Below are 72089 nucleotides of genomic sequence, written 5' to 3'. Positions count from 1 at the left end.
CATTCAGTGGGTCTGATCTGGAGTTTATATTTGTTTAGAGGGTCTCACTTGGGTCTCTATTTGTTTAAAGGGTCTTAGTTTATTTAGCATCTAGCTCTACTGTCACGCCTGTCCGAAGGGTTTGCATGCACGCTTAACCCACCTCTTAAAGGGCCAGCTTGCACTCAGATTACCACTCCCTGGCCGATCTGTATAGGCCCCAGTCTGTTTAAGGGACTCTCTCCTACTAGAGACTACCTAAACAATTAACCCATAAGTGTGCAGAGGGGATAGAGTGTTTTCTGTCTGCTTTCCAGGTTTTGATCCACGCTGTTCCACTCAGCTTTCCTGCCTTGTCCTCTTCTGACCTTGGCTTGTAAATTGACCACGATTATTTTGTCTGCTGCCGGCCTTCACCCTTGGCCTGACCTCGGAGGACTAAAATAAGGATGTTTTGCACTCAAGATGCGGCTGTTTTTCTTCTGGATTAAGGCCCATTTAGACACAACGATTATTGCTCAAAATTCGCTCAAAAGCCATCTTTTGAGTGATAATCGTTGTGTGTAGCTGCGCTGACATCCTGCAGTTGTCGTTAAGCCGTCACTCATCATTGTCTTTCAGCGTGCTGACGATGAGTCTTATCAGGAATGCACAGCAGGATACAGCTGATACTATTGTTCTAGCTGTATCCCGCTCCCTGAAGACAGGCGGGGTATGAAGAACAGAGCGGTCCAGCTGCCTTCTTCATACCCTGCTCAAAGCGCTTGGCTGTATAACAGCCGGGCGCTCAGAGCAGGGAATAGCTGAATGCAGAAGACAAGCGGTGCTTGTCTTCTGCATCCCCCACTCAGAGTGCTCGGCTGTAAGCCAGGCGTTCCGAGCAGAGAACAGTTGGATGCAGAAGACAAGCGGCCCCACTTGTCCTCTGCATCCCCCGCTCGGAGCATAAGGTGATCACTCAAAGTTTGAGCGATCACATTGTGCTGTAAATGGACACAACGATTATCGCTCAAAAGTTGGTCAAAAGACATCTTTTGAGCGCTAATCGTTGTGTCTAAATGGGCCTTTCCACAATAGCTGAGGATTCCAGGTTTTAGTTGAGTGGCATCTCTACCATATAGAATAGAGCATAGTGTTGCTTATAATGTTCCTATTCTGTCTTGGCTCTGTTTTATGACCATTTCCCATTCTGGCACCATGTTACAGTAAACCTGACCAAGTCATGTCAGCTAGAGACTACTCACCAAGAGTCACGGTCTGGGATCCTCCACAACATAAACCAGATGTTAGGTTGTGCTCCTGGGACCTGTAGTTCTATGGGTTTCCAGTAGCACACTTCCACAGGTGGGGAATAATTGAGCTTGCTGGGTGTGGCGTTGTCTAGCCAGCCAATCCCCACAGGTCTGTTGCACATACATATCAGCCCCTCTGGCTGGAGGGAGCTGGTTTCCTTATTCCCCTTTGTGTAGTTCTATAGGTGTGAACAGTGACGTGCTCTGTGTGTCTGTACAGGTGGCTGGGCATGTGGTGTGAACTGTGTGTCCTGTTCTTGATGGTATGCATTCCATTGTGTGATGGTGTGAACTGTGTCCTGTTCTGCTTGGATCGTTTATCATCTAGGTCAGAGATGGCGAAACTTTTAGAGACCGAGTGCCCAAACTGCAACCCAAAACCTACTTATTTACTGCAAAGTGCCAGCACGTCAGGGGGCGGGGCTTATCACCACGTATGATTTTACCCTCGTCCTTCAAAAAGGACAGGGCGGCTTCAAAATAGACAATGTGCAGATTTTGACTGCTTTTTGGATGCGGAAATACTGCAGAATGTCCTCAGCGGAGATTACTGGGGAGCATTTTTCACATCCAAAAAGCAGTCAAAATCTACACCCTGTCTATTCCTACCACAAGGAAACATACGTCAGCGATAATAGTGCCCCCCCCCCCCCCCCCACGGCCCGAGTGATATTAGTGACCCCCCCAGCGGCCCCAGCGATAATAGTGACCATCCCACACTGGCCCACAGTATCACAGTGACCCCCCCACAGTGGCCCCCAGTATCACATTGACACCCCACCCCCCCCCAGTAGTCCCCAGTATCACTGATCCCTCGCAGCAGCCCCCCAGTATCACAGTGACCGACCCCCAGCAGTGGCCCCCCAGTATGACAGTGACCCCCAGCAGCGGCCCCCCAGAAGCACAGTAAGTCCCCTGCAGCGGCCCCCCCAGTAGCACAGTGACACCCCACTGCGACCCCCCAGTATCATAGTGACCCCCAGCAGCGGCCCCCCAGTATCACAGTGACCACCAACAGTGGCCCCCCAGTATCATAGTGACCCCCAGCAGCGGCCCCCCAGTATCACAGTGACCACCAACAGTGGCCCCCCAGTATCACAGTGACCCCCAGCAGCGGCCCCCCAGTATCACAGTGACCACCAACAGTGGCCCCCCAGTATCACAGTGACCCCCAGCAGCGGCCCCCCAGTAGCACAGTGACACCCCACAGCGACCCCCCAGAAGCACAGTAAGTCCCCTGCAGCGGCCCCCCCAGTAGCACAGTGACACCCCACTGCGACCCCCCAGTATCACAGTGACCACCAACAGTGGCCCCCCAGTATCACAGTGACCCCCAGCAGCGGCCCCCCAGTATCACAGTGACCACCAACAGTGGCCCCCCAGTATCACAGTGACCCCCAGCAGCGGCCCCCCAGTAGCACAGTGACACCCCACAGCGACCCCCCAGAAGCACAGTAAGTCCCCTGCAGCGGCCCCCCCAGTAGCACAGTGACACCCCACTGCGACCCCCCAGTATCACAGTGACCCCCAGCAGCGGCCCCCCAGTATCACAGTGACCACCAACAGTGGCCCCCCAGTATCACAGTGACCCCCAGCAGCGGCCCCCCAGTATCACAGTGACCCCAGCAGCGGCCCCCCAGTAGCACAGTGTGGGGGGTCAATCAAGTCTTGACCGTAGAGCGGATGCTGTCTGCCTCCAGATTAGCCTCTTAGATATGGGTACCCATAGACGACACAAATGGACAACCACATGCTGGATGAGTTGTCAGAGTGAAGTGCGTTTATTCAGGGTATTACAGGAGTTATAGGAAAAAGTTTGCTGACGTATGATTTGATTACTGCGCATGCCCCAGGCATGCTCAAGGCTACATAACATCTGCAGATTTTTAATTGAACAATATATCTTTCAAAGACATTTCTTACATCAATGTCCGGAGACAACTGTATCAAAACATAATGTCCTTGGACACACTTCTCGGAACATGAACAAGAAAACAGGATAACATATATGGGAGGATGGTTAGTAAAAGTTCAGGGTCGTATAGCAGGAACAGAACAGATAAGGAGTGAGCTTGTAAGAAGAAGAAATTAAATGTACTTTCTTATTTTTATTAAAAGGGGAAGAAAGTCTAGAATTAACCCCTTACACATGTATTTAGCAAAGGCAAAGAATACAAAATGGAGTCGCTGTAGTCAATAAGGCATAAACGTGAATTAACCCCTCACATTCCCCCGTTTTGGACATGGGGTCAAGACAAGTATGACTCCTAGTCCATAAACACGTGATTCATATCGGCGAAGAGAAAGCTTTTTTCAGTACATTTAGAAATACATGAAATTATAACCTTAATTGCTCTATAAATGCATAATAAAATCATCACAACTTGTAATATACTTTGTAGGATCCCCATAAACCAACCTCCTAAACCAGGAAACCAATTGGCAGGGTTCAAAGCACTAAATGTGTTACCCCACCAGCTATCTCTGGTTTCTGAGTTTTCATTTGTCCATGCAAACAGTTCTTTTGACGGAACAGGAACAGCCAAGAAAGAAAAACCAGTGGCACCAGGTGTGTGTACAAGTCCAACAGTACTTGGTGGTGCCTAACAAGGTGGTTTTGGGCATTGTCCCTTTGCACCCTCTCACAAGGGCGAAGCATGGAGTGAAGAGTCCAAAGTCCATCAATAAACAAAATGTCCTTCATTTTCCTTCTCATGGGGGGAACAAAGGTAGGGCGTGAAAAGTCCATTAGTCCTAAAACAAACAACAGTTCTTTCAACTTTACTAAAGTAGGTGTGGTCAGCAGGACTTGACAGGGCCCTTTGACTCTGGGCCCTAGGGATTTCCGGACACGTCTCTTTACGACCACCCAATCTCCAGGTAGTAGGGAATGAGATCCTTCTAGGTTGTCTGGGCCTGGAATGGGAGAAAAAGACTAGATTCTGGGTTACCATTAGTTGGTCACACAGGTGCTTTACATATCCGGCTACTATGTCATAGCCCTGCTGCAGGGCTTGTGGATGATACAACCCCAATCTTGGCATAAAGCCAAACAACACTTTCTTTAACTTAAGCGTTTAGTCTGTTAACTTTGTCTAAACTCTGCAGGAGTGAAGTGTGTACCATTGTTTGAGTCAATCACTTCCGGTACCTCGTATCTGCGGATTACCTCATTCATCAGCTCCTGTACGATTACCTGCTTATTTACCTTGATAACAGGGTAGGTCTCCAACCTGGAAAGACATCAACAACAACAAGCACGTGGTCATACTTCCCAATAAGTGGGAGCTGAGTGTAGTCAAATTGCAATCCCTGAAATGGGTAGAGTGGTCTAGGCAAGTGTTATGTGGCAAATTTACTTCTGCCCTGTTGCTTACGGCAAAGGTCATGCAAAATTGGACAAGTAATGATGCAGCAACTACAGGAAACCCAGGAGCCACCCGTCCGTGTTCAAGCGTCGACCTCATTGCTGCTTTGAACGGGGTGCTGGATGAGGCAAGCATCGCCACCATGCTGAAGGAGGTGCTAGAAGGCCTGGAGTACCTGCATAAGAACGGCCAGATCCTCAGGGATGTTAAGGCTGGAAACATCCTTCTGGGTGAAGACGGCTCCGTGCAGATCGCAGGTTTCGGCGTCAGTGCGTTTCTAGCCACAGGAGGCAACATTGTCAGGAATAAAGTCAGAAAGACCCTTGTGGGCACGTCATGCCGGACGGCACCGGAGGCGACGAAGCAGGCCAGAGGACACGACCTCAAGGCGGACATCTGGACCCCCGGTAGGTGTGTCTTTCCGTGCATTTGCTGGGCCATCAGGGGGCACAGGGACCTTGGTGGGCAAGTTCTGTTGACTGTTCGCCATCCACCGTCCCATTTCTGCTGCTTGTAACTGTAAAGTCTTTTAGCATATCAAAGTCCAATGTTTGTATCAAAGTAATTCAAAGTCCAAGTTCATATTGAAAGTCCAAAATTATTGTTAAATTCTTCTTTTCTTCTTTTCTTCCACGGCTTAAGGGCCGCTGCCTTTGCTGTGTGGCCTGTGATGGCGTTGCCTCTTGTTTCTCTGCTGTAGGAATTGGTGTGAGCTTTCCACTTTGTCACCGCTGCACCATTCTTAACAAGCTGTCTGGCCTTCCATGTTAGGCCGTAGTCATGAGCTATGCCAAATGCATACTGGGAGTCAGTGTAAATGTTTGCCGTCTTACCTTTTACCACTCCACACGCCTCAGCGAGGGCCTGTAACTCCGCTTCCTGTCCTGGGACATGCGGAGGCATTCTGCTTTTAGGACATCTTGTTGCGTGATCACTGCATATCCAGCGTGGAGTCATCAATTACCCTGGTACCATCTACAAAAACAACTCAGAATATACATTATTAACAAGGGCTTTCAGTTAACATAAAGAAGAGACAGTGTCTACAATTGCATCTTCCTGGACATGTGCCAGGGGGTACTGACGGACCAAGGGGGCTAAGAGCTTGTTCCTCTGCGTACGTAAAAGTGAGGACGGGTAGAGGTGTCGCTTGGTCTGCTGCCATCCGACAGAAGGTCGGGTGACTTTCAGACCCGGGGTGTATACAAGCCTCACCGGACAGGTGAAGTTTGATACAACCTCCCAAGGGTCCCATCACGCAATTCTCAATATGCTTTCAGGACTTTCCAGCATAAGGAAGCGAGTGAGGTATCGTGACCCTTTAAACATTACCTCAAGCGGTTCAGTTTCTGCCAGCTGAATTGGCACTTCTGAACCCCTTGCACCGATTATCGCTAGACAATCAGGCTGGTATTCTATTTCAAATAGATCATAACCTTGTTGTAAAAAGGAAAAAGAAAAAAATTAAAAATTAAAAAATAGCTTTAAAAATAGCTGACCTGCAATACCTAGATCACCTATATCTTCTCTCCCCCCCTTTTGAACTAGGGTACTTAATTGGAAGGGTAACCGAGTTCAAAGTAGTAGCAACAGTGAGAAGAATGACAGGAGCACATTGTAGCTGGATTTGACGGGCCAGAAATAAGTGCTTGGGTTGCACTTGCGTGTATATGCTCCGGGTGTCATGGGGGGGTGAGGACCACTAGGGGGAGTTGGTTCAAGACCAACTCCGAAGATTTGTTAACCATTGCCTGTACTGCTGCCACCGCACAAACACATGAGGGAGCTCCTCGAGCCACTGGATTCTGAGTAGCATCCAGGTGGCCGTGGTCGTCCCCTGTGCTTTTGTGTCGATACTGTCACCTGGTCAGAAAATTCAGTACAGAAAAGAACGGATGAAGTATAAAAGGGTGAGAGAAAAGAATAAGTAGTTGTATAAGAGCGAAAACAAAGTGGACCAATGGGGGCAGTATGAAAACAAGGCCCAGAAAGGTGCGGAATTTGGCAGCAGGTGTAAGTACAGGTTTGGCCGTCCGTACGTTTCTTCTATAGAGCATTCTCAGAAACAGTATAATTATGACTTGTTGGCAGGCTGCCAAATTATCAGCACACAGCGCCTACATCACACACATTATGCATACATTACAGTCTGAACACGGGTCATTAATTCTCATCCGTTCATGCGGTCAAGTCTCATTCAAATATTAGTAAGAGTTCACACAGGACGTAACGGTATGATTCAACTGTAACACACATTTAGCAATTATGCACACGTCCGACCAGTGACAGGACTGACATTTACACAAAGAACAGCAAAAAAAAAACAGCAAAATTCACTGGATTCATTACGGGTTTCATTCTATTCAAGCAAGCAGGGTTACTCGGTCAGTGTTCTCCACTCTAATCTTTTTGGCCTTTAGAGGCACGCATTCCTCTATCTCTCTGGAACAGAACTAAGATTTTTGGAAAACAGCCAGAATATCCAGGCTCCAAACCACACCAATCAAACCTGGACGGCAGAGGAATAGTTAAACGCTCACACAAAAAAAGGACAAAAGACTAAACGTATGACAAAAAATTAGATTACATAACATGAAGACACACAATATTGGTTATTTGACACATAATTATTCACAGATTCTGCATGAACTTGCTTTATGTCCCTAGGGACACAAACTATAAAAGAATTCTCTTTCTCTGATAACTACCGTATCTACACGTATCTTACTCCTTCTATTAACATACGTTTATCCAACTTTTTTTTTTTTTTTTGTTTTGCTTATCTCTGAATCTTTGAGACTTTGTGGTTCTCAAGATTCCCAAACTTCTAACTTGCTTTGTCTGTCCTTTGTTATTTCTCTAACTTGCTTTTCCATATAGGCATACTCTTTGCCTTAAACATTTCTACTATTTCACATGAATTTTTGAGACAGGATTTGTAGCCCCAGTGTCTATAAGGAAGGGCACTTCCTCACTTCATATGGAAACAGGCTCGAGAGTCTGTGTGCCTCTATCCTCTGTTTCCACGGTAGGGATACTGGGGCTGGATCGCCGGGACTTCATTGGGACGGATTCGGGCGACGCGGCGTTGTCGCTGGGAGTGGCGCCCTGATCTGTCTCCTGGTTACAAGGTTTCTTGGGACAGTGGCAATGCTTGGCCAGGTGGCCTACCTTGCCGCAGTTGTAACACTTGCGTGTTTTGTTTTTGGATTTGTCTTGGGGCTGCACCTCCCCCCCCTGGTTGCTATAGTATTTGACCGCCACTGCAGGGCGCTTCTCATCCATAGCAAACCCTACTGCCTTTTTATACAAGTCTCTGGGCTTGGCTTGTCGCCAATCAGGGGTGCATGCTTTTATTTTATTTGCCAAAATAGCATTCAACGGTTTCATTCTTTTCCTGTTTACACATAGTTAAAGCTGTTTGTTCGTAAAGGGTGTCGTTGTCCGCATCTGGGACAATGCCAATAAGGTTTTTTTTCTCTTTGGGGCTCTTGTGGTGGAGTTGCAGCGGTACAACTCTGATACTCAGAAAGAATCTCAGAGCTGCTTGCGGTTTGTGAAATCGGGTGCATTCTGGTCGGATCACGCACCGGGGGTGCATACACAAGTTATGCCCTCAAACCACGGCTCACAATCCCACCGTTCTACATTTGCCTTTCTACTATATTTGATTATGGCCTCTACTCCTTTATCTAGACCGGCGTCTTTGATAGCTTTCTTGTGTTTTATTCCGTACTGCCGCCAGAACTCATAGTTGAAAGTTCCTGCCTTTTTAAGCCCTATCAGCTGGTAAACTTTACGGGCTTGTTTATAACTGTCCTCCCCCTCTCTCTCCCTAATTATCTCAATAGGGGTCAAGAACTGAGACCCCATACTAATAATTGGACTTGCCATTTTTGATTTACCCAATCACGGAGTAGTGAGGATGTACAAAACGTCCTCTGGGTAAATCTGGCGGTCGCGATGACCTTTTAAGTCCCTTCTGCCAGGTCGCGGCTGGCAGGACACAAATGTGTACTATGTGCAGGACACAAATGTGTATTATGGACTTTGATGTCCGCTGTCTCTACCTCAGTCCTTCGGGTAGATCAGGACAGTCCCTTCTGCCAAGCCTACGGCTGGCAGGGTATGAATATTTAATATTCACTTATTAGTATTATGGACTTGGTGTCCGCTGTCTCTACCTCAGTCCTTCGGGTAGATCAGGACACAGTCCCTTCTGCCAAGCCTACGGCTGGCAGGGTACGGATGTTTACTAGTAGACTTTTTATGGAGAGAGAGGAAACCACCTCTCACCTTTATACGCGGCCTCTGTGATCTTATAACAAATGACAGCTAGGAAAATGAGTGCGGCAGTCAGAGTACAACAGAAAGTTATCAATTCAATGGTTCCAGCAGACAGCATGGCAATATACACATGTGGGTTCTTTTCGTCTAACACGGTTACTAAGAACACCGTAAGTTACACAGGCAGAAATATTCAATACGCATGCAGCGACAAACCTTCTCTGTCGACACGTGGATTTTGGAGACAGGGGGGCTCAGATCTTTGAGTGATAAGTCAATGGCTTACCTTACACCGGTGTTTTGTAGATCTGAGGTCCCGTGTCCCCTAGTCCGGATGGTCGGCAGGCAGGGTTGCCAGATATCGGCTGCTGGTAAGGAGTTAAATTCTGCCCCTCGTTGTTGCGCCAAGTAATGTGGGGGGTCAATCAAGTCTTGACCGTAGAGCGGATGCTGTCTGCCTCCAGATTAGCCTCTTAGATATGGGTACCCATAGACGACACAAATGGACAACCACATGCTGGATGAGTTGTCAGAGTGAAGTGCGTTTATTCAGGGTATTACAGAAGTTATAGGAAAAAGTTTGCTGACGTATGATTTGATTACTGCGCATGCCCCAGGCATGCTCAAGGCTACATAACATCTGCAGATTTTTAATTGAACAATATATCTTTCAAAGACATTTCTTACATCAATGTCCGGAGACAACTGTATCAAAACATAACGTCCTTGGACACACTTCTCGGAACATGAACAAGAAAACAGGATAACATATATGGGAGGATGGTTAGTAAAAGTTCAGGGTCGTATAGCAGGAACAGAACAGATAAGGAGTGAGCTTGTAAGAAGAAGAAATTAAATGTACTTTCTTATTTTTATTAAAAGGGGAAGAAAGTCTAGAATTAACCCCTTACACATGTATTTAGCAAAGGCAAAGAATACAAAATGGAGTCGCTGTAGTCAATAAGGCATAAACGTGAATTAACCCCTCACAACAGTGAGTCCCCTGCAGCACCCCCCCCCCAGTAGCACAGTGATGCCCCACAGCGACCCACCAGTAGCACACTGACACCTTACAGCCACACCCCAGTATCAGTGACACCCCACAGTGACCCCCCCAGTATCACTGTGACCTCCTGCAGCGGCCCTCCAGTATCACAGTGACACACCCCCCCAGCAGTCCCCAGTATCACTGATCCCTCGCAGCGGCCCCCCAGCATCACAGTGACCCCCAGCAGTGCCCCCCCCCCCCCAGTATGACAGTGACCCCCAGCAGCGGCCCCCCAGTATCACAGTGACCCCCAGCAGCGGCCCCCCAGAAGCACAGTAAGTCCCCTGCAGCGGCCCCCCAGTAGCACAGTGACACCCCACAGCGACCCCCCAGTATCACAGTGACCCCCAGCAGCGGCCCCCCAGTATCACAGTGACCCCCAGCAGTGGCCCCCCAGTATGACAGTGACCCCCAGCAGCGGCCCCCCAGTAGCACAGTGAGTCCCCTGCAGCGCCCCCCCCCCCCCCCAGTAGCACAGTGATGCCCCACAGCGACCCACCAGTAGCACAGTGACACCCCCCAGACCTCCTGCAGCGGCCCCCCTCAGTATCACAGTGACCTCCTGCAGCGCCCCCCCCCCAGTATCACAGTGACTCCCCACAGTGGCCCCCCAGTAGCACAGTGACACCCAACAGCAGCCCTCCAGTAGCGCAGTGACACCCCAGAGTGGCCCTTAGTAGCAAAGCGACACCCCACAGTGGCCCTCTAGTATCACAGTGACCCCCCACAGCAGCCTCCCAGTAGCACAGTGACCCCCCGCAGTGACTCTCTAGTAGCACAGTGACCCACCACAGCACAGTGACATCCCACAGCAACCACCCCCAGTATCACAGTGACACCCCACAGCGACCCCCCCAGTATCACAGTGACCGCCCACAGTGGCCCTCTAGTAGCACAGTGACCCCCAGCAGCGGCCCACCAATATCACAGCGACACCCCACAGTGACCCCCCAGTAGCACAGTGACACCCCACAGTGACCCCCCAGTAGCACAGTGACACCTCACAGCCACCCCCCAGTATCAGTGACACCCCACAGTGACCTCCCCAGTATTACTGTGACCTCCTGCAGCGCCCCCCCCCAGAAGCACAGTGACTCCCCGCAGCGGCCCTCCAGTATCACATTGACCCCCTGCAGCATCCCCCCGGTATCACAGTGCCCCCCCCCCCACAGCAACCCCCCAGTATCATAGTGACCCCCCCACAGCGGCCCCCCAGTAGCACAGTGACCCCCCGCAGCGGCCCCCCAGTAGCAGAGTGAGCCCCCACAGCAGCCTCCCAGCAGCACAGTGACCCCCCGCAGTGACTCTCCAGTAGCACAGTGACCCCCCACAGCACAGTGACATCCCACAGCAACCCCCCCCCCCCCCCCCAGTATCACAGTGACACCCCACAGAGACCCCCCCAGTATCACAGTGACCGCCCACAGTGGCCCTCTAGTAGCACAGTGACCCCCTGCAGCGGCCCCCTAGTAGCACAGTGACACCCCACAGTGACCCCCCAGTAGCACAGTGACACCCCACAGTGACCCCCCAGTAGCACAGTGACACCTCACAGCCACCCCCCAGTATCAGTGACACCCCACAGTGACCTCCAGAGTATTACTGTGACCTCCTGCAGCGGCCCCCCAGAAGCACAGTGACTCCCCGCAGCGGCCCTCCAGTATCCCATTGACCCCCTGCAGCATCCCCCCGCTATCACAGTGCCCCCCCCACAGCAACCCCCCAGTATCATAGCGGCCCCCCAGTAGCACAGTGACCCCCCGCAGCAGCCTCCCAGCAGCACAGTGACCCCCGCAGTGACTCTCTAGTAGCACAGTGACCCCCACAGCACCCCCCCCCCATTATCACAGTGACACCCCACAGCGACCCCCCCAGTATCACAGTGACCGCCCACAGTGGTCCTCTAGTAGCACAGTGACCCCCTGCAGCGACCCCCCAGTAGCACATTGACACCCCACAGTGACCCCCCAGTAGCACAGTGACACCTCACAGTGACCCCTCAGTAGCACAGTGACACCTCACAGCCACCCCCCAGTATCAGTGACACCCCGCAGCGGCCCTCCAGTATCACATTGACCCCCTGCAGCATCCCCCCAGTATCACAGTTCCCCCCCCCCCACAGCAACCCCCCAGTATCATAGCGGCCCCCCAGTAGCACAGTGACCCCCCGCAGCAGCCTCCCAGCAGCACAGTGACCCCCGCAGTGACTCTCTAGTAGCACAGTGACCCCCATAGCACAGTGACATCCCACAGCACCCCCCCCAGTATCACAGTGACACCCCACAGCGACCCCCCCAGTATCACAGTCCCCCCCCCCCCCCCAGCAACCCCCCAGTATCATAGTGACACCCGCAGCGGCCCCCCAGTAGCACAGTGACATCCCACAGCGACCCCCCAGTATCACAGTGACACCCCACAGCAGCCCCCCAGTAGCACAGTGACACTCCACAGAGGCCCCCCAGTAGCACAGTGGCACTCCACAGAGGCCCCCCAGTAGCACAGTGACCCCCTGCAGCAGCCCCCCAGTATCACAGTGACACCCCACAGCGACCGCCCAGTATCACAGTGACACCCTACAGCAGTCCCCCAGTAGCACAGTGACACCCTACAGCGGCCCCCCATTCCCCACCGAAACCCACATACTTACCCCCTTTTCCTTGTGGAAGCGCTGATAGCAGGTGCACACTGACGTCACAGTGTGGCCAGGATGCATATTAACTTTTTCTTCCCCACTTCTGCCCTAATCAGAAATTCCAGCAACCTGATTGGTTGTTTGGGTTGAATGATTCACAAACAACCAATCAGGTTGCTGGAATTGCTGATTAGGGCAGAAGCGGAGAAGAAAAAGTTAATATGCGGCTGGGATCAGCGCACATAGCAGCGCTGCTTAGTGAATGCCGGCAGGGGAGCCGCGGCATTTGGAAAGTTTTTGGAAAGTTGGAAGACCAGAAATGCAGAATGTGACCTGGATACAGGAGCATCAATTTCTCTTGGTCATGAAAGGGTTAGTAATAGACTTTGTGATGCTAGTAGAGCAGCCTACAGATGCAGCAAAGTTTAACCTCACTCATAGTGCCCAGGAGTGAATGAGCTTAAAGGGGTTGTCCCGCGCTGAAACGGGTTTTTTTTTTTTTCAATAGCCCCCCGTTCGGCGCGAGACAAACCCGATGCAGGGATAAAAAAAAAACAACCGGGTAGTACTTACCCGAATCCCCGCGCTCCGGTGACTTCTTACTTACCTTGTGAAGATGGACGCCGGGATCTTCACCCTCGGTGGACCGCAGGTCTTCTGTGCGGTCCATTGCCGATTCCAGCCTCCTGATTGGCTGGAATCGGCACACGTGACGGGGCGGAGCTACGAGGAGCCGCTCTCTGGCACGAGCGGCCCCATTCAAAAGGGAGAAGACCGGACTGCGCAAGCGCGTCTAATCGGGCGATTAGACGCTGAAGATTAGTCGGCGCCATGGAGACGAGGACACCAGCAACGGAACAGGTAAGTGAATAACTTCTGTATGGCTCATAATTAATGCATGATGTACATTACAAAGTGCATTAATATGGCCATACAGAAGTGTATAGACCCACTTGCTGCCGCGGGACAACCCCTTTAAGGGGTTGGCCTGCCCAGGAACACGTCTGTGGGCGGAGCTTGTAGAATAGAGGGAGGGTTTTGAGCAGCCCGGTTCATTGTTAATTAGAAGTGAATGTGACGACACACAACCAATCAGTCCGCGGTCATCATGCAACTGAAGCGTCTTGAAGCATTTTATTTTCAAGAAAAACCATTATAAACATACATGAGTATATAATCAAATATCAAACTCAAGTCCAGACGGAGAGAAATGTAATATATAACGTGCTTAAAACAGTTGTAGATTATAAGATTATTAGTGCACATTATCACATGACTACATAGGCACACTGATGAATCCACAAATCCTTAAAGGCCTTGTCCAACTTCAAGATGTTTTCCTACAGGAAGTAGACAGCTCCATATATTGCAAAGTGGCCCAGGTTGGTACTGCAGGCTGAGTCCTATTGCGCTAAAGCCTGCAGTACCAACTTGGGTCACTTTGCAATGTATGGAGCTTTCTGCTTCCTGACGCAAAACAACTTCATTGTTGAACAATGAGAGCTTTCAGAATTTATATTTAAGGGTTGTTGCATTCACAGACATTGATGACAAATCAGCGTCATATCGGTCTGGGTCCCGGTCACTTTTTATAAAATGCTGATTGGTTGCTATAAAACCCATTGTCCAGATCATAACACTGACCATTCAGGACTTGGAAGAATTGTCATGGGGACAATATAAATGGGGGTCTCAGAGATTCATCTACACAATAGTATCTCCACAGTTGTAATCAGCTATATATCAGAGAGGATGATAATTGTGGGAGCAGCTTAGACACAACCACTAGTCAGGTTTATAAAAGATGACAGCTCCATGAAGCTCATAGTCCAAGGCCTTCCAGCTAATGACATTCCCATTACAGTGTTTGCACTTATCATCATAGATTCTTTTCATCCTTTCGGGTGAGAAGTTACTGTCCCACATGTGAACTGCTCTAACTTCTCCTACAAAAGTGTGTTCTCCTACAATATTGTTAAGGCCAACAGAGGCGAGACTCTCCCCGAGGACTGCGGTAACCTCTGGATCAATGGTAAAACCTCGTTTTAAGACCCGCCTTGGGAAAATGTTCCCATTGACAGCAAAGTGGATGACCCCAGTGCTGGAGTCCCAGGAAACACAGAAGAGTCTCCACTCCATGACCCCTATGCTGGTCTGGTAGGAAACCGTATCCCCATCTATGTAAATGTAGTAAAAGTTTGCAATCTGGTAGAGATGGAATTGCAGTTTAGAATTAATTGTGGTCTGCAGTTTGAAGAAGGAGTCTTTATGGATGTAGTCCGTGTAGACCTGCAGGCAGACGGTGGTGGCATTCAGTGGTTTGTGGACTGAGGGCTTCACCACCGCTTTCGCAGTGTTACTGACTTTATAAAATATGAACGATCCGTTTTTTAAATCTAAAAGAGAAAAAAAAAACGATGCCGAATCAATGATCTGAGTTACATAAAGTAGTGGTGGAGATACAAATGAGAACGGACTGAGGACGGAGGGAAGGGAGGGAAGAAATGAAGGAGGGAATAGAGTGAGAAAAATGAATAATGTTCTGATTTATAAATAAATAGTGGTAGAAAATGGGGCAGAAAAATGACAAAAGAAAGAGAAAAGAAGAAAATGGGGGAGAAAAAAAGAAGAAAAGAAAGGAAGAATAATGACAAAAGAAAGTAGAGTGAGAAAAAGAACAAAGAAAGAGAAAAGACGATAATGGGGGGAGAAGAAAGAAAGAAAGAAAGAAAGAGAAAAAGAAAGAAAGAAAGAAAGGAAAGGAGAAAAAAAGAAAGTAAGAAAGAAAGAAAGAAAGGAAAGGAGAAAAAAAGAAAGTAAGAAAGAAAGAAAGAAAGAAAGAAAGGAAAGGAGAAAAAAAGAAAGTAAGGAAAGGAGAAAGGAAGTAAGGAAAGAAGAAAGAAAGAAAGGAAAGGAGAAAAAAAGAAAGTAAGGAAAGGAGAAAGGAAGTAAGGAAAGAAGAAAGAAAGAAAGAAAGGAAAGGAGAAAAAAAGAAAGTAAGGAAAGGAGAAAGGAAGTAAGGAAAGAAGAAAGAAAGAAAGGAAGGAAAGGAGAAAGAAAGTAAGTAAGGAAAGGAGAAAGAAAGTAAGGAAAGGAGAAAGAAAGGAAGGAAAGGAGAAAGAAAGTAAGGAAAGGAGAAAGAAAGAAAGAAAGAAAGAAAGAAAGAAAGAAAGAAAGAAAGAAAGAAAGAAAGAAAGAAAGAGAAAGGAAGGAAAGGAGAAAGAAAGGAAGGAAATTAGAAAGAAAGGAAGGAAATTAGAAAGAAAGGAAGGAAATGAGAAAGAAAGGAAGGAAATGAGAAAGAAAGAAAGGAAGGAAGGAAAGGAAAAAGGAAGAAAGGAAGGAAAGGAAAAAGAAAGGAAGGCAGGAAGGAAGGAAGGAAAGGAGAAAGAAAGTAAGGAGGAAAGGAGAAAGAAAGTAAGGAGGAAAGGAGAAAGGAAGGAAGGAGGAAAGGAGAAAGGAAGGAAGGAAAGGAGAAAGCAAGGAGGTAGAGAAAGGAGAACGAAAGGAAGGAATGAACGGAAAAAGAAAGGAAGGAAAGGAGAAAGAAGGGAAGGAAGGAAAGGAGAAAGAAGGGAAGGAAGGAAAGGAGAAAGAAAGGAAGGAAGGAAAGGAGAAAGAAAGGAAAGAAGGAAAGGAGAAAGAAAGGAAAGGAGAAAGAAAGGAAGGAAATGATAAAGAAAGGAAGGCAGGAAGGAAGGAAGGAAAGGAGAAAGAAAGGAAGGAAGGAAAGGAGAAAGAAAGGAAGGAAGGAAAGGAGAAAGAAAGGAAGGAGGAAAGGAGAAAGGAAGGAAAAAAGAAAGGAAGGAAGGAAAGCAAAAAGAAAGGAAGGAGGAAAGGAGAAAGAAAGGAAGGAAGGAAAGGAGAAAGAAAGGAAGGAAGGAAAGGAGAAAGCAAGGGGGTAGAGAAAGGAGAAAGAAAGGAAGGAATGAACGGAAAAAGAAAGGAAGGAAAGGAGAAAGAAGGGAAGGAAGGAAGGAAAGGAGAAAGAAAGGAAGGAAAGAAAGGAAGGAAGGAAAGGAGAAAGAAAGGAAGGAAGGAAAGGAGAAAGAAAGGAAGGAAGGAAAGGAGAAAGAAAGGAAGGAGGAAAGGAGAAAGAAAGGAAGGAAGGAAAGGAGAAAGAAAGGAAGGAAGGAAAGGAGAAAGAAAGGAAGGAGGAAAGGAGAAAGAAAGGAAGGAAGGAAAGGAGAAAGAAAGGAAGGAAGGAAAGGAGAAAGAAAGGAAGGAAGGAAAGGAGAAAGAAAGGAAGGAAGGAAAGGAGAAAGAAAGGAAGGAAGGAAAGGAGAAAGAAAGGAAGGAAATTAGAAAGGAAGGAAGGAAGGAAAGGAGAGAGAAAGTAAGGAAGGAAAGGAGAAAGAAAGGAAGGAAGGAAAGGAGAAAGAAAGGAAGGAGGAAAGGAGAAAGGAAGGAAGGAAAGGAGAAAGCAAGGAGGTAGAGAAAGGAAAAAGAAAGGAAGGAATGAACGGAAAAAGAAAGGAAGGAAAGGAGAAAGAAAGAAAGGAAGGAAAGGAGAAAGAAAGGAAGGAAAGGAGAAAGAAAGGAAGGAATGAAGGAAAGGAGAAAGAAAGGAAGGAAGGAAAGGAGAAAGAAAGAAAAGAAGGAAGGAAGGAAGGAAAAACAAACAGAAAAAAGGAAAGAAAGAAAATAGAGTGAGAAAAAGAACGCAAAAAAATGAGGAAGGAAGGAAATGAATAGAAATAGAGAAGATGAGGGGAGGGGCTTAATGACTTACTCTCTTTGGCACAACATCCAGTGATGACCACAAACAGCAGAGTCGGGATCTTCATCCTACAGTAGAGACAAGACTTCACTCTGGTTGATGTCGCCGATACAATCCCACCTGCTGCTGCCACTACTACTCACATGTACCCATCCCTGGAGGTAGAGCAGTAGTCATCAGGAATTGGACTTGAAGACCTGTCAGTCATCCTACTGACAGCCATGACTGACAGCCTTACGTCATGGTTACATGGTGGCTTTTGGCGGGTAGCAAACATAACCCATGTCTAGGGTCCTTGTTTCCTAGGACTCCCAGCAACAATCTGCATTCTGCCATCAGTCCCATCACATACCTGGAGTATCAGGTAAAACTACTGTTGATTACTGTCTCCCCTTTGCGTGCGCGCTCCTGATGACGGCAGGACACACTGAACTGAAAAGCAGTGTCTCCTAGCCCCGCCCAGCTCCCGCCCCAGGTCACGCCCAGCTCCATTGAACTAAATGTCAGTCTCTCCTGGCCTGCCTAAGCCCCGCCCACCTCCATTGAACTGAATGGTCAACATTGCTATGAATGCGCAGCGCTATCAGCGCTGTCCATTCATAGCAATGTTGACCATTCAATTTTAGTACCATGTTTCCGACCGCACCTGAACCACACCCAAAAACTGCACCCAAACCAACAGTGCCCCCCAATAGCATCCCCAGCAGTAAAAGTGCCTCCCCAATAGTAGAACCAGCAGCATCAGTGCTCCCCCCAATAGTAGCCTAAGCAACAATAGTACCCCCCAATAGCAGCCCCAGCAGCAATAATGCACCCCCCAATAGCATCCCCAGCAGCAACAGTGTCCCCCAATAGCAGCAGTGCCTCCCCAATAGCATCTCCTGCAGCAACAGTGCCCCCTCAATAGCATCCCCTGCAGGAACAGTGCCCCCCCAATAGCATCCCCTGCAGGAAAAGTGCCCCCCAATAGATGCCACATCAGGAATAGTGACCACCAATAGTTTACCCAGCAGTAGTACTGACCCCCAATAGTTGCCCCAGCAGTAATAGTGACCCCCAATAATTGCCCAAGCACAAATAGTGACCCCTAATTATTGCCCCAGCAGTGATAGTGACCCCCCATAGTTGCCTCAGAAGTAATAGTGCCCCCAATAGTTGCCCCAGCAGTAGTAGTGATCCCCAATAATTGCTCCAGGAGTAATAGTGACCCCCAATAATTGTCCCAGCAGTGAAGACACCACCCGCCCCCCGACACTGCCCCCAGAAGTAATACTGACACCACCCGCCCACGACACTACCCACAGCAGCAATACTTACCCTTCAGCTAGGGTTGCCACCCGCCGGTAATTTACAGGTCGGTGCCGTTAATTTTTTTTTACCGGCCATATTACTGGTCGGTATTTTTGAATAGCAGCCCCTACCGCCCATCTGACACCGAGGCTGGTATTCTCAGCGATTCCCAACCGGGATGCCGCAACTCCCCGCTGGTATTCACACTGAGGGGTCTAATACTCACCTACCGTCAGCATTCCAGTGTGCTTAGGGGTGACTCCTCCAGGCTGCTGGCGCTGGGTTAACCAATCACAGCCATTCAATTACGTCATTGAATGGCTGTAATTGGTTAACCCAGCGTCAGCTTTCATTGGCTGACGCCAGCCCTGGCTAGCCAATCAGAGCATTACCTTTACTGGAGGCGGTAAATTTAAGCCCAGCTTCCAGAAAGAAATGCTCTGCCAGCGTGGAAGACAGCATGCAGGAGCAATGGGGACCCGCAGCGCACTGGAATAATTGCCCCAGGAGTAATAGTGACCCCAATAATTGCCCCAGCAGTAATAGTGACCACCAATAATTGCCCCAGGAGTAATAGTGACCCCCAATAATTGCCCCAGCAGTAATAGTGACCACCAATAATTGCCCCAGGAGTAATAGTGACCACCAATAATTGCCCCAGCAGTAATAGTGACCACCAATAATTGCCCCAGCAGTAATAGTGACCCCCAATAATTGCCCCAGCAGTAATAGTGACCACCAATAATTGCCCCAGGAGTAATAGTGACCCCCAATAATTGCTCCAGCAGTAATAGAGACCCCCAATAATTGCCCCAGCAGTAATAGTGACCACCAATAATTGCCCCAGGTGTAATAGTGACCCCCAATAATTGCCCCAGCAGTAATAGTGACCACCAAATAATTGCCCCAGCAGTAATAGTGACCACCAAATAATTGCCCCAGCAGTAATAGTGACCCCCAATAATTGCCCCAGCAGTAACAGTGACCCCCAATAATTGCCCCAGCAGTAATAGTGACCACCAATAAGTGCCCCAGCAGTAATAGTGACCACCAATAATTGCCCCAGGAGTAAAAGTGACCACCAATAATTGCCCCAGCAGTAATAGTGACAACCAATAATTGACCCAGCAGTAATACTGACCCCCAATAATTGCCCCAGCAGTAATAGTGACCCCCAATAGTTGCCCCAGCAGTAATAGTGACCACCAATAATTGCCCCAGGAGTAATAGTGACCACCAATAATTGCCCCAGCAGTAATAGTGACCACCAATAATTGCCCCAGGAGTAATAGTGACCACCAATAACTGCCCCAGCAGTAATAGTGACCCCCAATAATTGCCCCAGGAGTAATAGTGACCACCAATAATTGCCCCAGGAGTAATAGTGACCCCCAATAATTGCCCCAGCAGTAAAAGTGACCACCAATAATTACCCCAGGAGTAATAGTGATCACCAATAATTGCCCCAGCAGTAATAGTGATCACCAATAATTGCCCCAGGAGTAATAGTGACCCCCAATAATTGCCCCAGGAGTAATAGTGACCCCCAATAATTGCCCCAGCAGTAATAGTGACCACCCCCAATAATTGCCCCAGCAGTAATAGTGACCCCCAATAATTGCCCCAGGAGAAATAGTGACCCCCAATAATTGCCCCAGCAGTAATAGTGACCACCAATAATTGCCCCAGGAGTAATAGTGACCCCCAATAATTGCCCCAGCAGTAAAAGTGACCACCAATAATTACCCCAGGAGTAATAGTGACCCCCAATAATTGCTCCAGCAGTAATAGTGACCCCCAATAATTGCCCCAGCAGTAATAGTGACCCCCAATAATTGCCCTAGGAGAAATAGTGACCCCCAATAATTGCCCCAGCAGTAATAGTGATCACCAATAATTGCCCCAGGAGTAATAGTGACCCCCAATAATTGCCCCAGCAGTAAAAGTGACCACCAATAATTACCCCAGGAGTAATAGTGACCCCCAATAATTGCTCCAGCAGTAATAGTGACCCCCAATAATTGCCCCAGCAGTAATAGTGATCACCAATAATTGCCCCAGGAGTAATAGTGACCCCCAATAATTGCCCTAGGAGTAATAGTGACCACCAATAATTGCCCCAGGAGTAATAGTGACCCCAATAATTGCCGCAGCAGTAATAGTGACCACCAATAATTGCTCTAGCAGTAATAGTGACCCCCAATACTAGCTCCAGCAGTAATAGTGACCCCCAATAATTGCTCCAGCAGTATTAGAGACCCCCAATAATTGCCCCAGCAGTAATAGTGACCACCAATAATTGCCCCAGGAGTAATAGTGACCCACAATAATTGCCCCAGCAGTAATAGTGACCACCAATAATTGCCCCAGGAGAAATAGTGACCCCCAATAATTGCCCCAGCAGTAATAGTGACCACCAATAATTGCCCCAGGAGTAATAGCGACCCCCAATAATTGCCCCAGCAGTATTAGAGACCCCCAATAATTGCCCCAGCAGTAATAGTGACCACCAATAATTGCCCCAGGAGTAATAGTGACCCACAATAATTGCCCCAGCAGTAATAGTGACCCCCCAATAATTGCCCCAGGAGAAATAGTGACCCCCAATAATTGCCCCAGCAGTAATAGTGACCACCAATAATTGCCCCAGGAGTAATAGTGACCCCCAATAATTGCCCCAGCAATAATAGTGACCACCCCCAATAATTGTCCCAGCAGTAATAGTGACCACCAATAATTGCCCCAGCAGTAATAGTGACCACCAATAATTGCCCCAGCAGTAATAGTGACCACCAATAATTGCCCCAGGAGTAATAGTGACCCCCAATAATTGCCCCAGCAACAATATTGACCCCCAAATAATTGCCCCAGCAGTAATAATGACCCCCAATAATTGCCCCAGCAGTAATAGTGACCCCCAATAATTGCCCCAGCAATAATAGTGACCCCCAATAGTTGCCCCAGCAGTAATAGTGACCCCCAATAATTGCCCCAGCAGTAATAGTGACCCCCAATAATTGCCCCAGCAGAAATAGTGACCCACAATAATTGCCCCAGCAGTAATAGTGACCACCAATAATTGCCCCAGGAGTAATAGTGACCCCCAATAATTGCCCCAGCAGTAAATGTGACCACCAATAATTGCCCCAGGAGTAATAGTGACCATCAATAATTGCCCCAGCAGTAATAGAGTGACCCCCAATAATTGCCCCAGCAGTAATAGTGACCACCAATAATTGCCCCAGCAGTAATAGTGACCACCAATAATTGCCCCAGGAGTACTAGTGACCCCCAATAATTGCTCCAGCAGTAATAGTGACCACCAATAATTGCTCCAGGTGTAATAGGGACCCCCAATAATTGCCCCAGCAGTAATAGTGACCCCCAATAATTGCCCCAGCAGTAATAGTGACCCCAATAATTGCCCCAGCAGTAATAGTGACCCCCAATAATTGCCCCAGCAGTAAAAGTGACCCCAATAATTGCCCCAGCAGTAATAGTGACCCCAATAATTGCCCCAGCAGTAATAGTGACCACCAATAAGTGCCCCAGCAGTAATAGTGACCACCAATAATTGCCCCAGGAGTAAAAGTGACCACCAATAATTGCCCCAGCAGTAATAGTGACCCCCCATAATTGCCCCAGCAGTAATAGTGACCACCAATAATTGCCCCAGGAGTAATAGTGACCACCAATAATTGCCCCAGCAGTAATAGTGACCACCAATAATTGCTCCAGCAGTAATAGTGACCACCAATAATTGCCCCAGCAGTAATAGTGACCACCAATAATTGCCCCAGCAGTAATAGTGACCACCAATAATTGCCCCAGCAGTAATAGTAACCTCCAATAATTGCCCCAGCAGTAATAGTGACCACCAATAATTGCCCCAGGAGTAATAGTGACCCCCAATAATTGCCCCAGCAGTAATAGTGACCCCCAATAATTGCCCCAGCACAAATAATGACCCCCAATAATTGCCCCAGCACAAATAGTGACCCCTTGTTATTTATTTGCTGTACTTTTAATTGGTACCATATGTCTTTTTGTGAGGCAAAACCAAACAAAATAAGCATTCTGCTTCGGTTTTTTAGTTGTTTTTTTTACAGTTTTCGCCATGCAGAATAAATAGTATGTTCAATTTATTGTACAAGTCGTTACAGATACGATGATACAAAATATGTGGTATTTAAAATTTTTTGGGTACAAATAGGGGAAAGTGCACAAGAAAGCTTTTTTTTTTTTTTACATTGGGTTTAACAGCGGGGACAGCGGTTCCAACCAATCCCCGCTGTTGCAGCGACAGGCCAGCTATCAGTAACAGCCGACTTCTGCTGCGGGACGCTGTGGGCTCAGCTAATATTCTGCAGCCAGGGGAGCCCCCTCCCCTCTCCATTCCCTTTGTAAAGAGGGTATTAGACCACCAGGGAGTTTGGACTGAATCCTTTTGCTACCCTTGGCCACCAAGGAACTAACCATAGAAGTTAGCTGCCTTGGGGGTTGGGAGGGGTAATTTGCTTGTGTCCAAGGGTCCTCTTTTCCATAAAACTGGCTCTGAATGCCTCATAAGAGACAACAACAGACTGTAATCACCTCCTTAGCAGCTACTATGATGGCCGGTCACTCTACTTTCCAAAATACTTGAAAAAAAGTATGAGACGCAATCAAGTTGAGTTACCCTGACCCTCGCCCCCCATAGACTGCATCATTCTGTACAGATCACCTACCCTGTTTCTCTGAAAATAAGACATACCCTGAAAATAAGACATAGCACAATTTTCCAGAATTTTTGAGAATGCAAAATGATTTTTCAGGCTTTTTAAGGATGCTTGAAATTTGAACCCTACTCCAAAATTAAGCCCTGCTAACAGTTAATTAAAAAAAGTCAATTTAAATAGTGTCCAGGCAGCTATACATGTAAAAAAGTTAAACCTTTTTGAACAAAAATTAATATAAGACACTGTCTTATTTTCGGGGAAACATGGTATGTACGAGTTCATACAGGTGGAGCCAGTGACCGGATAAAGGAAAGTCACTTACGTGGATTCGGACTCGAAGAACTGGTCGGCGGTATCTCATCTAGTGTGTAACGAGGCTGTGTAATGGCTGTACTGCACCCGACACTGTTTTATATATTGCTGAGATACACATCCTCTCACCCCACCCTCTCCGGATATTTTTCGACACTTTTTCCTTTGTTTAATCCATTTTTTATCATTTCCTAGAAAAATTAACCAGTTAAGCATCCTGAGCGGATATCTACTGTAATAAAACCTGTGGATAGCTGCTGATCAGGCAACAGATAATGAGATCTGGAATGTACCTAGTCCTTACTTCTACTTACCTACTTGTAAGAAGGGTCCCTTAAAGATGAGCTATATATAGGGTGTCCTGCTACAATCAGACGTAACCTATGGAGGAACCCAGAAGCAAATGTTCACCTGCTCTGCAGTGACTTCCCCTTAAGGTTTACAAGTTGCTGTAGAAACAGGAATGTAGTGACCTTTAGCTCTTCTTTGATTCTCTCTCTCTCTCTCTCTCTCTACTGGTGGTCTGAAGGGGCATCCTGAGCCTGGTCACCTTGTGTGCCCTCACCACTGGTCCCAACATCTCCTAACAGTCTGGTCAGACGCTCATCTCTACTGGTGGTCTGCAGGGAGTCCTGAGCCCAGTCACCTTGTGTGCCCTCACACATCCACTGGTCCCAACACCTACTAACAGTCTGATCAGACGCTCCTCTCTACTGGTGGTCTGTAGTGGGGTCCTGAGCCCGGTCACCTTGTGTGCCCTCACACATCCACTGGTCCCAACACCTACTAACAGTCTGATCAGACGCTCCTCTCTACTGGTGGTCTGTAGGGGCGTCCTGAGCCTGGTCACCTTGTGTGCCCTCACACATCCACTGGTCCCAACACCTACTAACAGTCTGATCAGACGCTCCTCTCTACTGGTGGTCTGTAGGGGCGTCCTGAGCCCGGTCACCTTGTGTACCCTCACACATCCACTGGTCCCAACACCTCCTAACAGTCTGGTCAGACGCTCCTCCCTACTGGTGGTCTGTAGGGGGCCTCCTGAGCCCGGTCACCTTGTGTACCTCCATCCACTGGTCCCAATTCCCCCCATAGTCTGGTCAGACGCTCCTCTCTACTGGTGGTCTGTAGGGGCATCCTGAGCCTGGTCACCTTGTGTGCCCTCATCCACTGGTCCCAACACCTCCTAACAGTCTGGTCAGACACTCCTCTCTACTGGTGGTCTGTAGGGGGCATCCTGAGCCAGGTCACCTTGTGTACCCTCACACATCCACTGGTCCCAACACCTCCTAACAGTCTGGTCAGATGCTCCTCTCTACTGGTGGTCTGTCAGGGGTCCTGAGCCTGGTCACCTTGTGTACCCTCACACATCCACTGGTCCCAACACCTCCTAACAGTCTGGTCAGACGCTCCTCTCTACTGGTGGTCTGTAGTGGGGTCCTGAGCCTGGTCACCTTGTGTGCCCCCATCCACTGGTCCCAACACCTCCTAACAGTCTGGTCAGATGCTCCTCTCTACTGGTGGTCTGTCAGGGGTCCTGAGCCCGGTCACCTTGTGTGCCCCCATCCACTGGTCCCAACACCTCCTAACAGTCTGGTCAGACCTTCCTTTCTACTGGTGGTCTGAAGGGGCATCCTGAGCCCGGTCACCTTGTCTGCCCTCACACCTCCACTGGTCCCTACACCTCCTAACAGTCTGGTCAGACCCTCCTCTCTACTGGTGGTCTGTAGGGGCATCCTGAGCCTGGTCACCTTGTGTGCCCTCATCCACTGGTCCCAACACCTCCTAACAGTCTGGTCAGAGCGGTCTGGTGGGGGACAATTCATCGACACGACCATCCAGCGCCTCACACCCCAATAATGCGCCCCTTCTGGTAACAGGGTCTCTTCTTTGCATCATAGAGGCGTCTAGTGGCCAACAAGCTCTACACAAGCGGAAGCGGTCACTACACACAAGGAGCCTCCAAGAGCCTCTTATAAGCCAAGGGGGAACCACTTTTAGGGCCTCCGGTGACAAGACTGTCCATCTAATCACCACAACTCTCATCATTTACATATCTGCCTGAGATAAAACCGCAGGACAGGGCCTGCAGCAAAATGACAACTTCTTTTGCAAAGTGTGTACTTTAAATGGCACTCAAAAAGCTACAAGTTATCGCAGCAAACAAAGTCCTCATACAGCTTTGCTCTCTAGGGGTCAGAGGGGGGACCCCGCAACATGTGTTCAGCCTGCTATAATAAAATAAGATCTACTCTCACTTTCAGTTTACAGGGGTGTGGGGGCATATTATCAATTTCTGCAACACCTCTGCCCTCTTCAGCAATTCCAGCAACCTGATTGGTTGGCTGATTCAACCTGATTGGTTGTTAGGGCAGAGCTGTAGCAGAAATTGATACTATGTGGTAGAAGGGCTGATTCTTTGCTGCAGGTGAGGGAAAGCCCAGCTGATATTAGAATTGGTGGTTGTACTGGATATCACATGTAAAAGCCGTTATTACTTCTTGTTAGCGGTAGTCGGGGTTGTGATATGGATCTGTAGAAGCAACGTATTATCTAAACTCTTGCACAACCCTTCTATTTTGCGGTTTGTTTGCTATAATAAACATTTATTGCAGATTGATACAATTATCACAACACCAAAATGATGTTTATTTTAGTTTCTTTCTTCTGTTGCCCAATAAATGCCCTTCCTTGGAATTTTGTTTTTCTGTATCGCTGCATTCAAAGTACCATAACTTTTTATTTTACAATGGACGGAGCTCCATGAGGGCTTATTTTTTGCGAGACGAGCTGTAGTTTTCATTGGTACTATTTTGGGGTACATACAGCTTTTTGATCACTTTAAGGGTACATTCGAATGGACAAGAAATTTATAGGTGCTGCAAGACACAAAAAAACTTGCATGAAAATAGAAGCAGTTATTTGTATTGGGTGTGTAATACAACATGTACAGCAGGGGTGTCAAACTCATTGTCCCCGAGGGCCACATCTGGCTTATGGTGACCTTTAAAGGGCCGGTTGTAAGACAGTACAGTAAGGGCCTGTTCACACAAGCGTATCTGCGTACATAATATGCAGTGAATAGAAGCCATTGATGCCAATGAGTTCATTCACAGGAGGTATATTGTCACACAGCAGGACCTATTTTATTACGTACTCCCCACCCCAAGAGGCCATTGAAGTAAATGGGCCGCGCAAATATGTGGTGAATGTGCAGGAAACCTGTGTATTCACTGCATATGTGCGCACCACCTCAGTGGGCCCATCTGCGCTCTTTTTTGCGTGCCCAAATATACAGGCCTAAGCGATTTTGTTTTTGATTGCATAAATACGCAGCATATTTGTGCGACCAAAATACGATTACGTATAGTGTGAACGAGCCCTAATAATGACCCCATATAGTGGTCACAGTAGTAATAGTGACTCTCATAGTAGCCCCAGTAAAAATAGTGGGCCAATTAGTAATAGCGACCCCCCACAGTGGCCCCAGTAGTAACAGGGTACCCCACAGTGGCCCCATTAGTAATAGTGACCCCCACAGTGGCTTCATTAGTACGGTAATAGCGACCCCCACAGTAATAATATTAACCCCCTCAGTATTAACAACCCCACAGTAATATTATCCCCCTTCAGTAATATTAACCCTCCCAGTAATATTATCCCCCCTTAGTAATATTAACTCCCTCCAGAAATAATAAAACCCCCTCAGTAATAATAGTTACCCCCCCCCCAACCCATATACTTCCCTCCTCCTTGCTATCAGCGCCGCTCCCCCTCTGCTCGCGCTGATCCCCGGATCCACACTGACGTCAGTGTGTGCGCCCGGCACGCTTCCTCCCTGAGTCCTCTCCTGCGGAACTGATGAGCAGGGGACTGAGGGGAGGAGGATCCCGGCTGTGACAGGCACCATTACATGGACACTACAGCAGGCACTATTATACTGTTTGTACACTACAGCAGGCACTATTATGTGGATACTATGGCAGATACTGTTACAGTATGTGTAAACCATGGTAGGCACTATCGTATGGGCACTATTATATGGACACTACAGTATGCACTACTATATAAGCTCTCTGACAGGCACTATTATATTGACGCTATGGCAGGCAGTATTATATAGGCTCTGTGATAGACAATATTATATAGGTACTGTGGCAGGCACTATTACATTGGCTCTGTGAGAGGCACAATTATACAGACACAATGGCTGGCACTATTATATTAGCTCTGTGGCATGCACTATAATGCAGATACAATGTTAAATACTATTTTGGTATATTAGCTGTATGATAGGCACTACTATGCGCTACAGGCATTATTATATTGACACTATGATGGACACTTTAGTGCAGGCACAATGGCAGGCATATATTATATTCCCTCTGCGACAGACATCATTGTATGGACACTACAGAAGGCACTTTTCTATTCCCCCTGTAAGAGGCGCTACTATGTGACACGGTCACAAGCACTATTATATTGGCTTTGTGCACTAGCATAGTGATATGGGTCGTGTATGGACTGTTATTTTGGTACTGGGCGGCACTATTGTCTGCGGCTATAGAAGTTGAAGCTAAAACATTGCCTATGGTGGATATGTATTCCAGATTCTGAAAGGGTGGGAATGAGGGGTTAAAGCTGAGCACGTCTGTTTCCTGTTGTTGGGAGCTGAACATGCTGAAACAGGAGATTTTTCTCCATCAGTTAGCGTGACCCTGAATCTCAGGACATAGCAGACGCCAAGTATGGTGGATGGAGGTATCATGTAACACGGAGTGTAAGAAGTAACAGCGTCCATAGGAAACATCGAGGGAAGGGAGATTGTCCAGATTCTGCAGCATAGCCATCCTATCCGCACGCAACTGAACCCCAATAGAGCATTTAAAGGGGTGTTCCTATCTCAGCCAAACATGGCTGCCTTGCTGTGCTGTTTGCATATCTCCCATTGACTTCTACAAGAGTTATGGAAAGTGTATTGAAGGCCGTTCAGCTGTGAGAGGGCACAGATATTGGGCTCGGGACTCCACCGGGAGATAAGTTGGTGTAGGGTGTAGTAAGCTGTTCCAACTCCAAGACCTGGAGTGCCAGGCCCAGCTCCTTCAGAGTCAACGTTGAGCCCTTGTCCACATATTTAGGCAGGAGTGCTATTGGGGACTCGTGTCCCGGCTCTGACCATATCGGTTCAGGAGAGGGTTGGCTTTGGAAGTAGACCCTGTTTGCATTCTCTTCCCATTTATTGGGATATCTCTGCCTGCTTAGCGGGATCAACAGCATAGCTTACCCGGTCACCAGAGATAGGAGTCTCTTTTACTTCCATGCCAAACCGGCGTGGTTGGCCAGTAGGGGGGTGAAATCGAGAAGGAGTGTGGCTCGGAGTTTGCTCTAACTGCATGCTTTCCTTGTCCAGGTGACCGTGCCCGTAGGAGGATTAGGGTGCTTTTACATGATGCAGCTGCAGCACTTTTTCTTCCACCCCAAAACCGGGCAGATGAGTGGAAAGCGGGTGGACCTGAATAAAGTCAATGGGGTCTGCCCGATGCTGTTTGATTCCATCCACAATGGAACCGTTTAGCCGTGGGGATTCCTTTTTCTTGCTCCCCAAATGGAGCAGGAAAGCGGAATCCCCAACGCAGGTGGTATTAATTTACCCCAACTGCTTCCCTGCAGTAAATCACAAGCCCCAGCTGCCTGCACTCCTGGACTTCCAGAAGCCTTCCTTCTCAGAGACGCGTCCGTCTTAACCCCTTAATGACGTGGCCCCCTTTTTTTTTCTGTTCAGTTTTTTCCTACCCCCTTTAAAAAAATCGTAACTCCTTTATTTATCCATCGCCGTCGCTGTATGAGGGCTTGTTGTTTTTTGCGGGACGAGTTGTAGTTTCCAATGGTGCTGTTTAATGTACCATATAATGTACTGAAAAACTTTTAAAAAATTCTAAGTGAAGTAAAATTAAAAAAAACAACAACATTCCGCCATCTTTCGGTGCATCTTGTTTCTACGGCGCACAAACTACCACAAAAGTGACACGATAACTTTATTCTACGGGTCAGTGCGATTGCTAGCTACTATACTATTTTTTCTTTCGAAGACATTTAATTTTTTTCAATTATTTATTGCCGCCATCTTCTGCGCGCAATAACTTTTTAATTTTTTTGTCGATGTAGTTCAGCGAGGCCTCATATTTTGCGGGATGTCCTGTAGTTTCCGATAGTACCAATTTGGAATACATACGACTTTTTGATCGCTTTTTATTGATTTTTTTCTGGGAGACAGGATGACTGAAAAAGTGCATTTCTGGCGCTCTTTATTTTTTTCGGACGACGTTCACCGTGCGGGAAAAATAATGCACTACTTTGATAGATCGGACTTTTACGGACGCGGCGATACCAAATATGTATTTTTATTTTATGATTTAGATTTTTAAACTATAGATATGGCAAAAGGGGGGGGGGGGGATTTAAACTTTTATTACTTTTATTTTTTTTACAATTAAAAAAACTTTATTGATTTTTTTTTACTTTACTTTTAGTCCCCCTGGGGGACCACAACATGCGATGCTTTGATCGCTCCTGCAGTATGACGTAATGCTACAGCCTAGTCATAAATAGTGTGTTCAATTTATTGTAAGTCATTGGGGATACGATGATACCAAATAGGTTTTTAAAATCTTTTTTTATACAAACACAGGGAAAGTGTGCAAAAATTAAGTTTTCTTGTTGTTTAATTTACATGTTGTTTTTATAGATTTTTAAAATATTTCTTACGTCCCTGTCGGGGACTTGAAGCATAAAATCTCTGATCACTATGATAATGCATTGCAGTACATTGGGGAGGGCAGATGACGTTTAAAATGGTTAAGTGCAGTAGAGTGAGCCGCCATCACAACCACCCGACACTCCACGTTGATGCCACGAAAGGTTGACCAACTGTTTAGATGCTTCGGTTGCTATTGACTGCGGCATATAAGTGGTTAAACGGCCAGGATCAGCGTTATCTCCGATAGCAGCCATTTCTCACAGGTGTATAATACAGTTGGTAGGCTTGTTAGCTTACCTACCTGCGCTCATGTGACATATTATACACATATGTCACATGTCAACAAGAGGTTAACCAACACCAAGCTCAGAACCCCCTATATTGACAGAGATGATAAAATTCTGCGCCACTAAAGGCTGTGGTAGTATTGCATGTTGTTAGCGCCCTCTGGTGGTGGATACATATGTAGCTGGAGCTCTGTTATTCCAACCATTCTAGAGATGTATCATGAAATGTATGCAGACACGAGTCTGAGCCTATTAGAGATCCAAAACTAAAGGGTAGAAAACACTGACCGCCCCCTTAATTAGAGACCCCCATCTAGTAGGGCGTCGGACTCCTTCGACCTTCAGAATCTCTGAGGTTCACTATGTAGTAGATCCCACTCGGTGTTGAAATGGTTCTGCAGGAATTACCGGCCCCTGCGGACAGGAAGCTTTTCATAGTTGCCGCAGATTAGATGGTGGTGCTGACATGTTCTGACCAGCTGACAGGAAGGGGTCAGCGATTCATGCTTCTTGTCCCAAATTCGGTCTGAAAAAGGAGTCCAGTTTTTGGTGCAATTTTTTTCATCTTTTCTGTTTTTCACAGGCGAATAAGAAAAATCCCTTCCTATTATCTTTTAAGCTTTAATTATGGTTGCCATGGTTACATGTTGCCCATAGGGGTGAATGGGCAATTTTTTATCACAATTTCACCAAAACAGGACGTTCTTTTTCCTCTGCCTGTTCATCTGAGCACCAACGCTCTGAGCCATTGAAACAGGCAATTAGTTTAATGACTTCAAAACGTGCAGTAAAGCGCGCTGCGTTACTTTTTGTGTGACGCAATTGCGCAATCCATGGGCTCTACTTTCTGCATATTGTGTGCACAAATGTTTTGCACGCAAATACGTTGATGTGACACAGGGACCAAAAATTCATCCCGACGTAGATGGAGAAATCCATGTACGTGTTTCAAATGATGCTCAGGTTGTTACTCCTGGCAGCATGAGGGACTGTTCATTCCATTTCCAAGAATTGTTAGAAAAAGCGATCAAAAAGTTGCATGTACACTAAAATGGGACCAATAGAAACTAGCGCTCATCCCACAAGAAACAAGCCAGGAATGGGAAAGTAAAAACACTGTGAGGGTCAGAAGATGGAGACAAAAAAAAACTTTATAAATGTGATGATATCGCGGTCGAAGCGACCGTAGAATAAAGTCAGCACATCATTTTTGCAGCACCATCCACACCGTAAATACCAGACCGCGCTGAAGAAGGGGGAAATTGTGGCTTTTCCAAAATTTCATCGCACTACGAAATAAAAAAAATATATATTCAATCCCTTATATGGTTCACCAAATAGGAGCATTTAGAAATATCAGGTCTCTCATAGGTCGATGGTCCACGAAAAATAGTTAGAATTTTTGGAAAATGGGTAGGGGAAAACAAAAATGATAACTGTCTCTTTAAATAAATGGTTAAAGCCATTTGACACCTTTTGCACAAGACCCCCTACCCCCTCACTCCTCACAATTACACTGCACTGCACTGACGGCCCTGAAGAAGAGAACAGTACTAGTGTATCTTGACGCCACCGGAGTTTGGGGTGTGACAGGGCTTTGATAGAGGGACGGCCGTATTACACCCCAAGCTGCCAATTGGCTGTTTGTGAGTGTGCTGTTTTATCCCCCCTGCAGTGTAACTCACCACCCTGGCTGCTTGTTCCGCTCCATGCTCTGCTGCTGCACCTGCAGCGTGTGACCGGTGGGGTACCTCTGCAGCACTCCCGCTCCGTCGCCTGCTGCGGATGCTGCTGTGGACTACCGGCAGGGGAGGGGTAATGCTGCGGCTCCGTCTGCTGATGCTGCTGGGCAGTCCCGGCGGCGGGGTGCCTTGCCGTGGCCGCTCCGTCAGCTGCAGCTGTCTTGTACCGGCAGTGGGGTGCCTTCCCAGCACTGCACTGACCAGCCACAGCCCTCCATGTACAGCGCAGCGGGGAGCGCACGGGAGCCGACAGCACAGCAGACAACCCCCCGTCTCCACTGACTTCTCCTGCGGTGGAGCAGGCCCGGATCAACGCGGAATGTTAGTACAGTTAGAACTGTGAAGAGGTCCTTACAGCAGGGCAGCGGAGGCCGAGGAGTGGAGCAGGGCAGCAGGAGGAACATGGCCGCAGGGACAGCGCTTCCAGGATTTCTTTTGCGGGGCCCGAGGAGTGGCGCACGCCAGCAGGGGGGAACATGGTCTTCCAGCAATTATTATTGTACTCACGCAACATCATCCAGCCAATCGGGAGCTAGGGGTGTGACAGGGGTGTTCCACAATGGAAGCCCTGTCAAACTGCTAGCTTCCGGTGGCGTCAAGATACACCAGTAGCGAAGAGAACTACAGAGCCGATATCTGTGCGCAGACTGGATGGATGAATGAGCACTTTCTATCATTAGCTTTGCTTTTCGGGTACTTTGCAAAATGTCGAAATTTGGATGTTTGTATAGTCGTCTGTACTGGCCGGAGTATGTCATATAGTTTGAGGAGGCAGAAAACTGATATTCCCCATCACAATCTGCCCAATAATATAAATCAGGAATAAGAATATGCAAATTTTAGAAGCTGAATATAATAAAAACTATATACTTTTAAACAGGCTGTTTTTGTGTTTGTGAAGAAGTCATGATTTGAGAAACACTGCAGTTTTCATACTGTCCACTAGATGTCAGCTTAGAATACAGTCTGGAAAATCATCTTGGCTTGCAGCCTGTTGTGAAGTGAATGTGACCGAGTTCATGAGCAGCAAACAAAGGGTTAAACACTGAATGACAGTCCTTTTGATCTGATGAAGAGTCTTTCAGGGCGGAAGTGTAGATTTCACTGGTCAAAACACATAAAACGTACCAATAATTTGGATGTAAAACCAAGATATTAGCCATGGCAGTGAGAACGGAGGTGGTTCTTCCTGCAGAAACCAGGCCTGGCAAAGAACTGATCAGCGGCAGACCCTTCCAGTGTGGCATCGGAGGCCAATCCTAATAGTAATTTACAACTGGACAACTCTTTTAACCGTTTAATGCCACGGGACGTAAATGTTTGTCCTGGCAGGGAGGTAGTTAACGCAGCAGGACGTACACTTATGTCCTGTGGATGGCAGGGGCCCATAAGTGAGCCAGCACCATCCCACAGCGGGAGCCGGCTGTTACCGGCCTCCGGCTGCAGCATCCCTGTTGTTGAGCCCTTAATATAGCGATCTGAGCTCTTCTGGTTCCAGTTCCCTACAGGGATATAAAAATGGTGTAAAAAAACAACTAAACTTTTTGCACACTTTCGCCTCTTTATGTGAAAAAAAATGTAAAACATTATTTATCCTGTACGACAAAAACTGTAAAAAAAACAACACATAAAGGACACAAAATGCTTTTTTTTGTTCATTTCGCCTTCCAAAAAAGTGCAATAAAAGTGATCAAGAAAGACATATGTACCCCAAAATGGTATCAATAAAAACACCTCGCAGAGCTCAGTTCATGGAACAATAAAAAAGTTAAGGGACTTAGAATGCAGTGATGTTAAAAAAAATTACAAAAAGGGTTTTTTATTGTGCAAAAGTGGTGAAAAAATGGCTGGTATTGTCATAATTGCATCAGAAAAAATGTATCATGTCAATGGTTAAAAAAAAACATGAGAAAATTGATGTTTTTTCTCCTTCCCCTCCGAAAAAAATTGAATAAAATTTTACAATTTCTTATAGGTGGGACAAAGATAAACTACAGTTCACCACGCAAAAAAACAAGCCCGCATGTGGTTATGCCAATGTAGTGGCCCGGGGGGTCCAACCTGGTAGCCATTGACTGTAACACCTAGCTATGTGATTCTAGGAGTCATAGAAGGTGCCGTACGTTGTAAAACCCCTGTTTTCCCCTTTCTTCTCAAGCTTCAACTAAACTGTTTGGCAACAGCTGGCTCCTCATTGGCTGCTTGTCATGCTATCCCTGATTGGTAGAGGGGGATGGTGTGATAGTCTAGGGAGGGGAAGGTTCAGGGTGAGGCAGGATGTTAGGGGGAGGTGTAGACAGAAAGTGCAGGAAACAGTCAGGAAGTGAAGGAGGAGTTATTGAGTTGGTGGAGGGAGTCGGAGGAGGAGGATGTGAAAGGGGATGCAGTAGCATGAAGTGGATTTAGTGAGCTCCAGCAGAGAAAGCAAGAACTCTATAACAAGCTGCCGTGGGGAGGATACACTGTGGGATCTAACAACACAACAGTGAGTTGCACAAGCCCCTGTTAGCATTGGAGCCAGGGAAGTGTAAAGTTACCCATAGCTAAATCTATCTTCAATAGCTGCACAACAAGTGCCAGAGCCTCCTCACTGATAACTAGGACTGTGGGAATTTAGAGTAACCTCTAAGACAGAGAGAGGTGACAAACCACCGTTTGATATTCCGGGTCAGTAAAACCCTTTTGCCACTGTGCGGCGACCAAGTAAGGCACCTTTGCCACCATTGCCGGGAGAGATCACAGGGCCACCCATGACATCCATCTTCTTTCCCCCACCACTTTGGCGCACCCACTCGGACGCTGCACCAACGGAAAAATAAAGGAAGGTCTTGGTTTTGAAAACTGGAGATGAAAATCGCCAAGAAATTGTGGCGTCCTTCTGGCTAAAATAGACTGTGTCCTCAAGGGGTTGACCAAATCCAATGGCGAAAACAATTGTATCAAATCTGTGAGATGAACCCCCGTGTCCAGGGCACCTAGGAGGCCTGTTCATGGCAGGATTTCTTCCCCCTGATTACTTGACATCATGGCTTCCGGGTGGGCTAAGACCACGGATGAGAGCAGAATGATGCTGGCAGATGTAGTGTAGTAGTAACATGAAGAACAACGAGGACACAGTTTGTAAATATAAAACGTTTAATTTGTGAAAAATCTCCAAAACGTGGAGGGCACAGGAGGACAGTAGGGACGGGCGCGCTACCCCGAGGGTCAGCGGTCTTCATGGTTCATTCACTGCTCTGTTTGAGGAGATAATACCTTAACTTTTTCGGAAGTGTTGACTCTATCCTAGGCGGGAGGTAAACCCAACCATGCATCAGACCCCACTCAATCATCACCCTGAAGACGGATGACGACATGTCCTTGGGGTAACGTAACTCCGTCTCCTGTGGGATGGATGTGTAAAGCCTTAAGGTGCCCATACATCTTCAATGGCTGTCAGCTAAACAATCGACAGCCATTTCCTCGGCTTCCCCATAAATGTTCAGCTCGGGCAAGCGTTCATGTGTTTAGAGAAGTAAGCCATTGCCAAAGAGCTCAGGCAATGGCTTATCTCTCGGGGAACAAAAGCATTAAGTGTTGAAATTCAACATCCCTGATTCTACTTTCTGTAAGAGGAAAGGTTGAGCCGCCCCCATACATATTAGAGTCGTCCCACTGTGGATTTGGACCACTAAACACTAATGTATATGGGGTCTTCAAAGGGGTTTATGAGATTTAAAAAAAGGCTTGCTTTCTTTTTGCTAACCCAGAACTAACGCCACCCATGTCCATAGGTTGTGTCTGGTATTGCAACTCAGTTCTATTCAGGGAAATAAGACTGATTTGCAGTGGCTTCCATAGATTATGGACCATGGTGGCGCTGTTACTGGGCGAAAAGCTTGCTATTCTTCTTCTCTCATGCAACTCTTTAAAGGGGTATTCCTAAAATTGACTTTTAGCAACTAGCCATAGGATAGTATTGGTCTCACCTCTGGGTCCCGAGATCCTGTGTCCCCCTCTTCTTGTCGCTGTGGGCTTGCTGCACCCCATGCAATGACATAGACATTGAATGGAGATGCGGCAGCACATCCACAGCGCCGCTCCATTCCTTTCAATGGGGCTGACAAAAATAGTTGCGTACAAGCGCTCAGCTATCACCGAAGTCCCATTGAAGATGAATGGAGCCGCATGAGAATGCTTGACCATCACTCCATTCAATGAGGACACAGGGCCCCCATTTTTGGGATTGGTGGGATCTCAGTTGTGAGACCACCACCAATCAGACTTGTATCACCTGGACTTTCTGGACTTGGCACTCCTTTAGGGTACGGTCACACATAGCAGACTTCACTCCTAATCAACTTCTCTTAATTAAAGGGTGAAGCCAGCTGTGGATCCACTTCAAAAATGGCATCAAAATCCATACCAAATGGTGCAGAATAAAGCAAGTCTAAACAGAAATTCGCTACATGTCGTGATCGCAATTTCGCCGCCAGAAAATTGCAGCAAAATCGCAACTTTTTTCCCGCGATTTTTGAGAGTCAGTTCTGCTTTTTCTCGCAAAAACATCACTGCCACTTGTCATTTTCTCACGTGTTTTCTTCGTGCGATTTTGCCACGAAATTTTAGTCAATAGGACTTTTCAATGTTAGAAATGCATCACCTCACACGATAATCGCAAGTTCTTACTTTGCGATGCGATAAAAAGGAGGCTCCATAGGGAAACATGGGAGATGAAAAAAGCAAAACGCAGAAAAGTGGGACAAGCCGCAATTTTTTTTCCCGCAACATCGCAGGAGTGAAAACATCGCAGATGCGAAGTAAACCATTGAAAATCATTGGCTTCATAATTCTGAGTTTTCACTCACTATCACATCGCGGGAAAATCACGCAATTTTATAGCCAGTCGTGAGGATTCCATGGAATTTAACATTCCACCTCAAAAATCATGTCAAAATCCACAGCTATCTGCCATGTTTTTTGGTGTGGATCTCTACGTGGAATTTACCCTGTCAATGGGCGAATTCCGCATGTGTAATCCGTAGGCAAAAAATCGTGCTTCTGCATCAAGAAATGGGGCAGAAAGAGAGATTTTGAAACTCTTATCCACTTTGCTGCTGTAAGTGCAGAGATTCCTGATGGTAAGGGCCTATTTACACGAGCGTATATCTGCCGGCGTCTTTATGGCCGGTCGATAAACACTTCCATCTGAGCAGTCCCCTCCTTCCCTCCCCTCACCGTCTCTCTGCCTCTCTCCTCCACTCCGGTGTTTGCAATGGAAGGGGGCGGGGCGGAGATGGAGCCAAGCTCCGTTCTGTCCCGCCCACTCCTATTGCAAACAGCCGGAGGGGAGGAGAGAGGCAGAGAGTCGGTGAAGGGGAGGGAAGGAGGTGGTTGCTCAGATGGAAGTGTATATCGGCCGTCCATAAAAAGCTCGCCGATATACGCTCGTGTAAATAAATCGGTGACAAGTCCATCTCATATGAACATGGCCTTAAAGAGGTATTCTGGGCTTTTTGAAATGATGACCTATCCTCTGGATAGGCCATCAGTAGTTGATGAACAAAGATCTGCCACTCGGGATCCCTGTCCATCAGCTGATCATCGAACCCGCTGTCAAGCAGGACAGACGTCATCATCAGTGGTCATGGCAAGAAATGGGAGCACCAGCTTCACTCCCATTTAAATCAGTGGGAGCGTCGCACTTCTCTTACACTTACTGCTTCTCTTATGGTCAGGACACGATGTGACATTAAGAAGTTAGAGAGAAGCTGGTACTCCCACTTCCTGCTGTGACCACTGATGATGTCTGGCCCTTTGAACTTGACCCCATCCATCAACTACTGATGACCCATCCATAGGTTATCAGTTCAAAAAGCCCGGAATACCCCTTTAAGGGTTATATGATTAACCAGGCAAAACTGAGCCCAGGCGGAAGAGGACAAGTGATTCTCCTTTGTAATTCCTTCACCCATGCTGTCACATTTGTGATTGATGTTTTTGTCTCAAAAAAAGTTTTAAAAAAGTTTTTAGCCCAAAATATTTCTTCTTCTTCATGTTGGTTTTAAGGCCTTTGTTTGCTCATTGGTTTCTGGTTAAGACAGATCATAGAGTCACTGTTTGGTTCCATTAATGGATCACTGCAGGCACTGGATGCTGAAGACACACTTGTCCCTCTCCCGGGAAGAGCAGTGGAGACTGGATGTAATGCTGGACCAGGTCAATGATGCATGGAAAAGATGGGCCGCTGTCACCGAGCATGTACCGATCATCAGGCAGGCCTATCACCTTCACGTGCAAGATGCTGCCGCGTCCTCTGTCAAACACAAAGGGTCTTCAGGTTAGGGACTGATTACAGCTCTATTGTGGGTCGTAGAAAGCAGATAAACTCTAGTCACCTATACAACACATTGCAATACTTTAGTATTGTAGTATATTGTACTTTCACCATCATTGTACTAACCCTGTCATATGTAGGGCTTAATAGGCAGAGATCTATGGCAGACCTGGGAACCTTCACAAGACCCTAGGCTGGCATCCCGTGATCATGTCACAGGCGAGCCCAATGGGGCACCACATCTGGCTAACTGTTTTAGATGCCATACATCTTACAGCCATTGCTACCAGAGGCTGTCAGCTGTATGAAACGGGGTTGTCCCATGAGGACAACCCTTCCTTAGAAAAAGAGCCCACAGGTTGAATGCCTCGAACTAAGGTCTCCTTGACCTCCATCCCACCTAATGAGGCAGCAACTGGCCGCTGAATCCAGGCAAATGATGTATAAGGAGGTGGCACAGCCGGATGGATGTGGTGGCCAGTGATTGCCTCATGACTCAGTCATGACTCAGTGCTTGCACAAGGGGACTTCTCCTTTTTCTTATGCCATAGATATCTAAGATTGGATAACACCATTGAGCCTAAGATTGGATAACACCTTCGAGTCTAAGATTGGATAACATGGTTGAGCCTCCATTCTGGTTTTGTGCCATAGCACTTGCTCTTATCAGTGAGTATCTGTCTTCCCCTTGATAAATACGTTGAACAGGATTGAACTCAGTGATCTGGTATTACCTACCTAACTGATAGGAAGAACATACTTTCAGCCTCTGTACGCACTAAAAAACTTCCAGGTTCACTCTTGTGCAAGCGACGTTCTGCATCAGTGCAGCTCAGAGCTCCGTGGAACCACCTGGATATGGAACAGACTTAGTTTAGACTTTGCCTATTCTTCTACCATCTTACCATCTACTAGAAGAAGACTCACGTTTGTCTTTGCAACTCTACAAAGTTTGCCTTCCGCACTCTTGAGGAATCCACAAGCTCTTTAGGAGGAGACCCATGTTCTCTCAGATGAGCTGTTATCTCAGGACTAGATGGTCTGAGGTTTACCGGACTTCTGGGACTGGACTGTAGAAGCCGCGTTCTTGTGTGGGGAGAACCACAAGGCCAAGCTGAGTTCTCAAACTGTACTGAAAATGACAAAAGAAGACACATTACATATTGCTTCAAGGGTTGGTTAGATGTCACCTGCTTGAGTGTACCCAACTAATGGCATATATGCTATAGAGGCAGACCATGCTATTGCTATAGAACCTGTGGAGAAGAGGTGACTGGTGAGAAACTTTGCTAGACTCCTCCTGAATGACCTCCTGAAGTCTTAAAGTGGCCAGACACCTTCAACAGCAGACTTGGAGACACACCAGATTTGTCTCTTTCTTGCCTACCTGCGAAGGCTCTGCTGATGTCATCTTTCTTCCACTCCCAAGGCTGGTCATATTCATCCGCTGGTCTTTCATCTTCAGATGGTTGGCACCTTTCATGGGGTATTGTTTTGTATCTATCGTTATATGGAGAGTCATAGAGCTGCAAAACCTTGTTTGTCACCTTCTCTCCTCCATCATGCTGATCTGTAGATGAGGGAAAAATGGGTAATAGCTGTTCCACTGTCATTGTCAGCCCCTCCACCTTACTCTTAGTAGCTCCCTAATGGTCCTGCTTCTATCTATACTCAATTGCTATTAGTCCTGGTGGTCAGAGAGCTTCTAGATCAAACTAGACTCTGTAAAGCTGCAGGGCACACCACTGAGGAGATGGCGAAGTAGATGTTAGAGATGTCATGGTGGCACCACCATGGCCAAGGTACTGACAGGCCCCTTTAGGCAACGCTACAGCAGCGGCTACTTAAATAAACAGTGTAGTGGACTGGAATTATTCTGTCACGGGTGACGGCACTGTCCCTTACTCCGCGGGATATCCGACAGGAAGTCCACACACGATAAACTTGTAAAACACACTTGGTGGGAACGGACAACCTGGACTGGAACTTTACTTGTAAAGAATAAACAGCTTGATACAGGTTCACAAATCTTGTGGGTAAATTCACACCAGTGCAAGAAAACAGTTGAGGAGGTCAGGAAGGAAACACAGGGTGAAACCAGGCCTACAGTCCTAGTTATCTGTATGACCCCGCTCCTGGACACACACACTCCGGAACACAGGATGACACCAGGCCTACACTCCTAGTTATCTGTATGACTCCAGGCATGGACAGTCACACTCCGGGACACAGGATGATACCGGGCCTACAGTCCATGTTATCTGTATGACTCTGCTATTGGACACACACTCCGGGACACAGGATGACACCGGGGCCACAGTCCATGTTATCTGTATGACTCGGCTCCTAGACACACACACACATTCCGAAACACAGGATGACACCGGGGTCACAGTCCTAGTTATCTGCATGACTTTGCTCCTAGGCACACATACTCCGGGACACAGAATGACATCGGGCCTACAGTCCTAGTTATCTGTATGACTCTGCTCCTGGACACACACACTTCGGGATACTGGATGGCACCAGGCCTACAGTCCTAGTGATCTGTATGACTCCGCTCCTGGACACATACACTCCGGGACACAGGATGACACCGGGCCTACAGTCCATGTTATCTGTATGAGTCCGCTCTTGAACACACACACACATTCCGGGACACAGGATGAAACTGGGCCCACAGTCCTATTTATCTGTATGACTTCACTCCTCGACACACACATTCCGGGATACAGGATGACACCGGGCCTACAGTCCTAGTTATCTGTATGACTCCGCTCCTCGACACACACACTCCAGAACACAGGATGACATCGGGCCTACAGTCCCAGTTATCTGTATGACTCCGCTCCTGGACACACACACTCCGGGACACAGGATGACACTGGGCCTACAGTCCTAGTTATCTGTATGACTCCGCTCCTGGACACACACTCTCCGAGACACAGGATGACATCAGGCCTACACTCTGAGTTATCTGTATGACTTCGCTCCTGGACACACACACTCCGGGACACAGAATGACACCAGACCTACAGTCTAGGCTATCTGTATGATTCCGCTCCTGGACACACACACTGCATGACACCGGGTTTACAGTCTAGTTATCTGTATGTTTCTGCTCCTGGACACACACTCCAGGACACAGGATGACACCAGTCCTACAGTCCTAGTTATCTGTATGACTCCACTCCTGGACACACACACTTCGGGACACAGGATGACACCGGGCCTGCAGTCCTAGTTATCTGTATGACTCCGCTCCTGGACACACACACTCCGAAACACAGGATGACACTGGGCCTACAGTCTAGGTTATTTGTATGACTCTGCTCCTGGACACACACACTCTGGGACACAGGATGACACCGGGCCTACAGTCCTAGTTATGTGTTTGACTCCTGGACACACACACTCCGGGACACAGGATGACATCGGGCCTACAGTCCTATTTATCTGTATGACTTTGTTCCTGGACACACTCCGGAACACAGGATGACATTGGGCCTATAGTCCTAGTTATCTGTATGACTCCGCTCCTGGACACACACACTGCATGACACCGGGTTTACAGTCTAGTTATCTGTATGTTTCTGCTCCTGGACACACACTCCAGGACACAGGATGACAACAGTCCTAGTTATCTGTATGACTCCACTCCTGGACACACACACTTCGGGACACAGGATGACACCGGGCCTGCAGTCCTAGTTATCTGTATGACTCCGCTCCTGGACACACACACTCCGAAACACAGGATGACACTGGGCCTACAGTCTAGGTTATTTGTATGACTCCGCTCCTGGACACACACACTCTGGGACACAGGATGACACCGGGCCTACAGTCCTAGTTATGTGTTTGACTCCTGGACACACACACTCCGGGACACAGGATGACATCGGGCCTACAGTCCTATTTATCTGTATGACTTTGTTCCTGGACACACTCCGGAACACAGGATGACACTGGGCCTACAGTCCTAGTTATCTGTATGATTCCACTCCTGAACACACACTCCGGGGCACAGGATGACGTCGGGCCTACAGTCCTAGTAATCTATATGACTCCGCTCCTGGACATACACACTCCAGGACACAGGATGATACCAGACCTACAGTCCTAGCTATCTGTATGACTCCATTCCTGGACACACACACTCCAGGACACAGGATAACTCCGGGCCTACAGTCCTAGTTATCTGTATGACTCCGCTCCTGGACACGCACGCTCCAGAGGAGGACAAGATCACTCCGCTGAACACTCACTTTCTCAGAAGTCTTCTTAGACACAGCACGGCAGCTCACTCTCTCTCTCTTACGTTTCTTTCCACGCTCTCGCTTTTGGGGTAGGGGTCCTAGGCATAGACTTCTAGGTACCGCTCCTCGGCTTACATACTTCACCACATGAGGGTTGAGGGTATCCCTGTATGGCTGGCATTCTCTCTCTCTGATCACTTAATAATACTGACTAGCTGTTCTCCCTTCTATTTGCACCTTGCATACACATATATCAATCACACTCACATGACAATACAAATTGTTACATTTTCCAAACATATCCCAGACATTCACAGACATTAACCTCCTACATGCTGCAGTTGTGCAATACACATAACTAATGACAAGACAGTTTGCACAGAGCATCTACATTAAAGACCTGACAGTTCCAACAGTGATAGACAATTATGGAGGGGCCAGATATATGTATTTCGGGCCACTACACAGCCCTAAGGCCACTCTCACACTCAATGGGGCCTAGCAGACCAGCGATTTTGAGTATCGTTTTTGTAACGCATTTCACAGCACTTTTTAACGCACCCCATCATTGTGATGGGTGATGGCTTGTATTAGAAATCTAAAAAACACAGAAAAAATAGAATAGACAGCGCTTAAAAATCACAGCGTTACACATGCCGCGTTCGAGTGGCCTAAGGCTCCAAGGCTTGCCATGCATTTCACCCCTTAAGTCGCTGTGGCTGCTAAAAGTGAAATATATTGCAACACCGAAGCAAGAAAAAAAGAATAAGAAAGTTTTTAAAAGTTTTTAAAAGGGGTTGTACCAGAATTTCAAGTTTTCCCCTATCCTCAGAATAGGAAATAGCTTACTAATGGGTGGGGGTCTCACTGCTGAAACCCCCCACCCTGTCCCCTGCCCTTATCAGTTCGGGGTTACTGCGGCCGACAGTGGGGTTTAACATACCTCATCATGGATGAGGTGCACTAAAAGTCAAAAATAGAACAGACTCCGATCGAGCGGCTGTCTGAGAGGCTCCATTGAAAACCATGGGAGCGTTGTACCACGATTAGCACGGCGCTGAAAACGCCACGTTAATCGTGGAAAAAAGCGCATGTGTGAGGGAGGCCTAAGGCCGCCTGCACATGGCCGCATTTGGATTGCAGAATCTGGAGCAGGCGTCCGACTCCAGATTCCGCAGCAAATACCGCCCATACCATGCTATGGAAAACTCGTACCACGCTCTATTAAAGTGCGGATTCCGCACAGACGGCTTCCATTTAACTCAATTTCTATAGGGTAACATACAACTCCGTCCCATTGCAATGCCCAGACTTAGAATTGTAGGCCAAGTTCCCAGTCATTTCAATTGCAACTTTGCCTTTAATACAAAGCCTGGCCACTACAGTGAGAACGGAGCTATCTGCTTCCTGCATGGTGGAGGCAGCTGGTAATGGACCCCTACCGATCAACTATGGATGACTTATCCTAAAAGGTAGTTTACAACTGGACAACCCATTAAACAATACATTCTATGGTACATTAAATCATAACATTTCAAAGTACGACTTATCCTGCAGAAAACGAGCCCTTGTGTAACTGTGTCAGAAGAAAAATGGAAGTACGGGTGATACGGGCGGCATGGAAGCTCTAGTATTCTGTTGTACCGCCTCTAGCTTGGATACAAGATGTGATACGGGCGGCATGGAAGCTCTAGTACTCTGTTGTATCACCTCTACCTTGGATACAAGATGTGATACAGGCGGGCATGGAGGCTCTAGTATCCTGTTGTACCGCCTCTAGCTTGGATACAAGATGTGATACCGGCAGGCATGGAGGCTCTAGTACCCTGTTGTATCACCTCTAGCTTGGATACAAGATGTGATACGGGGGGCATGGAGGCTCTAGTACCCTGTTGTACCGCCTCTAGCTTGGATACAAGATGTGATACCGGCAGGCATGGAGGCTCTAGTACCCTGTTGTATCACCTCTAGCTTGGATACAAGATGTGATACGGGGGGCATGGAGGCTCTAGTACCCTGCTGTACCACCTCTAGCTGGGATACAAGATGTGATACGGGCGGGCATGGAGGCTCTAGTATCCTGTTGTACTGCCTCTAGCTTGGATACAAGATGTGATACAGGTGGGCATGGAGGCTCCAGTACCCCATTGTACCGCCTCTAGGTTTGATACAAGATGTGATACAGGTGGGCATGGAGGCTCTAGTACCCTGTTGTACCACCTCTAGCTTGGATACAAGATGTGATATGGGGGGCATGGAGGCTCTAGGACCCTGTAGTACCGCCTCCTAGCTTGGATACAAGATGTGATATGGATGGGCATGGAGGCTCTAGTACCCTGTTATACTGTCGCTAGCTTGGATACAAGATGTGATATTGGTGGAAATGGAGGCTCTAGTAACCTGTTGTACCACCTCTAGCTTGGATACAAGACGTGATACGGGGTGCATGGAGGCTCTAGTACCCTGTTTACCACCTCTACCTTGGATACAAAATGTGATACGGGTGGGAATGGAGACTCTAGTACCCTGTTGTACCACCTCTAGCTTGGATACAAGGCGTGATATGGGGGGCATGGAGGCTCTAGTACCCTGTTGTATCACCTCTAGCTTGGATACAAGATGTGATACTGTGGGCATGGAGGCTCTAGTACTGTGCTGTACCGCCTCTAGCTGGGATACAAGATGTGATATGGGTGGGCATGGAGGCTCTAGTACCCTGATGGGCCACCTCTAGCTTGGATACAAGATGTGATATGGGCGGCATGGAGGCTCTAGTACCCTGTTGTACCGCCTCTAGCTTGGATACAAGATGTGATACAGGCGGGCATTGAGGATCTAGTACCCTGTCATACCGCCTCTAGCTGGGATACAAGACATGATACAGGTGGGCATGGAGGCTCCAGTACCCTGTTCTACCGCCTCTAGCTTGGATACAAGATGTGATACGGGCCGGCATGGAGGCTCTAGTACCCTGTTGAACTGCCTCTAGCTTAGATACAAGATGTGATATGCTCAGCCTTGGAGGCTCTAGTACCCTGTTGTACCACCTCTAGCTTGGATACTAGATGTAATACAGGTGGCCATGGAGGCTCTAGGACTCTGTTGTACTGCTTCTAGCTTGCATACAAGATGTGATACGGGGGCATGGAGGCTCTAGTACCCTGTTGTACCGCCTCTAGCTTGGATACAAGATGTGATACAGGGGGGCATATAGGCTCAACATTTGCTGTAACGAGGCCTCCAGATCGTTTAAACTGGTTGGCTGTGGTAGTTGGTGTCCCTGATGGTCCCATACATGTTCTATTGGTGATAAATCTGATGATCAGGCAGCCACAGAAGTGTGACAATGTTGTGGGGGCTCCTGTGACCCCCTTGTGTGTGCGGCCGAGCATTATCCTGCTGGAAGCCACCATGAGAGGAACACAGGATGTCCTGAACATATCGCTGAGCGGTCATTGTCCCTCATACCACTACTAACTGACTTTTGCGATGCCCCCAGACCATCAACTAGCAGGGGGCAGTATGCTGCTCTACAGCAAAGGCAGGATTGAGGCGCCAACCCCAAGGTCCCCACCTGGACTTATCTCTGAAGACACCCGGTTCCACTCCAGAGTAGTCAAGTTTCATCATTCATAACTCCACTGCTAACAGAAGCAACAGTGGGTGTCAAAGACAATACATGTAAATGTCCTCCAGCCAAGTGCTTGGAAATGGTTCTGTCGGCCGTTCATGACAACCATAGGGGAACTGCTAAAGGCCCCCGGCTGCCATGACACCCAGACGACACCTTGCAACCTCAACATGGCTAAATCTGTATTTCAATGAGGAGTTCTATAACAGTTCCACATATACCTGCTGCTGCTCTTTGACTCTCATACGGCTCCATATAACCGGTGTCTTCCATGTCTTCATGGTCGAGTTCATTGCTTTTCATATCAAATGGATTAGAATAATCGTTGACTCCGGGGATCTATTACAGTAATAGCAGAAAATGAAGAGAAGTGTGACAAACACTTTAGAAAGTACATACAGAACCTACTGGGGTGCAGAAGTCAACTTTACCCACCAGCAGAGAATCCTCTGGATCGCCCTCAGTTACAGATCAGTAATATGCACCATGGGAATGTCTAGCGGATGATTACTTGCATATCTCTCCTCTTATACAGCATTGTGTTATATATCTACAGTATATGCCCACTAAGCTTAAGCATAGACATGTAGGGTTTTTGGTCTATTAAATTGGCACACATGACACAAACAAGAGGGATCAGCCCTATTCTCATCTGCACAAGGAAAGACTAGAAGCAATGGGATGAAACTGAAAGGGAGGAGACACAGATTAGATATTAGACAGTAAGGGGATCAATGAGTGGAACAGGTTACCACAGGAGGTGGGGAGTTCTCCTTCAATGGAAGCGTTCAAACAAAGGCTGGACAAATATCTGTCTGGGATGATTTAGTAAATCCTGCCTTGAGCAGGGATTTGGACCCGATGACCCTGGAGGTCCCTTCCAGCTCTATCAGTCTATGATTCATATGCCCTTTAAATGAGCGCTTCCATGGAGACCCTGTGAACGGTTAGCATGGTTTGTTTTTCTCACCACTCCTCGCTGGTCCTCCTCTGCCTCAGGCACTGACACAGCACTAAGTTATGATGCTACCCATATCAGGATGTGGCATAGCACCCATAGCAGAAGAGGACCCAGAGGACTCAGATCTGGGCGTCTGTTTTAATTATGAGGTTGGATCTGGGTGCCAGTGCAAATCTGCACCAGGGCACTCCTGCTACCATATCTCATTTATAATACTGGTGCCTTATTTTGTGACAAAGGGGGCTTTGGGTCCCATCAGGCTCTATGGCCCAGGTCTGACTGCTACTTCTGCACCCACTATAGCTATGTCCCAGGCTAAAGATGTTTTATTAACAAACGCTGCAGTTTTCAGGAGAAATTGCCAGGACGGTCTGGGCCGAGTGGGAAAAAAAAGTAGAGCGAGTCAACAAATTAAATATTTACTCTGCCTGTATTTGTTATGCTTAAAATATGTTTGTCTCTTTCAATAGAAAGTAAATAGGTTTTTACTTGATTCTGGGGGCGCGTGGGATGGGGGGATTATTTAACCCACCTAGAGTGCCAAATCACCTTGTCCCAGGAGGGGGTAAACTGCTGTAACTACTAATAGACTGCTTCAATGTAACACTGAGCAGTTACCACAAACGATTAGATGGTATAAAAAGCCCATTGAATGTGTCTTCTCTTTCAGAACTGCTCTTTTTAGTACCCTAGATATAAGGATTCTTATCCCAATGTCTAAGTGGGCACTGACCTTTCCTCCCACATTCTCGTCTAAGTGGGCACTGACCTTTCCTCCCACATTCTCGTCTAAGTGGGCACTGACCTTTCCTCCCACATTCTCGTCTAAGTGGACACTGACCTTTCCTCCCACATTATCGTCTAAGTGGGCACTGACCTTTCCTCCCACATTCTTGTCTAAGTGGGCACTGACATTTCCTCCCACATTCTCGTCCAAGTGGGCACTGACCTTTCCTCCCACATTCTTGTCTAAGTGGGCACTGACCTTTCCTCCCACATTCTCGTCCAAGTGGGCACTGACCTTTCCTCCCACATTCTCGTCTAAGTGGGCACTGACCTTTCCTCCCACATTCTCGTCTAAGTGGACACTGACCTTTCCTCCCACATTCTCGTCTAAGTGGACACTGACCTTTCCTCCCACATTCTTGTCTAAGTGGGCACTGACCTTTCCTCCCACATTCTTGTCTAAGTGGGCACTGACCTTTCCCCCCACATTCTCGTCTAAGTGGGCACTGACCTTTCCTCCCACATTCTCTTCTGATCCTACTCGGAGTTTTCTTTTACACTCTGATGGCTCCACCTTGATGAGACGATGTCTAGGCGACACTATCGTAAGCTGTAGCTCCTCCAGCCGGGGCTGGGATCCTTTATCGTTGTTTTTGTCTTCATATGGGTCCTCAAAATCTAGGTTCTTTTGAGCTCTGTAGGCACGGAGGATTTCACTTTCTGTATAGTCTGGCTTGGGAGGCTGTGGTGGAGACCTCTTACTCCCAAAATGTAGGTAATCCTTCAACCACCTTGCCATTAGAGCCCTGGATGAGAAAGAAAGGTAAAGATGTAGAAGATTGAAGAGACATAGAGTTTTGTTCATGCTCTCGAGCAAATCGAATAACTCCATACTAATGTCCATGCCCATCGAAAGTCATCTTGCAGCTACCCTGAAATCTCCCTTGGAAGTGAAGCATAATGATTGCAGCTCAAGGACCCATGACCAGTTTTATTAACAAAGGAGAAGACCGTAATCCCTAAAAAACGGATAGATAGGTCTAATAAATGGGTGGTCTCCAGCTAACCCCCTCTCAGAATGCAGACGCCCTGGAGATCAGCTGATTGTCATCGGTCCGGCACCTCTAACCCCCTCGATGATATTTCCCTTTTCAGTGGCCACAAGTGAAATGGAGTATTACATTGAGCCTACACATGACTATGTTATAGGGACTCTCTGGTCACGAGACAACATGCTAACGATGCCCTACACCGGCTTTCTGACTAGTCAGCGCCACTCAAGTGATCGGTGCTGACTATCAGAAAGCAGCGCACTGTGGTGGCCATCTTGGATGACTGAAACCAGGGCACAGCGGATTGGAGGGACAATGGCACAGAAGACCAAAGGCAGGATAAAACCACACAAAGGTACAACCATCTGGGTTGCGTTAAAGTCTCCAGGACAGGAAGCATTCTTTATAGTGGGTTTCTGCTTTGGCCGATAGGTGTCCCATTGTCGGGGCTGTCCCCTTGAGACACCTGTAAAATGAACTTCCATTTTTTTAACATGATTCAAGGATCTGTGGCAATATGCACAACCCCTTTCAGACAGCGGGTCCTGGTCCCAGCAACGGAGGAGATAGATAGATAGATAGATAGATAGATATGAGATAGATAGATAGATAGATAGATAGATAGATAGGACATAGATAGATAGATAGAAGATAGATAGATAGATAGATAGATAGATAGATAGATAGATAGATAGATAGATAGGAGATAGATAGATATGAGATAGATAAATAGATAGATAGATAGATAGATAGATAGATAGGAGAGATAGATAGATAGATAGATAGATAGGAGAGATAGATAGATAGATAGATAGATAGATAGGAGATAGATAGATAGATAGATAGATAGATAGTAGATAGATAGATAGATAGATAGGAGATAGATAGATAGATAGATAGATAGATAGATAGATAGATAGATAGGAGATAGATAGATATGAGATAGATAGATACATAGATAGATAGATATTAGATAGATAGATAGATAGGTAATAGATAGATAGATAGATAGATAGATAGATAGATAGATAGATAGATAGATAGGAGATAGATATGAGATAGATAGATAGATATGAGATAGATAGATATGAGATAGATAGATAGATAGATATGAGATAGATAGATAGATAGATAGATATGAGATAGATAGAAAGATAGATAGATAGATAGATAGATAGATAGATAGATAGATAGATAGATAGGAGATAGATAGGAGATAGATAGATAGATAGATAGGAGATAGTTAGACAGATAGATATGAGATAGATAGATAGATAGATAGATAGATAGATATGACATAGATAGATAGATAGATAGATAGATAGATAGATAGATAGATAGATATGAGATAGCTAGATAGATTAGAGATAGATACGGTAGATATTAGATAAAGAGGGAAAGATAAATAGATAAATGCGGAGATAAATATCAGATAGATATGAGATAGATAGATAGATAGATAGATAGATAGATAGGAGATAGATAGATAGATAGATAGATAGATAGGAGATAGATAGATAGATATGAGATAGCTAGATAGATTAGAGATAGATACGGTAGATATTAGATAAAGAGGGAAAGATAAATAGATAAATGCGGAGATAAATATTAGATAGATATGAGATAGATAGATAGATAGATAGATAGATAGATAGATAGATAGGAGATAGATAGATAGATAGATAGATGATAGATATTAGATAGATAGATAGATAGATAGATAGATAGATAGGAGATAGATAGATAGGAGATAGATAGATAGATAGATAGATAGATAGATAGATAGATAGATAGATAGATAGATAGATAGATATGAGAGATAGATAGATAGATAGATAGATAGATAGATAGATAGATAGATAGATAGATAGATAGGAGATAGATAGATAGATAGATAGATAGATAGATAGATAGATAGATGATAGATATTAGATAGATAGATAGATAGATAGATAGATAGATAGATATGAGATAGATAGATAGATAGATAGATAGATAGATAGATAGATATGAGATAGATAGATAGATAGATAGATAGATATGAGATAGATAGATAGATAGATAGATATTAGATAGATAGATAGATAGATAGATAGATAGATAGATAGATAGATAGATAGATAGATAGGAGATAGATAGATAGATAGGAGATAGATAGATAGATAGATAGATGATAGATAGATAGATAGATAGATAGATAGATAGATAGATAGATAGATAGATAGATAGATATGAGATAGATAGATAGATATGGGATAGGTAGATAGATAGATAGATAGATAGATAGATAGATAGATAGATAGGAGATAGATATGAGATAGATAGATATGAGATAGATAGATAGATAGATAGATAGATAGATAGATATGAGATAGATAGATAGGAGATAGATAGATAGATAGATAGATAGATAGATAGATAGATAGGAGATAGATAGATAGATAGATAGATATGAGATAGATAGATAGATAGATAGATATGAGATAGATATTAGATAGATAGATATTAGATAGATTGATAGATAGATAGATAGATAGATAGATAGATAGATAGATAGATAGATATGAGATAGCTAGATAGATAGATAGATAGATAGATAGATAGATATGAGATAGATAGATAGATATGAGATAGATACATAGGAGATAGATAGATAGATAGATAGATAGATAGATAGATAGATACATAGGAGATAGATAGATAGATAGATAGATAGGAGATAGATAGATAGATAGATATGAGATAGATAGATAGATTAGAGATAGATACGGTAGATATTAGATAAAGAGGGAAAGATAAATAGATAAATGCGGAGATAAATATTAGATAGATATGAGATAGATAGATAGAAGGACAGACCAGGCACGGCTCTACAGGGCACATAAGCTCCTTTTCTGGCACATGTGCCTCCTCTTTACTAGCCATCTCTGTCATGTTCCCTTTTGTTCAGCCATTGATCAGCTGGATCAATAATTCCTATTTATAACAATGACTACATAATGTGTCCATGTGGCTGAATAACCAAACCACAATAGCCAAGGGAGCGCTATAACGTGCCGGTGTGAGCAGCTTGTGTCCTGATAGCCGTCACTAATGCATTCTTTTATTTTTGTAGTTAACTGATTTAAATGCAAAAAATTCCATTATGTGAAGTCCTGATTACTGTGACCCTATAATGACCCACCACCGAGCGGAGGCTGCTTCAATCCATCATGAATGAACCTGGAAGCCTGATTCCCCATACTGAGGGGGTTACTACTGATGAATTCAGGCCCCTCAGACAACGGCTGCCCCCATAAGTGTCCCGATTACCCTCCAGAGTAATGTGATTGCCCCCAGAGGCCTCTGTCTCACCACACGTCGGTCTATTGTAATATTTGGTCCCCTTCTATTCCTGCAGCTAAGCCCCTCTGTTGGGGAAGCATCTCATCTGCTCATTGAGGATGAGCAAGGTTAACCGTTTACCAACCAAAGTTTTGAACTTCTAAATCTCGAGATATTTTTTAGCGATTTTACACACAGGGCGTTTTTAATTTTTTTTAATCACTATTTGTTTAGCCACCAGCATCATTTTGCCGATTATTTTATGTTGTTTTATAGCATTTTATAGTAAAACTTTTCTTGTTTTGATCAGATTTTAACACCCCTCAGATACAGATTAAGATATACAGTTAATCCCAATGATATCCATCTATCTGTTACATCCAAGCTGACTGATGCCGTGAGACCCTAGCTAAAAGTGGAGCACTCTCCCTAATGAGGGCGACCCCTGGGGCGACCCTGACTCTCTATAGACAGGGCATGCAGTTTAGATGGAAGCTAGCAACACAAAAACCCAATGCTATACAACAGTCATATAATGAACAGGTAGATGTCACAACAACACAAATATCCTTGATGGACTTATCTGACAATGGGACAACACAGGAGCCGCCAACGTGACCAGAAACTCAACTAGACGAGAAGTATAACCGGCATCCTCCATGAGGAGGAGCCGAAATAATGTGTACAGACAGGTACTGATTGGCTGGCTGGGACCAATCTATCGACACAACGGCAGAGAAATGTTCATGTTGGCATCCAGTGCCAAAATAACACTGGGCATGAGCCAGAGTGTGAAACACGTGGGCCAGGGCTGACGCCTTGATATCTATCTATCTATCAATCTATCTATCCATCTGTCTCATAACTGTCTATCTCCTATCTATCTCATATCTATCTATCACCTATCTTTCCATCTATCTATCTATCTATCTATCTATCTATCTATCTCCTATTATCTGTCTATCTATCTATCTCATATCTATCTATCACTTATCTTTCCATCTATCTATCTATCATCTATCTCTATCCTATTATCCTTCTATCTATCTCATATTTATCTATCTTTCTAGCTTATATCTATCTATCTATATATCTATCTATCTCATATCTATCTATCTATCTCATAGCTATCTATCACTTATCTTTCCATCTATCTATCTATCTATCATCTATCTCTATCCTATTATCCTTCTATCTATCTCATATCTATCTATCTTTCTAGCTCATATCTATCTATCTCATATCTATCTATCTATCTATCTATCTATCTATCTATCTCATATCTATCTATCTATCTTATATCTATCTTATATTTATCTATTTATCCATCTTATATCTAGCTCATATCTATCTATCCAGCTCATATCTATCTATCTATCTTATATCTATCTATCCAGCTCATATCTGTCTATCTATCTATATCTATTTATTTATCTATCTATTAGTCTCATATCTATCTATCTACTATCTATCTTATATCTATCTATCTCATATCTATCTATCTATCGAGCTCATATCTATCTATCTATCTATCTATCTATCTATCTATCTATTTCATATCTATCTATCGCCTATCTTTCTATCTATCTATCTATCTATCTCCTATCTATCTATCTATCTATCTATCTATCTATCTATCTATCTATCTATCTATCTATCTATCTGTATAGCTCATATCTATCTAATTATCTATCTCCTATCTTTATATTTATCTATATCATATCTATATATCACCTATCTTTCGATCTATCTATCTATCTATCTATCTATCTATCTATCCTATATCTATCTATCTCATATCTATGTAATTATCTATCTATCTTATATCTATCTATCTAGCTCATTTCTATCTAATTATCTATCTATCTCATATCTATCTACTTATCTATCTCCTATCTATCTATATATCTATCTATCTCCTATCTATCTATCATTTATTAATCTATGTATCTCATATCTACCTATCTATCCATATCTATCTATCTATCTATCTATCTATCTATCTATCTATCTATCTATCTCCTATCTCTCTCATATCTATCTATCTATCTATCTATCTCATATCTATCTATCTATATCTATCTATCTATCGTTCTATCTATCTATCTATCTATCTATCTATCCCATATCTATCCAGCTCATATCTGTCTATCTATCTATCTATTTTTCTATCTATCTATCTATATCTATTTATCCATATATCCATCTCATATCTATCTATCTCCTATCTATCTCATATCTATCTATCTCATATCTATCTATCTATCGAGCTTATATCTATCTATTTCATATCTATCTATCGCCTACTATCTATCTATCTATCTATCTAGCTAGCTAGCTAGCTCATATCTGTCTATCTATCTCCCATCTTTCTATCTATGTCATGTCTATCTATCACCTATCTTTTGATCTATCTATCTATCTAGCTCATATCTATCTAGCTCATATCTATCTATCTAGCTCAAATCTATCTAATTATCTTTCTATATTATAACTATCTATCTATCTTCTTTCTATTTATCTATCTATCTATCTTCTATCTATCTTCGTTCTATCTATTTATCTATCTATCTATCTCTCAATCTGTCTATCTATCTCATATCTATCTATCTCCTATCTATCTATCTATCTATCTATCTATAACCTATATATGTGTCTATCTATCTATCTATCTCATATATATCTATCTTATATCTATTTCATAACTGTTTTCTATCTATCTCATGTCTATCTATCAATTAATCTGTTTATTTTATATTAATCTCAAATCTATCTATCTATCTATCTATCTATCTCATATCTATCTATCTATCTATCTCATATCTATCTTTCTTTCTAGCTCATATCTATCTATCCAGCTCATATCTATCTATCTATCTATCTATCTATCTATCTATCTATCTATCTATCTATCTATCTATCTATCTATCCATATATCTATCTCATATCTATCTATCTCATATCTATCTATCTATCTATCTATCTATCTATCTATCTATCTATCTATCTTTCTTTCTAGCTCATATCTATCTATCCAGCTCATATCTATCTATCTATCTATCTATCTATCTATCTATCTATCTATCTATCTATCTATCTTATGTAGTATATCTATCTATCTATTTATCTATCTCTATCTATCTTCTATCTGTCTATCTATCTATCTCATATCTATATATCTATCTATCTATTTATCTCATATCTATCTATCTATTTATCTCATATCTATCCATCTATCTCATATATATCTATCTATCTCATATCTATCTATCTCATATCTATCTATATATCTCATATCTATCTATCTATTTATCTCATATCTATCTATCTATCTATCTATCTATCTATCTATCTATCTATCTGTCTCATATATATCTATCTATCTCATATCTATCTATCTCCTATCTATCTATCCACGATGTCTGATGGACTGTGATGTGGTCAGATACGTGGGTTATTTTTCTCAGCCTTCATTTACCCCTGCCACCAGCGGAGTCTGGAGACACATCTATCTAGCTATGTATCTATCTATCTCATATCTATCTATCTATATCTATCTCCTATCTTTCTATATATCATTATTTATCTATGTATCTCATATCTATCTATCTCATATCTATCTACCTATCTATCCATCTTCTATCTATCTATCTATCTCCTATCTATCTATCTCATATCTATCTCTCATCTATCTATCTCCTATCTATCTATCTATCTATCTATCTATCTATCTATCTATTAATATTTATCTATGTATCTCATATCTATCTATCTTTCTATCTATCTATCTATCTCCTATCTATCTATCATTTATTTATCTATGTATCTCATATCTATCTATCTATCTATCCATATCTATCTATCTATCTATCTATCTATCTATCTATCTATCTATCTATCTATCTCATATCTATCTATCTAGCTATCTATCCATGTCATATCTATCTATCTATCTATCTATCTATCTATCTATCTATGTATCTATCCATCTCATATCTATCTATCTATCTATCTCATATCTATCTATCTATCTATCTATCTATCTCATATCTATCTATCTCCTATCTATCTATCTATCCCATATCTATCTATCTCATATCTATCTATCTATCTCCTATCTATCTATCTATCTATCTATCTATCTATCTATCTATCTATCTATCTATCCCATATCTATCTATCTATCTATCTATCTATCTATCTATCTATCTATCTATCTATCTATCTATGTATCTATCTATCTATCTATCTCATATCTATCTATCTCCTATCTATCCCATATCTATCTATCTATCTATCTATCCCATATCTATCTATCTATCTATCTCTCTATCTATCTAATCTATCTATCTATCTATCTATCTATCTATCTATCTATCTATCTATCTATTTATCTATCTCATATCTATCTATCCATCTCATATCTATCTATCTATCTCATAACTATCTATCTCCTATCTATCTATCTATCTATCTATCTATCTATCTATCTATCCCATATCTATCTATCTATCTATCTATCTATCTATCTATCTATCTATCTATCTATCTATCTATCTATCTCCTATCTATCTATCTATCTCTCTCCTATCTAACTATCTCCTATCTATCTATCTATCTATCTATCTATCTATCTATCTCATATCTATCTATCTATCTATCTATCTATCTATCTATCTATCTATCTGTCTATCTCATATCTATCTATCTATCTATCTATCTATCTATCTCCTATCTATCTATCTATCTATCTATCTATCTCCTATCTATCTATCTATCTATCTATCTATCTATCTATCTATCTATCTATCTATCTATCTATCTATCTATCTATCTATCTATCTATCTATCTTCTATCACACGTTGGTTATTTTTCTCAGCCTTTATCTCCCCGTGCCACCAGCGGAGTCTGATAGAAGTCAGTGTGCGCGTCCAATGCGCTCGCAGACACATGATCACTGAGTAATTGCGCAGGAAAAAGAACACATCTGGAAGTTATTCAAATAATTAACCATCTCAATCGGTGCCTCTTTGTTTCCGGTGGTCAAATGAAAGCGTCCTGAAGGTGAAAAAGTGCAGTAAATCTGCCAACGAGTGTGCAAAGCAACATAGCTGACTCAGCATTTACCCAGCACTCAGGTGCGCACAAACACGCGTACGCTCGTGTGAGCGGGCCGGGGGGCGTATTCACATTGGAGATTTTCACACAAGATGTTGAAATTTCATATGAAAATGATCCATTATCTGTAATATATACATATAAATGGGCAATGTGTCTCTCAGTGATGCTCTGAATATGAAAAGCCGCAGCGGGTCCTACTTGTAGGCAGATATCGCCCTCTATATCCTACAGAAGCATAAAACCCTGGTTGTATCACATTCGGATGGAGCTCCGATTTACACGTGAATACGATGCAATTTGGTATCTTCCCTGTTGAAACAACGTGCGTTTTCCCCTTGAATGTCAGCCTCACATGGGCCGCGCTACAAGGCTTCTCTCACATGGACGGCGCTACAAGGCTTCTCTCACATGGGCCGCGCTACAAGGCTTCTCTCACATGGGCCGCGCTACAAGGCTTCTCTCACATGGGCCGCGTTACAAGGCTTCTCTCACATGGGCCGCGCTACAAGGCTTCTCTCACATGGGCCGCGCTACAAGGCTTCTCTCACATGGGCCGCGCTAGAAGGCTTCTCTCACATACGGCATTCCGATGACAGTGAATATCGCAGGTTTACAAGGTGAGGATTCTGCACTCACCCCTGTAAATACCGCCTAAGGGCTCATTCACACAAGCCAATTTGCATAGCTAACGTACATGCACAAAAAAAGGCGGCTATTGGAACCGACGATCTCCTAAGGAAACGTTCAGACAAAGGAATTTTAGGCGCAAAAAAATGAATCGCACCTAAAACGATAAGACAGCAGCAACTGAAATTCCCTGTGCGCAAAAATATGATGAAGGGAAGCCCCACCGCAGAAGCCCCTTTATTCCCGGGGGAATCCCTTTGTCCCTGCTGCGGGGAAATCCCTTTATACACGCTGCAGGGAAAACTCTTCATCCCTGCTGAGATGAAGGGAAGCCCTGGGGAAACCCTCTTCATCTCCCCAGTGGTTCCATTTATCGATGAGGGGACTCCTTGGTACTGATGAAGGGAAGTCCTGGGGAGTCTCCTCATCCCCACGATGAATGGAACCTGGCAGGGATTCCCTTCATCCCTGCCAGGGACTAACAGGAAGGTCAGTGTGGCAGCAGTCACAAGTGGATACAATTTTAATGCAAGTGCGATTTTTCTATGTCTCCTATTGAAACGTGATTTCCACGCGTGTCGCAGAGATGTGATGCATTTTTCTGGCAAACTGCATCAAACTCGCAGGTATACAGGTACGATATCGCTCGGAGTGACTGCACCCATATTGATCAAACCATCACTTAAAGTCATTTTAACCCTCAATGACACCAACACCAACGGACATCTGTGACAACCAATTAAGAGAGAGATTTACTGTCACATTTTACGGCGGCTGCTGTGAACTCTCGGGGCAGTAAAGTACTTTTATAAAGTAATGGCGTGTAGCTGAGACATCGGTGGGGTCCAACCTCTGGGGCGCCAACGATCCTGATAATGATGGTGCCATATCCCCCTCACTATTTCTCCCAGCACAACAGCGCCCCCACCATCTATGCAGGGAACTGCACCGTTGCTCACAACTCCCTGAACGGTTGTGGTTCCCTGGACAGCTTCAGAAGGCGTTGCAGCACTAAAGGCTCATTCACACCAACGTTCCACCTGCTTTAGGGATTTACGTTTCTCGGTTCCATGATCGCTCAGCCACTGATTCTTCTATGGCCGCTGAAGCCTTAGGTGAGTATTAGGTGAGTATTTGATTTTTCTTTATTTTAGGGCCGTATGTTTTTCTTGAAAATCCAATGAAATCAATGGGGAAAACATGGAAACGTTTAACTCAATTTTAATTCCACTGCTCACCTCCAAAAAACGGAGCAGAGAAACAGAAATCCCTAAAGGGGTGGAATATTGGTGCAAGCAAGTTCTAAGTCAGCACAGCGCCCCCTAGAATTGTCCTAGCATCATCAAAAATGGTTTAAAGGGCTCTTGAAGCTGCAGCTTCCCCATAATGCAGCGCCTAGGCTTCATCTATGGGACCATCCATGGGAGCAAACCTCAGTGTTAAGCCTCATTCACACCTACATGAAGGCCACTGCTGTGAACTCCGTTCCTCCGCTCCATCCTCGGAGCCAAACAACAAAAATACTGGAACCTCACGGTCCGGCACATGCCAGGTCCGATCAGTGCCAGATGGACCCCATAGACTGTAATGGGACCCATGTTATACCGGATGACCGAACAAAATAGTGCAGTATTATGTCCCGGAGAGGAATCCGTGCCAGATCTGCGCTGGAGGCTCCGGGGCCGATGTCACAGGGATCTCACGCAGTTCTCATTCATGATCATGCACCATGTAGCCACCAGGTCTGCCAGATCCCGGTGGCTACATGTGATTCGCTCGCCGCATGACACCTTCTTCACACAATTCAAGAAACGTAAAAAATATTTTCAATGAAGCCAAAAAATACTTAATAAAAAGTTATTTAAAAAATAAAGGAAAAGAGAAAAATATAATATGTTGAAAAATGGAATCAAAATCTGAAAACATAAAAATATAACAAAACAATAAAAATATTTAAAATAAACAAAAAAAATCTAAAAATTAAATATAAAGTAAAAAAAAAACTATATATAAAATTATCTGTATAGCTATTAACCCTTTCCAATCCACTGTCTGACGTCTAAAGACATTCTGATTGAAGCCTGTACAGCTCCGATGTCAGAAGACGCCCGGCAGGGTATTCTTACTGTATATTACTGGCTGCTCTGTTGTCGGGGGCCTCTCTAGCATGTCCAATACCGCAGTACTGGCTCTAGCCAGTAGATGGTGCCGTTGTATAATGGCAGAAAGAGAAAGCCCCCTAGGAAACCCTGAATCCAAAATTGGATTGCAAAGGGTTAACCCTATCCAATCCACTGTCTGACGTCTAAAGACGTCCGGCAGGGTATTCTTACTGTATATTACTGGCCGTTCTGCTGTCGGGAGCCTCTCCAGCATGTCCCATACCGCAGTACTGGCTCTAGCCAGCAGATGGCGCCATTGTAAAACGGCAGAAAGGTAAACCCCCCTAGGAAACCCTGAATCCAAAATTGGATTGCAAAGGGTTAATGATACATGTGGGAGAGGTAGGGCAGGATCTGTCTTCCCGCAGTGCGCACGAGCGTGGAGAAGAAAATAAAAACCTTGCTCGTGCGAATCTATGCTCCGTAGCGGCGAGCGTAGTTGCGCAGATGGACGAGTGTTATTGCCCTTAAACAGCAAGAAAGTGAATTGTGAAGTACAAGTAAGGAAGGCGGTGGGGGTAAGGGAGGGGGGGTCAGTAGGCGGGTTAATCACGTTTTAGTCATCCGTTGAACATCCACGTTTGGTGCAACAAACAGTATGCGGCGAGCTTCACATGACCGTATTTACGCACGTATTCGCGCGTGAAAAATTTGCACACGCAATATAAAAGTGAGTAGAACCCATCGATGTCAGGAGGTTCATTCACATGTGCAGATTTTGTGCGCGCAGTGTGGTCGCACAAAAAAGTAAGCGGCGCGTTCTATTTTCCAGCACAGTGTAACAGAACATATGAAACTAATTAGGCTAATTGGCTCTTTCAGTGAACGGGACGGCGGCTGCGGGATTTTTCACACGCACGATTTGCGCTAACCAAAAGTACAGAAAAAAATACAGTTGCGAGCGCAAATACGCAACACCGATGTGCAAAAATGTGTCGCAAATACGCATAGGATCCTGTGGATTAGGCCTCAAAATCGGATAGCCTAAGAGGCTACAGCTGGTCAAACGTGCGCAATTCTGGCTACATGTGACTCCCCGTACTTTTGTATACTTTTTTTTTGTGGGGAGGGGAAGAAAAGGGTAACATATAATGCATTTCTGTCCCACAACAAAAAAAACGTAAGTTGACTCTGTTTTCGACTCTCCTTACTCTTTTGTACGTTTTTTTAGAGGGTATAAAAACGTATTAAAAAAAACGTAAACTTGATGTATATTTACTGCTTACACTAAATCCAATACCTAACGCCGCGTTTAGGCGGAACGATCGTCGTTCAAAAAATCATTCCGAGGCGCAAAACGCCAGCCAGCGAATAAATGGCGAACGAGGATCGCTCGCTTCTCATTCGTTGCTCATTTTCAGCCGGCATAAAAGTCACTGTTGGCTCGTTCGCTCGTCGTTGCGTTTAAACAGCGCTCGTTTAGTGCGTCACACAAGGATGTTAAATGCTGAACACGGTTCTCAACGATGACCGCCTGTCTAGGCAGGCCGCACGAGCGCGGACGGGCCGACGATGACATCACCATCTCATTCCCTCGTGCAGGCGATTCTCGTTCAGAGCCATACTGAATACTTCTGATTACGTTTGACTCTTCTTACATTTTTTTTTCAGGGTGGGGGAGAAAAGTGTAACATGCCGCGTTTTTCATTCCCGCAAACAAAGCGCGACATTTACGTTTTTTTTCATTCAATAGGAATGAACAGAAGCCGCGCATTTCCATACTTTTAACATCTACGATTTTTGTTCAGAAATGCTTTAAAAAATAAGAAAAAAGTGTTGAACTACAAAAAAAAGCCTTTACAGTGAAAAATGGATACTTTTTAACTAAAAGCGAAACAAATATATGGAAACGTATGATGTATAACGAATACCCCAAAATAACCCATATATATAGTGCGCTTAAAGCCACAGAGGCTTTTATACTTTTTTTTCCATGTCCGTTTAACGTACATTATAAATGTGATGCAAACTTTGAAAATGGCTAAAAATTTTAAAAAATGGCTTACCCTGCCACTTTATGACCCCCAAAACTTTGCTTGCTCTCCTTCGGGGAGCGCTTGGGTCCTAGTAGACGACGGCCAGCATACTGCTGCAAGAGGCTGAAGACCTGGAGCAAGAGGAAAGAAATCCTAGATGAGTAATACAACATTCGTAAAGTTTCAGTAATAGAGTCAAGGTTGAGGAACTACAACTCCCAGCATGACAGAACCTATCGGAGCATGCTGGAACTGGTAGTTCTCCCCCTCCTGGATGCAGATCAGCAGCCACAGGTTAGCCGGCTGTGATCCATCCAGTATCGAATTGCTGGGAGTAAACGGGTATTGTCCACATCACACAAAGGATAAGGGAGTGGGAGACCCTGAGAGTCAGGGCAACGGAAGGAGAATTGGAGAAAGTCTTCCAAGTTGGGTCAAGAGTGCCGCCGGCCGCCATGTGCCCACCCAATACCCCAATGTAACTTCACCTGGTGATGGCTGGTCCCTCTGCCCACATAAAGTAGCTTCTTGTTGTGGTTGCCGGAGGATGGAGGAGGTGGCAGATGAGGAGGGGAGGAGGGGCTGTCCTGGCTCCTTGTGAAACTACTCCAGGGGGAGACAAGAAAGTCTGGATCTGATTGCAGGAATACAAAGCATTACACAAGGGGGGGAGGTATTTGAGGTAAGGAGTGGGGGGAGTAGGAAAGTGGAGGGAGGTGAGAGATGGGGGAAGCCATACAACCCTCCATTGTGTCAAGACAAGCCTGAAACTCTTGGAGCTCGATATAAAAGTAATTAGTATATATCGTAGTGTAGTGCTTTAATTACGCTTCCTATTATTGGACTCGGAGATTTACGTCTGAAGTGACCCACAGCGATGAACATGGCCGATAATAAATCTTTATTGGACGAGTTGTGTGCTGTCACCGGGGGAAATGACAAGAATATATGGGATATTAAAATCTGAGAAAATTAATAAATAGAGAATATTATCAGCTGCACAGACGGTGCTGATATAATGCTCCAGCGAGCCCGCGTGCCTGTCGTACAGGAGCAGCGTTAGAGCACCTCTGTCTGGAGCCATAGGCATTTGTGAACAATATGGCCTATAGGATGCCCATGCAGATTCAGAGAAGTGGCCACTTATGCTGCTCATACACATTGGATGGTTATAGGCCAAGATAGCTATTGCTCCCAACTTCCCCCCCCCTCCCCTCCATATATACACATGCGGAGCTTGGGAGATAGCCGGGAGACCGTCATGCATATTAGATGCTCCATGCTATTCGCCTTGCTCTCTCCTGGTTTCCTCCAACTTCTCTGACCGCTCAATCAGTGTATTATTCTCCGCTCAACTTCTTCTCCTCTTCCTCTTGCTGTTGGTGTTCCTCAGGGTTCGGTCCTCAGGCCCCTCCTCTTTTCCATTTACCCGCCCCTGCAGAACAAACTATCAGCATATTTGGCTTTCAGTACCAGCTCTATACTGATGACACCCAGTTATATACGTCTCCCTTGACATCACCCGGCATTACTGCGAATCGCCAATGATTGTCTCTGCCTCTGTCTCTAACATCATGTACTTTGTCTCAATAGCTGGACCTCCTGTGTATCCGCCATGTACCAACAGACCTAATATTTCCATCTCAGTGTGTGCTACTACCATAACTCTTCGGCAGCACGCCCTTTGTCTTAGGCCGGTCTCACCCAACTGGATTTGGATTGGGGAATCCGCGCTATTCTGCATCCATCAACAAGAATAGAGCGTTGGGATGTCCACTGCCATGACTGCACAGCGATTCCGATTTACGCTTGCGGAAATAATATCGCAGCACGCTCTATTCTTGTTCGTATTCCGCACAGACAGCTGCCATTGAAGTCAATGGAAGCCGTCCGACTCATGGCCCATCTACAACTGACATTACGGATAGATCACGGGTATCGACGGCGCAATACAGACTTGAACATTTTCGCACGGCTGCTGGCCGTGGTCGGATTTCGCTGCGGGCTCCTCCATGCAGAGTCTGGCCTGTCCATGTGAGATCGGCCTCAGGCTCCTATTTGATTCTGATACCTCTCTACACAATCTCTTACACGCTCATGTCACCCGCACCTCGAAAACGTCTCCAAACATCTTCCCTTTTCTTACTGTGGATGCAGGAGGAACTCTTATGGTTGCCCAGATCCATTCTCATCTTGACTTCTGTAACTCACTACTGATCCGTCAGATCCCTATTAATCTCTCCCCTCCCCAATCCATCCTGAAAGCAGCTGCCAGGCTCATCTGTCTGTCTGACCGCTAACTGCCCGATACCCCACCCTGTGCCAGTCACTGCACCAATGCATCCACTCTGTGCCAGCGATACACCGATGCCTCCACCCTGTGCCAGTCACTACACTGATACCTCTACATGCACCATGTCTCCTCCCTCATCTCTGTCTACCGCCCTACCTGTACTCTCCGTTCTGTGAATGACCTCAGACTTAAGGACCATTTACATACAATGATTAGTATTCAAAATTTGTTAGAAAGAAATTAAAGTACGCGTTATCCGGTACATCAAAAAGCAAAAGCCACCATGTACCCGTCCTTACTTATCGTTTGTTCATAACTTTCAACCAGCATAAAAATCATCGCTGGTTCACTCACTTGTGTCCTCTATCTCCTCATAGACTGTAAGCTCTTGTGTTCCCTATTTCCTCATAGACTGTAAGCTCTTGTGTCCCCCTATTCCCTCATAGACTGTAAGCTCTTGTGCCCCCTATTCCCCCATAGACTGTAAGCTCTTGTGTCCCCCCTATTTCCTCCTCATAGACTGTAAGCTCTTGTGTCCCCCCTATTTCCTCCTCATAGACTGTAAGCTCTTGTGTCCCCCCTATCTCCTCATAGACTGTAAGCTCTTGTGTCCCCCCTATTTCCTCCTCATAGACTGTAAGCTCTTGTGTCCCCTATTTCCTCATAGACTGTAAGCTCTTGTGTCCCCCTATTCCCTCCCCATAGACTGTAAGCTCTTGTGTCCCCCTATTTCCTCATAGACTGTAAGCTCTTGTGTCCCCCTATTTCCTCATAGACTGTAAGCTCTTGTGTCCACCTATCTCCCCATAGACTGTAAGCTCTTGTGTCCCTCTATTCCCTCATAGACTGTAAGCTCTTGTGTCCACTATTTCCCTCATAGACTGTAAGCTCTTGTGCCCCCCCCTATTCCCTCATAGACTGTAAGCTCTTGTGTCCCCCTATTTCCTCATAGACTGTAAGCTCTTGTGTCTCCTATTTCCTCATAGACTGTAAGCTCTTGTGTCCCCCTATTCCCCCATAGACTGTAAGCTCTTGTGTCCCCCTATTCCCTCATAGACTGTAAGCTCTTGTGTCCCCCCTATTCCCTCCTCATAGACTGTAAGCTCCTGTGTCCCCCTATTTCCTCATAGACTGTAAGCTCTTGTGTCCCCCTATTTCCTCATAGACTGTAAGCTCTTGTGTCTCCTATTTCCTCATAGACTGTAAGCTCTTGTGTCCCCCTATTTCCTCATAGACTGTAAGCTCTTGTGTCCTCCTATTTCCTCCCCATAGACTGTAAGCTCTTGTGCCCCCTATTTCCTCATAGACTGTAAGCTCTTGTGTCCCCCTATTTCCTCCCCATAGACTGTAAGCTCTTGTGTCTCCCCTATTTCCCCATAGACTGTAAGCTCTTGTGTCCTCCTATTTCCCTATAGACTGTAAGCTCTTGTGTCCCCCTGTTTCCTCATAGACTGTAAGCTCTTGTGTCCCCCTATTTCCCTCCTCATAGACTGTAAGCTCCTGTGTCCCCCTATTTCCCCCTCATAGACTGTAAGCTCTTGTGTCCCCCTATTTCCTCGTAGACTGTAAGCTCTTGTGCCCCCCTATTTCCCCATAGACTGTAAACTCTTGTGTCCCCCTATTTCCTCATAGACTGTAAGCTCTTGTGCCCCCTATTTCCTCATAGACTGTAAGCTCTTGTGCCCCCTATTTCCTCATAGACTGTAAGCTCTTGTGTCTCCTATTTCCTCATAGACTGTAAGCTCTTGTGTCCCCCTATTTCCTCATAGACTGTAAGCTCTTGTGTCCCCCCTATTCCCTCATAGACTGTAAGCTCTTGTGTCCTCTATCTCCTCATAGACTGTAAGCTCTTGTGTCCCCCCTATTTCCTCCTCATAGACTGTAAGCTCTTGTGTCCCCCCTATTTCCTCCTCATAGACTGTAAGCTCTTGTGTCCCCCCTATCTCCTCATAGACTGTAAGCTCTTGTGTCCCCCCTATTTCCTCCTCATAGACTGTAAGCTCTTGTGTCCCCTATTTCCTCATAGACTGTAAGCTCTTGTGTCCCCCTATTCCCTCCCCATAGACTGTAAGCTCTTGTGTCCCCCTATTTCCTCATAGACTGTAAGCTCTTGTGTCCCCCTATTTCCTCATAGACTGTAAGCTCTTGTGTCCACCTATCTCCCCATAGACTGTAAGCTCTTGTGTCCCTCTATTCCCTCATAGACTGTAAGCTCTTGTGTCCACTATTTCCCTCATAGACTGTAAGCTCTTGTGTCCACCTATCTCCCCATAGACTGTAAGCTCTTGTGCCCCCCCCTATTCCCTCATAGACTGTAAGCTCTTGTGTCCCCCTATTTCCTCATAGACTGTAAGCTCTTGTGTCTCCTATTTCCTCATAGACTGTAAGCTCTTGTGTCCCCCTATTCCCCCATAGACTGTAAGCTCTTGTGTCCCCCTATTCCCTCATAGACTGTAAGCTCTTGTGTCCCCCCTATTCCCTCCTCATAGACTGTAAGCTCCTGTGTCCCCCTATTTCCTCATAGACTGTAAGCTCTTGTGTCCCCCTATTTCCTCATAGACTGTAAGCTCTTGTGTCTCCTATTTCCTCATAGACTGTAAGCTCTTGTGTCCCCCTATTTCCTCATAGACTGTAAGCTCTTGTGTCCTCCTATTTCCTCCCCATAGACTGTAAGCTCTTGTGCCCCCTATTTCCTCATAGACTGTAAGCTCTTGTGTCCCCCTATTTCCTCCCCATAGACTGTAAGCTCTTGTGTCTCCCCTATTTCCCCATAGACTGTAAGCTCTTGTGTCCTCCTATTTCCCTATAGACTGTAAGCTCTTGTGTCCCCCTGTTTCCTCATAGACTGTAAGCTCTTGTGTCCCCCTATTTCCCTCCTCATAGACTGTAAGCTCCTGTGTCCCCCTATTTCCCCCTCATAGACTGTAAGCTCTTGTGTCCCCCTATTTCCTCATAGACTGTAAGCTCTTGTGCCCCCCTATTTCCCCATAGACTGTAAACTCTTGTGTCCCCCTATTTCCTCATAGACTGTAAGCTCTTGTGCCCCCTATTTCCTCATAGACTGTAAGCTCTTGTGCCCCCTATTTCCTCATAGACTGTAAGCTCTTGTGTCTCCTATTTCCTCATAGACTGTAAGCTCTTGTGTCCCCCTATTTCCTCATAGACTGTAAGCTCTTGTGTCCCCCCTATTCCCTCATAGACTGTAAGCTCTTGTGTCCTCTATCTCCTCATAGACTGTAAGCTCTTGTGTCCCCCCTATTTCCTCCTCATAGACTGTAAGCTCTTGTGTCCCCCCTATTTCCTCCTCATAGACTGTAAGCTCTTGTGTCCCCCCTATTTCCTCCTCATAGACTGTAAGCTCTTGTGTCCCCTATTTCCTCATAGACTGTAAGCTCTTGTGTCCCCCTATTCCCTCCCCATAGACTGTAAGCTCTTGTGTCCCCCTATTTCCTCATAGACTGTAAGCTCTTGTGTCCCCCTATTTCCTCATAGACTGTAAGCTCTTGTGTCCACCTATCTCCCCATAGACTGTAAGCTCTTGTGTCCCTCTATTCCCTCATAGACTGTAAGCTCTTGTGTCCACTATTTCCCTCATAGACTGTAAGCTCTTGTGTCCACCTATCTCCCCATAGACTGTAAGCTCTTGTGCCCCCCCCTATTCCCTCATAGACTGTAAGCTCTTGTGTCCCCCTATTTCCTCATAGACTGTAAGCTCTTGTGTCTCCTATTTCCTCATAGACTGTAAGCTCTTGTGTCCCCCTATTCCCCCATAGACTGTAAGCTCTTGTGTCCCCCTATTCCCTCATAGACTGTAAGCTCTTGTGTCCCCCCTATTCCCTCCTCATAGACTGTAAGCTCCTGTGTCCCCCTATTTCCTCATAGACTGTAAGCTCTTGTGTCCCCCTATTTCCTCATAGACTGTAAGCTCTTGTGTCTCCTATTTCCTCATAGACTGTAAGCTCTTGTGTCCCCCTATTTCCTCATAGACTGTAAGCTCTTGTGTCCTCCTATTTCCTCCCCATAGACTGTAAGCTCTTGTGCCCCCTATTTCCTCATAGACTGTAAGCTCTTGTGTCCCCCTATTTCCTCCCCATAGACTGTAAGCTCTTGTGTCTCCCCTATTTCCCCATAGACTGTAAGCTCTTGTGTCCTCCTATTTCCCTATAGACTGTAAGCTCTTGTGTCCCCCTGTTTCCTCATAGACTGTAAGCTCTTGTGTCCCCCTATTTCCCTCCTCATAGACTGTAAGCTCCTGTGTCCCCCTATTTCCCCCTCATAGACTGTAAGCTCTTGTGTCCCCCTATTTCCTCATAGACTGTAAGCTCTTGTGCCCCCCTATTTCCCCATAGACTGTAAACTCTTGTGTCCCCCTATTTCCTCATAGACTGTAAGCTCTTGTGCCCCCTATTTCCTCATAGACTGTAAGCTCTTGTGCCCCCTATTTCCTCATAGACTGTAAGCTCTTGTGTCTCCTATTTCCTCATAGACTGTAAGCTCTTGTGTCCCCCTATTTCCTCATAGACTGTAAGCTCTTGTGTCCCCCCTATTCCCTCATAGACTGTAAGCTCTTGTGTCCTCTATCTCCTCATAGACTGTAAGCTCTTGTGTCCCCCCTATTTCCTCCTCATAGACTGTAAGCTCTTGTGTCCCCCCTATTTCCTCCTCATAGACTGTAAGCTCTTGTGTCCCCCCTATCTCCTCATAGACTGTAAGCTCTTGTGTCCCCCCTATTTCCTCCTCATAGACTGTAAGCTCTTGTGTCCCCTATTTCCTCATAGACTGTAAGCTCTTGTGTCCCCCTATTTCCTCATAGACTGTAAGCTCTTGTGTCCCCCTATTTCCTCATAGACTGTAAGCTCTTGTGTCCACCTATCTCCCCATAGACTGTAAGCTCTTGTGCCCCCCCCTATTCCCTCATAGACTGTAAGCTCTTGTGTCCCCCTATTTCCTCATAGACTGTAAGCTCTTGTGTCTCCTATTTCCTCATAGACTGTAAGCTCTTGTGTCCCCCTATTCCCCCATAGACTGTAAGCTCTTGTGTCCCCCTATTCCCTCATAGACTGTAAGCTCTTGTGTCCCCCCTATTCCCTCCTCATAGACTGTAAGCTCCTGTGTCCCCCTATTTCCTCATAGACTGTAAGCTCTTGTGTCCCCCTATTTCCTCATAGACTGTAAGCTCTTGTGTCTCCTATTTCCTCATAGACTGTAAGCTCTTGTGTCCCCCTATTTCCTCATAGACTGTAAGCTCTTGTGTCCCCCTATTTCCTCCTCATAGACTGTAAGCTCTTGTGTCCCCCTATTTCCTCATAGACTGTAAGCTCTTGTGTCCTCCTATTTCCTCCCCATAGACTGTAAGCTCTTGTGCCCCCTATTTCCTCATAGACTGTAAGCTCTTGTGTCCCCCTATTTCCTCCCCATAGACTGTAAGCTCTTGTGTCTCCCCTATTTCCCCATAGACTGTAAGCTCTTGTGTCCTCCTATTTCCCTATAGACTGTAAGCTCTTGTGTCCCCCTGTTTCCTCATAGACTGTAAGCTCTTGTGTCCCCCTATTTCCCTCCTCATAGACTGTAAGCTCCTGTGTCCCCCTATTTCCCCCTCATAGACTGTAAGCTCTTGTGTCCCCCTATTTCCTCATAGACTGTAAGCTCTTGTGCCCCCCTATTTCCCCATAGACTGTAAACTCTTGTGTCCCCCTATTTCCTCATAGACTGTAAGCTCTTGTGCCCCCTATTTCCTCATAGACTGTAAGCTCTTGTGCCCCCTATTTCCTCATAGACTGTAAGCTCTTGTGTCTCCTATTTCCTCATAGACTGTAAGCTCTTGTGTCCCCCTATTTCCTCATAGACTGTAAGCTCTTGTGTCCCCCCTATTCCCTCATAGACTGTAAGCTCTTGTGTCTCCTATTTCCTCATAGACTGTAAGCTCTTGTGTCCCCCCTATTCCCTCATAGACTGTAAGCTCTTGTGTCCCCCTATTTCCCCATAGACTGTAAGCTCTTGTGTCCCCCAATTCCTCATAGACTGTAAGCTCTTGTGTCCCCCTATTTCCTCCTCCTCATAGACTGTAAGCTCTTGTGTCCCCCTATTTCCTCCTCCTCATAGACTGTAAGCTCTTGTGCCCCCTATTCCCTCATAGACTGTAAGCTCTTGTGTTCCCCTATTCCCTCCTCATAGACTGTAAGCTCTTGTGTCCCCCTATTCCCTCATAGACTGTAAGCTCTTGTGTCCCCCTATTCCCTCATAGACTGTAAGCTCTTGTGTCCCCCTATTTCCTCATAGACTGTAAGCTCTTGTGTCCCCCCTATTTCCTCATAGACTGTAAGCTCTTGTGTCCCCCTATTTCCTCATAGACTGTAAGCTCTTGTGTCCCCCTATTACCTCATAGACTGTAAGCTCTTGTGTCTCCTATTTCCTCATAGACTGTAAGCTCTTGTGTCCCCCAATTCCTCATAGACTGTAAGCTCTTGTGTCCCCCTATTCCCTCATAGACTGTAATCTCTTGTGTCCCCCTATTTCCTCCTCATAGACTGTAAGCTCTTGTGTCCCCCTATTCCCTCATAGACTGTAAGCTCTTGTGTCCCCCTATTTCCTCCTCATAGACTTAAGCTCTTGTGTTCTTTATCTCCTCATGGACTGTAAGCTCTTGTGTCCCCCTATTTCCTCCTCATAGACTGTAAGCTCTTATGTCCCCCTATTTCCTCATAGACTGTAAGCTCTTGTGTCCCCTATTTCCTCCCCATAGACTGTAAGCTCTTATGTCCCCCTATTTCCTCATAGACTGTGAGCTCTTGTGTCCCCTATTTCCTCCCCATAGACTGTAAGCTCTTGTGTCCCCTATTTCCTCCCCATAGACTGTAAGCTCTTGTGTCCCCCTATTTCCTCCTCATAGACTGTAAGCTCTTATGTCCCCCTATTTCCTCATAGACTGTAAGCTCTTGTGTCCCCCCTATTTCCTCCTCATAGACTGTAAGCTCTTGTGTCCCCCTATTTCCTCATAGACTGTAAGCTCTTGCGTCCCCTATTTCCTCCTCATAGACTGTAAGCTCTTGTGTCCCCCTATTCCCTCCTCACAGACTGTAAGCTCTTGTGTCCCCCCTATTTCCTCCTCATAGACTGCAAGCACTTCTGTCCCCCCTATTTCCTCCTCAGACTGTAAGCTCTTGTGTCCCCCTATTTCCCCATAGACTGTAAGCTCTTGTGTCCCCTAT

General features: G+C 45.6%; 2 protein-coding genes across 3 annotated transcripts; both read right to left on the bottom strand.

The window, feature by feature from the left end:
* Positions 1 to 13709: 13709 nt before the first annotated feature.
* Positions 13710 to 23777, bottom strand: LOC136633462 (C-reactive protein-like). 2 transcript variants are annotated; one of them, XM_066609215.1, is made up of 3 exons: positions 23657 to 23777; positions 17339 to 17394; positions 13710 to 15002 (listed from the first exon to the last, which is right to left on the bottom strand). In XM_066609215.1, the coding sequence occupies exons 2-3, from the start codon at positions 17391 to 17393 to the stop codon at positions 14392 to 14394; spliced, it is 666 nt and encodes a 221-aa protein (XP_066465312.1). In that variant the 5' UTR covers position 17394; positions 23657 to 23777; the 3' UTR covers positions 13710 to 14391. The 2 variants fall into 2 exon arrangements, with proteins under 2 accessions (XP_066465312.1, XP_066465313.1); XM_066609216.1 differs by having other exon boundaries at positions 17339 to 17481; positions 23657 to 23697.
* Positions 23778 to 37735: 13958 nt separating this feature from the next.
* Positions 37736 to 63162, bottom strand: SHD (Src homology 2 domain containing transforming protein D). The gene is made up of 8 exons (XM_066609214.1): positions 63077 to 63162; positions 62619 to 62719; positions 48837 to 49131; positions 46860 to 46977; positions 40136 to 40318; positions 39676 to 39880; positions 39487 to 39600; positions 37736 to 38727 (listed from the first exon to the last, which is right to left on the bottom strand). Exons 3-8 carry the CDS (start codon positions 49122 to 49124, stop codon positions 38541 to 38543), a joined length of 1095 nt encoding a protein of 364 aa, XP_066465311.1. The 5' UTR covers positions 49125 to 49131; positions 62619 to 62719; positions 63077 to 63162; the 3' UTR covers positions 37736 to 38540.
* Between the last annotated feature and the right edge of the window lie 8927 nt (positions 63163 to 72089).

This window comes from Eleutherodactylus coqui, chromosome 6 (genome assembly GCF_035609145.1).
Source record: "Eleutherodactylus coqui strain aEleCoq1 chromosome 6, aEleCoq1.hap1, whole genome shotgun sequence".
Taxonomy (NCBI): Eukaryota; Metazoa; Chordata; class Amphibia; order Anura; family Eleutherodactylidae; genus Eleutherodactylus; species Eleutherodactylus coqui.
The sequence above is the reverse complement of the archived record's forward strand: the minus strand, read 5'-3'. Positions and strand labels throughout refer to the sequence as shown.

Coding starts and splice junctions, on each gene's coding strand:
- LOC136633462 (XM_066609215.1), bottom strand. CDS start 17,393: ATGAAGATCCCGACTCTGCTGTTTGTGGTCATCACTGGATGTTGTGCC. Junction 15,003..17,338: donor TGGATGTTGTGCCAAAGAGA/GTAAGTCATTAA, acceptor TTTCTCTTTTAG/ATTTAAAAAACGGATCGTTC.
- SHD (XM_066609214.1), bottom strand. CDS start 49,124: ATGGCAAGGTGGTTGAAGGATTACCTACATTTTGGGAGTAAGAGGTCT. Junction 46,978..48,836: donor AAGAGAATGTGGGAGGAAAG/GTCAGTGCCCAC, acceptor TTACTGTAATAG/ATCCCCGGAGTCAACGATTA. Junction 39,601..39,675: donor GTAGAGTTGCAAAGACAAAC/GTGAGTCTTCTT, acceptor TTCCATATCCAG/GTGGTTCCACGGAGCTCTGA.